The sequence below is a fragment of the Acartia tonsa genome, chromosome 9, assembly GCF_053477335.1.
Source record: "Acartia tonsa isolate MP-2025a chromosome 9, ASM5347733v1, whole genome shotgun sequence".
NCBI classification, from domain to species: Eukaryota; Metazoa; Arthropoda; class Copepoda; order Calanoida; family Acartiidae; genus Acartia; species Acartia tonsa.
This window is the reverse complement of record NC_137268.1, coordinates 45,126,927-45,185,074: the sequence shown is the minus strand read 5'-3', so window position 1 is coordinate 45,185,074 and position 58,148 is coordinate 45,126,927. Positions and strand designations below refer to the sequence as shown.

Sequence of the window (58,148 nt, the reverse complement as noted above, 5' to 3'; positions counted from 1 at the left end):
ATATATGTATAATATGGTCAACCATTGAAAGAGTTAGAGAAACAAGAAAGATGAAACAGAAAGTTAAAAACCAAAGAAAAAAAGGAAAGTTAATTTTCAAGTCAACAATTTACATTCACCGAGTAAAGTTGAGATTGATTGAAGAGTGTCCTCATGTCGGTAGCTTACATTTGTTTTCTTTTGATAAATATTGAAGGGTTATAATTAAAATTGGGGTTACCCTAGCATTACATACAGAAGGACAGACCTATACGAACAATCATAGAGTAGCTATGAATAAAATTTCTTAACTTTGACTTCATTTGAATAAAAAAACTATGTGTCAAAATTTAATAATAACTTCCAAACATTCATGATTAAAATTAAATACATTTGCTGAATTGATGTTCCCAGGTTATTGAATATATATATATATATATATATGATTTAACATAGAATGAATAACAAAAAGTGTTATATGTAATACACTGTGTTTCGTAATGATACTCTTCAGTTACAATAACATTTTGATACTGACAATAAAATCAAAATTCAAAAGTTTCAACGATTTTTACAATAAAACATTAGAGGATTTTTCATAACATAATTTAAATTACAAATATTTTTTTTAAAAACTATCTTGAATCGAGCAGTATTAAATTCCATTTTCTTCCAGGTGATTGACTAACAGGAACTTCTCTCTGTGTCTACATTTACAGTTATTTAGGAGATTGTTGTCCTTGCTATGAATGATGTTAACTTTCTCAAGATTACACAGTTTACAGGAACCAGAGATGGGAGTGTAGGATGGAGCTTGACTAATAATTGACCATTTCAGATTAAAGTCAATGTTATCCCTTTTTAGGGTCTAGAGATAGGAAGATAAACTTGTTCTGTGTTGATATTTTGCTTGGTTGAAAGATTGTTTGTGACCAGTGAAACGTGTTGCTTGTGTTGCCAATATATGTAGCTGGTTTAATTGTGTTGGTCACTTCTGCTTTGTAGATAAGAGATTCTTTTAGACATTGGCCATCTACAGGACAAGCATTCTGACCACCTCGGCAGTTGCACTGTCTTGTTGGATTGGTGGCAGTATCTGATTTTCTTAGGATATGCTTGTTGTGACCAGCGATGATAGCTTTGATATTTGGCATGCAATAGTAGGACACTTTGACAGTTGAACGATTGAAATATTTATGGAGTAGTGTGTTCCTGAAGTGTTTATCCACTAGAAGATTCAATTTAGTCTTCTGAATGTTCAAAAATGCTGTACTATATTGATAATTCTATTGTATCCTTATAATAAAGTAACAGGATGTCTGTATGTTTGTACCGTAGGATCTCGCTAACCGCTAAACCGCTGAACAATTGTATGTGTCCCTAGATGCCTCTAGGGGCGTAGCCGCTAGTATTTTAATATTTAATAACGTAAATAATGATCTACTTACGTACGCACATTGTCCGCAGGGATCGATGTTTATTATGTTTTAGACTACTAAAAATAAATTAAACTTTTGGGAAAATTGACGCCGAAGGAAGTAGACATTGGACTGTAAATTACTAACTTAAAAACTTTTGTTGAATATTGATTTATTTGTTCCAAACTATGAAATAGGTTATTTTGTATAACATTATTTATTTTTCATTGTCCTATCTCTTAAGATCCCTGAATGTCTCCTCTCTCTCTTGCCAATTTATTTTAATATAATTTTATTAAGATGAAGATATTGATTATATAAAGTTATCTAATTATCATCTAACACTATTTGATTCAGAATCACCCAAACTAAAAGAAGGGGAATAAATTTTTAAAAAGAGGGAGGTCATTTTCTAGTAAATCCCGTAAAGGTGTGTGTTATAAGGCCTAAAAATAGTAGTAGAACGATAAGGTGCTCTATATATTTGTATTCCCTATTGAATAGAACAATAGGGAAGAAATTTTTTTTTTTTTTGATAATCTTTCCTGGAATATCTTTAAAAAATAAGAAATTTCTATCAAACGCTTTGTTTGGCTCAAACTGACACAAATAAAAAAAATATAATTATAATAAATCAACCTGTAAAGAATGACTTTTTCCTTTGTTTAATGGTATAGATTGTTCTTAACCTTTACCTTGTACCTATAGAAAACATTATTATTATAATTATATTTTTTTTTAATTTTTGTCAGTTTGAGCCAAACAAAGCGTTTGATAGAAATTTCGTATTTTTTAAAGATATTCCAGGTACGGTTATCAAAAAAAAAAAAATTTCCCTATTGTTCTATTCAATAGGGAATTCAAATATATAGAGCACCTTATCGTTCTACTACTATTTTTAGGCCTTATAACACACACCTTTACGGGATTTACTAGAAAATGACCTCCCTCTTTATTACAAAATAAGTGGAGAGGGTTAAAAATTCTCAACCAGCCACTTTTTAGAAAGCACTCATATATTTTCCAAATTACAAGATCAAGAAGCAACCCTACCGCAAGGGGTTAACTTATTGGCTAGTGGCGCAATTTTTAGTATTAATATATCTTCAGATCTAACTAAAAAATAGTCTAAATTATATCTATTGAATGAATGTGAAATGAATAAAGGCATAATATACAAGTGTTAATTTTTGGAAATAACTGAAGTATTAGATTAGAGAGATAAAATATTCTTAAAGGGACTGTTGTATTTGTCTGGGTGTGTGTGTGTGTGTCTATGAATTATGAATCTCTTTTGCAGTGAAGCTTCATATAGGTCTATGAAAGGTATAACCTATATCTAAAATTCAAATTGATTGCGCCATCCTCCTTTCTCTCAAGTGTCATTAGAGCCTCTTGGGGCAAAAAATTAACTTATAAAAAGCTTCATTGTAAAGGAGAACCATATTGGTTGTTAGCAAGCTCTTTTGCTACAGAAAAAAAGCTTATTGCTTTATATAATAGGATATACCTTACTATATCTGAAACTGAGCCTGGTTTTCCCTGACCCAAGGGAGTGCTCTAAACTATGAAGAATCAAAGATATATTAATAATGACAGCTGCTGTACAAGTAAAATACCAATCTCCTAGATCTCCTGGAGTCTCAATACACATATATTTTATGATCATTTATGGGATGAAAAAGGTGTTAGATAATAAGAAACATATTGAGATAAGATTTAAGCTTTGTGAAATTTATGAGACGACGAAGCCCAATCTGCACCACTTTTGATTCCTGTGACAATTTTCCATAAATATTAAATAAAAATCATAGAATTAAATGCAGTTTTTCATTTTTATATCCGCGGAAAGCTGTCTATGATATGATGTGATAAACAGCTATTATGTATTCTGAAATATTTTATACCATTAAAAATGATTGATTCTTATTATTCTAATATTGGATGAATGGTTGAGTTTACATCAGTCGTTCATATGATATCATCTATAATACTGAAACTCTAAAAGAAATATAATTCATACTGAAGATCTAAGCATCTATATCTAATACTTGTATATAGTAATACTGTCTGTGGCACCTGAATAGTCCTATTTTTAAGCCTGCTAAAGTTTATTTATAATTTACAATTTCAACAATTTGTGTAACTTAATTTTATTGAACTGAACAGGACAATTTTGGTATCTTTAACTTCAATACATTCCCAATTTACATAGATGAGTTTTTTGTTAATCTACATGTTGGTTCTGTTAGTTTTTTTGCGAATTTTTTTATAAACAAGCTTTAAAATGAATCCTTCAGGTTCATTCAAAACCATTGTTCTTTTTTAATTGTTTTGTTATTCAAATTTTAAAAAAGTGACAATTTATGGGAAGCACCCTGTGTATATGTATGCTAGGTTAACTATTATTATCCTTAGTATAATATCTATCAACATATGTATACCCTGTACCTAGACACCAAGATTAACAAATTAGAATAATTATGTGAAGAAGAAAAAATTACATTTTATTACAAGTGATAGTTTAATTAATTGATTTTTAATCAAGGAAATTAATTATTAAAACTATTTGAATTATGTATGTGTTTTGCGAAGTTTTTAACCAAATTATCTATCTTTTTTTAATGTATTAAATGATTGAATATATACTTCTGGTAATGGAAAAAAATTATCTTTCAGCTTTTTTATTTATGTTTCTGAAATTTTCAAAACAAATGTTGGGGGGGAGGGAATTAATAGAGTTCAATTGTTGCTTTAAAGTTTGTATTTTTTTGCATACCAGTTATTTTTATTAGGTCTGTTAGTTTGTCAGTCAGGCTATAAAAGACTTCTAAGGTGAATTCTTTAAAAAAACTTATCTCCTCTAAATTTTGAAGGAGCCTCACTGATTTCAGTGAGGCAAACTGATTTTAGTGAGGCCATTTTTTTTTTGGAATTCACCTCTGAATATCAATATATAGACGTTTCGTATTTTTTTTTTATTTATGAATGTTACATTCTCTCTCTTGTTATGACCACTTAACATCTACTCTATAACTCACTTTATTCATTTTTCAATCTATGATTTCTTATGGATGTTGTCATCCTTGTTTATTGATAAAGTGCGACATCAATTAAGATGGGAACCAATTTGTTCTTATAATTTACCTTTACCTTCTCCCTTAATTATACAATAAAAAATATCTACTTAAAATTATCAATTTTGTAAAATGATTTTTTTTGTCTAGAATCTAAAATGATGCGCCTATCTGTGTGGTTGCTTTTTAGCTGTTTTGGACTTAGGAAAAATGACATTTAGTTTAATTAGCTGCAGCTGTGTCACTAGTATCTAGGGGAGAGTGTTTTACCCTCGTCTAAAATTGGACTAGTATCAATATTCCCTGGAGAGTAGATCCGAATGGGTACAGCATTACACACAGATGTTGACTTACTCAGCTGGTATTAAAGCCAAACATCTCATGATTCTTCTGTCAAAATACCCATCCTCATATGTATGTTTTTTTTGTGGGTATATATTTTCGAATTATATCAAAACTAAATTGCAATGCTTTCCTTGGGATTTCAATAAAATAGTTGAAATTACAATTTTTCAGTTCTTTAAAGTATTTTTAGGCTATTGACATTAAATTTTAATAGCTGGTTGTTCTTAGGGTTGTTTAATTGTAATTATTGCCAAATTAGTTTCTGCGATTATTTAGCATCTATTCTGACGTTACTTTGTTTTTTTGAAATTTATCATTTTTGTGCTATTTGGATGTTGTCATTCTTGATTTACTCTCATTTTTTTCACTTACACCGTTTGTGAGATATGTACATACACATAATTATTTATTATTACGTAAATCTGAAAATTAGTTTACTTTATCATTGACGTGTTTTGTATGTAATATACAGATGTTATTTTTATTTATCCTTTTTTTTATTTCCTTTACAGATTTTATGTTAAAAAGTAATATCTAATTTCAACTGTGATTTTTTTTGCATTAATTATTGGCTTTCTTCTTGCTTCTAAAGGCTCCGCCAAAAGAGGGTAGAGTGAGAATCCTTACTTATTTTTGTTTGTTTAAAAAATAGATAGTGCTAGGTATTTAAGTAAACTAAAATAAATCTCCTATCTAAAATTAAAACTAAGCTTTACCGGAAATTATTTACTTCATCCGTTTCTAAGATCTTACATACATTACTACTGTATTCGATTTTGTATTCAATTTTCCTTAAACTAGTAGAAAGGATAGAGTGTAATCGTTGGCCTTAAAACATGCACACCTTATTACAATGTGTACTGTTACAATTTCCAGACAATGGTCGTGCAACCAAAGGGTTGGTTGCATGTGGGATATTACTTTACCAAAAAGGTTTGGACTAAGAGACATGAGACACTTCTCAATTTATGCAAATTTTTTCTTTATTTTTTTCTCCTTCTTTCTTTCTATTTCTCTATCTATCTATCTTTTTCTTTATCTCTCTCCTTTTTTTCTCTCTCCATCTTTCTATCTCTCTCTCCTTCTCTCTCTTTCTCCCTCTCTCTCTCTTTCTCTCTCTCTCTTTTTGTTTCTCTCTGTCTCTCTCTATCTCTGCATTTCTCTTTCTCTCTGTATTTCTCTCTCTCTCGCTTGCTCTCTCTCTATTTCTCTCTCTTTCTTTCTTTTTCTCTCTTTTTTTCTTTCTTTTTTCATCTATCTATTCGTCATTCTCTCTCTCTTCTACTATATGTGAGTGTATCTTTTTAGTAGCGCAGCTACTCTATAATTCACTTTGTCCGTCAGTCCGTAACGCTATGGGGGAAATGGGATTTACTCAGCTCCTATAAAAGATATAATGCTCAATTTTTTGACAATATTCCCATCATTAAGGAGCACAATTAAGTATAAAACATCGATGGCGGTAGGACCGCTTTTTAGCAGGTTTTAGGCTATTTTTGTATTTTTAACATTTTTCTCAATATCTTCAGTGTTTATGGTGCGATTTTAAAAATTTTTTCAGTTATAGATATGAAAATAAAATTTCCAGTCGTTTAAAGAAACCAACTATGACGGTCAGACTGCCTTTAAGCAGGTTTTAGGCTATTTTTGTATGTTTCACATTTTTCTCCATATCTTTGGTGTTTATGGTCCGATTTCAAAAAATTTTTTAATTATAGATATCAAAATTAAATTTCCTGTCCTTTAAAGAAACCAACTATGACGGTCAGACTGCCTTTAAGCAGGTTTTAGGCTATTTTTGTATTTTTCACATTTTTCCCCATATCTTTGGTGTTTATGGTCCGATTTCCAAAATTTTTAGTAGCAAAGCTACTCTATAATTCATTTTGTCCTACTCTATAATTCACTTTGTCCGTCAGTCCATCGGTCCATCCGTCAGTCCGTCCGTCAGTCCGTCCGTCAGTCCGCCAGTCCGTAACGCTATGGTGTTTATGGACCGATTTTCAAAATTTTTTCAGTTAAAGATATCAAAATTTCCCGTCGTTTGAAGAAAACAACTATGACCGTCAGTCCCATCCACGGATTTTTGTGCTTCGCTACTTATGGATGTTGTCATCCTTGTTGATAGCTGTAAGTACATTTAAGTTTATACTGTAACCATTATTATCATAATTATTGTAGTATATGGTGTTATTATTTCTATTATTATTGTAACTTGTCGTGAAATATAACCTTCAAACTTAAAAAAAAACATTTTCTTGATTAACGTGGCTACTCTACTTTAATATGTGTGTGAAAGATCACTCAGAAATACTTTTATTTAGGTAAATTAGTTTACTAAATTTCATATTAAGTAAAATTTTTTGTGCAGCTAACCGTTTTTCGTCGAGATGGATTTCAATTGTTAAAACAAGAAAATGAAGTGACTATAATATAAATAATTTCTATAACATAAGTAATAAAAGAAACATAAATCGTGTGCATTTGAAATTTCTTTTGACAAAAATCAGTTGGATATACAAAAAAATTTACTTCACATGAAATTTAGTAAATTAAAATGTCTAAATAAAAGTATTTTAGAGTGATCTTGATTTATCAACGTCTTCTTACCAAAAATACCCATTAAACCTCGGGAACGGCAAAAAAAACGTCAAAAATTCCGCCTTTGGCGGTGAATAACGGCAAAACGATTCGCCAGAGGTGGTTGATGCATTAATAATTTATGATGTGCCATGAAAAGTTCTACAAAAATGAAGAAATAGTCTATGGCCCTAAAACGACTCCTTCCCCCAAAAAAGGGGCAAAAACCGTCATAACGATGTGTTGGCCCCCCAACGACAGCTGTTAAAATACGTATAGGTTTCGTGATTTTTTTCCGAATTAATTTCGTTAGTGGTATAAGCTGTTCTCTACCTTACTTTATTTTTTATTTTTCCTAAAATTATAATTAACACAATAATTTAATTAATAATAAAAACACAATAACTATTTTAGATCATTTTGATTTCAATATTCAAGTTAAATTATAATTAATTTTTTTTTTTAAATCCTCGAAAATAATTAAATTGGAAAAAAATCCGCAAACGAAAATTTGGAAAATCTTCGAACTAAAATTTGAAAAATCTACGAGTTTATAAAAAGGGTCCCAATTTTTATTTTTCTCATTATATTTTTGACCACCCTCAAGAAAGGTTATCTGACTTTAATCAAGAAAGGTAATTTTTTTTATTTAATTTATAATAATTATTTATCGCAACGTATTATAGATAGCTTTCTAATTTTTTTACTTAATTTATAATAGTTATTTATCGCATCGTATTATAGATAGCTTTCTATTTTTTTTCTTAATTTAGAATAGTTATTTATCGCATCGTATTATAGATAGCTTTCTATTTTTTTTAATTTAATTTATAATAATTATTTATCGTATCGTATTATAGATAGCTTTCTAATTTTTTTACTTAATTTATAATAGTTATTTATCGCATCGTATTATAGATAGCTTTCTATTTTTTTTCTTAATTTAGAATAGTTATTTATCGCATCGTATTATAGATAGCTTTCTAATTTTTTTTATTTAATTTATAATAATTATTTATCGTATCGTATTATAGATAGCTTTCTAATTTTTTTACTTAATTTATAATAGTTATTTATCGCATCGTATTATAGATAGCTTTCTATTTTTTTTTAAAATCTAGAATAGTTATTTATCGCATCGTATTATAGATAGCTTTCTAATTTTTTTACTTTATTTATAATAGTTATTTATCGCATCGTATTATAGATAGCTTTCTATTTTTTTTTCTTGATTTAGAGTACTTATTTATCGCATCGTATTATAGATAGCTTTCTAATTTTTTTACTTTATTTAGAATAGTTATTTATCGCATCGTAATATAGATAGCTTTCTAATTTTTTTACTTAATTTATAATAGTTATTTATCGTATCGTATTATAGATAGCTTTCTAATTTTTTTACTTAATTTATAATAGTTATTTATCGCATCGTATTATAGATAGCTTTCTAATTTTTTTACTTAACTTATAATACAGGGTGTTTTTTTTTAATAAGACAAAAGTATTGCCTAATATAACCCACTTGCCATTGATAGAAATTAATAATCTATATCTTAATTTCTTCATTGGGTTGGGGAGTTTTGTATAAGAAAAAAATACTTGGCGATTTTCAACCAATTATGCCTTAAAAACCGGTTTTTCCAAAGTACCTATTTTTGGAAGATTTTTAGATCATGACCAATTTAAAGGGTGTGCTAAAATTCGTGCATTTTTAAAAATCAAATTGCGCGGCTTGTGTTAATAGTAGAAAAATGTTACGCATACCGTTAGAATCGTCATAAACTCTAGTTTTTGAAAACATATGTGTCATATTCATGCTATTTGTAGTATAGAAGCTATGTTGGAAAATGTGAGAAAGGTTAAAAAGTTTTAAGTAAGTTGGGACATTTTAACACGTAGCTCCAAAACTATATGTAGCACAGGAATATTTTTTAAACACCCAAAAACTAGAGTTTATGATGATTCTAACGATATGCATAACATTTTTCTAGTATTAACACAAGCCCCGCAATTTTAATTTTAAAAATATACGCATTTTAGCACACCCTTTAAATTGGTCATGATCCAAAAATCTTCCAAAAATAGGTACTTTGGAAAAACCGGTTTTTAAGGCATAATTGGTTGAAAATCGCCAAGTATTTTTTTCTTATACAAAACTCCCCAACCCAATGAAGAAATTAAGACATAGATTATTAATTTCTGTCAATGGCAGGTGGGTTATATTAAGCAATACTTTTGTCTTATTAAAAAAAAACACCCTGTAGTTATTTATCGCATCGTATCATAGATAGCTTTCTAATTTTTTTACTTTATTTAGAATAGTTATTTATCGCATCGTAATATAGATAGCTTTCTAATTTTTTTACTTAATTTATAATAGTTATCTGTCGCATCGTATTATAGATAGCTTTCTGCGGATATTAAAATAAAAAACAATCAAAGTTCAACCCATTTTGTTAGATCCTTGGGTCTAACAAAACTGGTATTAATAACATAATTTTTACAATGTATACGTAAGCATTTAAAGTTGTTATTATTTTATCAAAATTAAATTTTGTGTATTAATTATATTTTATTTTTTTAGACTACAAAGAAGTGAATCAGCCGAAAACATGACTTAGAATAGATACAATTTGGATTTGACCAAGAACCCGCCATGTGACAGCCCGCATCTGAACGCGGAGCAGCTGTTAGGACCCATCCTGCCGCTGGTATCTGCCGCCTTGTTCTTTATGCTGTTTGTTACCGGAGATCCCGGAGAGTGCAATGTTGGTTTCTTGGAGTTCGCTCTGGTTGCTGGATGTATATCTCTGTTCACTGTCATCATTGGCCTGGCTTGTAAGATTATGGTAGAGGATGCCTGGGCTGATGGAACGCTATCAAGAAAAGAAAACACTGTTGTCTGGCTTATGATTAATTCTCACTATGCGATGCTTCTGTCCCAGGTAATAATGTTCTTTGCTTTCTTTATCTACGCTGCTCCTACTCATAGAAATATAACTTATAGGGATATGGAAGGTGAGAACTACTGTGCTATACACATATCTCGGAGCACTTATGGTATTTCAGCAGTTTGCTTTGCCTCCTCTTTCTATGCAACCCTGTATATCATTGCAGTCTGGGTATTTACAAGAAAGGGGGGATTAAAAGACAATAACATCCAATTGGAAGACGTGATAGTTTCCCCTGCATCCTCCCCTGCCACCAGAAGTTCACCATCTGCAGGATTCCAAGCTTCACTTGAGCGGCCAAGAAGCATAAGATCCTTGGATACATCCAGTTCTGATGATTCTGGCAGACCTGTTCCTTAACAATTTGATTTAAAACCAGTATTAGAACCAGAATAAAAAATAACTAAAAAGTATAAAAGACTTTTTCACTCAGTGAATTTATCATAAAATAAGTAAATAAATAAATAATAATAATACGATATATTTGATTTTTTTACTAAAATTCTATAATATAAAGAGGTAAGGTTTTTTGTCTCAAGCTAAAGATCTCGGAAATTACACGTCCGAATAGGATGTGCTTTTATGGAAAGCGTTATAAATATCTTGTAGTGGTTTGAGGCTTTTGTTCTGACATCCCACGCCCTCCCCGAGAGGCTAGAGGCGAAGCAACTAGTCCTTATAATAAAGTAAAAGAATGTTTGTTTGTCTGTACCGAAAGATTTTGCTAATTGCTTAACCGATCGGGTTCTCCTTAACAGGGTAGCTTCTCATAGGTCCCGAGAAGGTTTATAACTATTTTGGGAGAGGGTACAACTAACCTCCAAAGAGAAATCGCCCCTAGATTATTACATATTAATTTCAGCTTATACTAACAAAGAATTTTTTTAAATCACGAAACCTATACGTGATTTTTAGCTGTCGTTAGGTGGGGGGGGGGGGACACTTAATAGAATTGACAACCTCTTTATCTGCCCCCCAAATATTATTTTAGATTTATTTCGCTTATTGGATATATCCTATTCCTGCATTAGTTTGGATATAAGAATCTACCTGCAGAGAATTTAATCTTATAAAGAAATTTATGCTTTTATCGTTATTTATTTTAATCTTATGCTTTTTAAAATTGAAGCTTTTCTAAAATTAGGGTCGGATAGCTTTTTTCGTTAATTTAGACATGTTAGAATTGTCCTAACGATTTCAAACTTTGCACAGTGATACCTGTAGAAGTTAGATACGATTAAGAAAGCGTAGTAACTCTATAATCATTACTAGAATGTCCGTACGTCCATTTTAAAAATGTTGATTTTTTAATTTTTTAACAACAAATTTTTATATGATCTAATTATCCGATTGTCCTGATTTCTAGGACAACAAACTACAAAGCAACTCTATAATCAAGTGGTAAAAATGTACGTATATCCATAAACGTTATCCTGTATCAAGCAGTTTTTCACAATTTTGTTTTGCCTCTTCATTTATAATCTGATTATTCAGTTCTGACACTATACATGAGTTAATGTTCGTTTGTCTTACCATTTCAGAGCTTCGCTTTCATGGATTTTGTCATCCTTGTTAGGTTTTCAAAGTAGCTGGATGTCAGATTATCCATTAATATCTTGATAACTGACCGCTGGACTCAAGTGTATACAATTAGCTTATTATTCTTTGGAAGGTTTAGAGCTATTTTTAGTAGCGAAGCTACTCTATAATTCACTTTGTCCGTCAGTCCGTCCGTAACGCTATGGGGGAAATGGGATTTACTCAGCTCCTATAAAAGATAGAATGCTGAAATTTTTTTTACAACATTCCTATCATTAAGGAGCACAATTGACTATAAAATATCAATGGCGGTCGGACCGCTTTTTAGCAGGTTTTAGGCTTTTTTTTATATTTTTCACATTTTTCTCCATAACTTCAATGTTTATGGTCCGATTTTCAAAATTTTTTCAGTTATAGATATCAAAATTAAATTTTCCGTCGTTTAAAGAAAACAACTATGACGGCCAGACTGCCTTTTTAGCAGGTTTTAAGGCTATTTTTATATATTCACATTTTTCTCAATATCTGCAATGTTTATGGTCCGATTTTCAAAATTTTTTTGGTTATAGATATGAAAATTAAATTTTCCGTCGTTTAAAGAAAACAACCATGACGGCCAGAGTGCCTTTTTGCAGGTTTTTTGCTATTTTAAATTTTTCATGCATTTTTCCATATCTCTAGTGTGGTAACCACGGGATTGAACCCACACGGGATTGAACCCAACGGGATTGAACCCACGGAATTGAACCCACACGGGATTGAACCCAACGGGATTGAACCCAACAGGATTGAACCCACACGGGATTGAACCCATGGAATTGAACCCGCACGGGATTGAACCCAATGGAATTGAACCCACAAAGGTGTAGGTTTCCCCCAATTTTTTTTCTTCAATTTTTTTGGGGGTTTAAGTCTCCTCTTCCAATTTTTTTTTCTTAAATTTTTAGTCGGTGTAAGTCTTCCCCCAAATTATTTATTTTTTTCTTTTTTAATTTTTTGGGGGTTGTAAGTCTCCCCCTCCATTTTTTTGTTCAATTTTTTGGCAGGTTTAAGTCTCTGCACCCAATTTTTTTTTTGGGGGGGGGGGGTGTAAGTCTCCCCCTCCAAATTTTTTATTTTTTTTCAATTTTTTGAGGGGTTTAAACTCCCCTCCCAGTTATTTTTTTCTTGATTTTTTGGGGGTTGAGAAAAAAAAATTTGGTGGGGGAGGCTCTCAACCCCCAAAAATTTAAGAAAAAAAAATTGGAAGAGGAGACTTAAACCCCCAAAAAAATTGAAGAAAAAAAATTGGGGGAAACCTTTGTGGGTTCAATCCCATTGGGTTCAATCCCGTGCGGGTTCAATTCCGTGGGTTCAATCCCGTTGGGTTCAATCCCGTGCGGGTTCAATTCCGTGGGTTCAATCCCGTTGGGTTCAATCCCGTTTGGGTTCAATCCCGATGGAACCCTCTAGTGTATATGGTCTGATTTTCCTAATTTTTTAAGTTAAGGATAGAAAAAATTAAATTTACTGTCATTTTACGAAACCATCTATGGCGGTCAGACTGCCTTTTATCAGGTTTTTGGCTGTGTTTATATATTTAACATATATACCTATATCTTTGGTGTTTTTAGTCCAATTTTTAAACTTTTTAGGGATATCAGTATCAAAATATTTTTTCCCATTGTTATGAGCATCTTTTATGTAATTTATTTTGACAATCTTCATCATACAAAATAAAATAAGGTTTGGTGTTTATTTTATCCAATAAATCTATTCTTGATTGTAATAAATACACTTTAAATCTACTTGGAAGTATTCCCATCCATGATTTTGGATGTTGTCATCCTTGTTTGTCTGTTAATGAATATAACTCATGTACATTTTCGGTGCATCAATGAAATATACACAGCTGTTATTTGGATCTTATCATATCTATTATGTATAATACTTTAATTAGCACAGCCACTTTATGAATAACATATGTCCTACGTCCTATCAAACGTTCAACAGTAAAACACAGAAATGGATATAATGACACCATGGAAAGTGTCCCAATTTTGTATAACTTTTGCGGAACATGTTCCAGTTACGTCATATTTTTCTTTCCCGAAAAAGGGAAGGGGGAAATAAAAAAAAGGGAAGGGGGGAAGAAAAAAGAGATGGGAGAAAAGGGGGTTTTCCCCATCTCTTTTGAAGAGATTTTCTTCCCCCCTTCCCTTTTTCGGGAAAGAAAAATATGACGTAACTGGAACATGTTCCGCAAAAGTTATACAAAATTGGGACAGTTTCCATGGTGTCGATATAATATACGTGGATATTAACATAGGGTAAACTTTGTAGTTAATTCAGTTAGTCTATTTATTTGTCAGTACGTTCCTCCAGTAGTAGGGGAGGGTAAAAGGTAATAGGGGTGGATTAGGGGTATTGTTATATAAGCCAGCAGTAATGACCAACTTATTGGGGTAGTCGAAAATCTAGTGCATTACCCAAGTAATTTCTAAGAATAAAATAAAATTAGTTTTTTTCTGCTTTGCTTTTAATGGATGGATTGTCCTTGTGATAATAATTAAAATCTTAAATATTTAATATCCTTATTTAAAAGTAACAGGATGTCGATCAAGTTTGTGTTTGTCTGCATGTTTAAGTTCCTAAATTGTCAGAAAAGTATCACAATGATCCAAGCAAGGTTTTAGGCTATAAAAAGATAAGGGTATGCCTTCTTCCAAAAAAGGCAGACAGACCAACGTAAATGTAAATGTCATAAATGATAATCAGTTTTGTGAATACCTCACCTTACGATGATGTTTTTGAGTAAGTAAATCTTTGTAAGCGATGCTTTTCAACAATTAGGTATTACGTCTTCAGAACTTATGCTTGATAGATTTTTCATATACATTCAAAAAGTCCTACTCCTTAAGGTATAGTGACCCTGTATTTATATACAGAAATTCTATACTCCAAAAGTATGTTGATTTTTAAAAACTAGATTCAATAGTTTCATTATGTGATAATTCTTAGATGCTTAATTTGCAAACATTTTTGCTATGGCCTATAAGCCACTAAACAACTTTTATTAGCGACGATTTTCTATAATTAGAGTCTATATATCAGCATATTATATAACTTTATTTTACCGATGATTCTTGTAAAAGATAGGCAAGATTTAGAAAGCGTAGCATCTCTATAATCGTTTTTATAATGTCCAAAAGTCCTTTTAAAACAAGCTGATTTGTATTCTTTTAGCAACAACTTTTGTATTATATAATCATCCTATTCATGTGATTTTTGAAACATTTATTCCTTTGACGACAAGGTACAATTTAATGCAAAGCATCTCTATAATAAAGCCTGAAAAATATAAGCATGTCATTAAATTGAATCCTGTATTTTGCAGCATAATTTTTATAGATACCCAATTTTTATATAAAAAAAAATTCTAACCTTAAATTAATTCTAATTTTATTGGCATTCAATTCATGATCGTGTGTCCTACTGTATGGTTTCAGAGCTTCCCCTTAATGGATGTTTTCATTCTTGTTTATTTAGATCTTATGATGGGCATCAGATTCTAAGCGTTCATTCTAATGACAAAGCAAAAAGAGAGGTAATCTTTTAATGGAAAACTTTCAGGGTACGGCAGCCGTGCGCCAGCCACCTATGGGTCTCGGGGAAATTAACCTTTTACATTTTTTACAGCTGGAAGTCTGAACCTGACTCTAATATAGCAAATCCTCTTTTTTTTAAATCAAAACATCCAAACGTGTTTACAATGGAAGCTTAGGCTATGCTGCCGAGCCTTGGAAACTTACAATGACAGAATGAAGAAGTCAATTAAAATCCATTGGTTTGGCAAACGATTTTGGTATCCGATTTGTAAGAATAATCCTCCTGCTCATACAATTGGGTAGTGACACCCACCTGAACAAAAACAGCACAGCAACCAACTTTTGTATTAAAGGATTTTAGGAGTAAAAAAAGATAAAATAACAAATCATTGCAAAGTATTAAAATAAATAGTACATACATTTAAAAACAACTATCTTGTGCCAAATCCTTTATATATTTGAACCGTAATTGTTTAATTTTAGACCCTAAGAGATGCTTTAGCAGAAAACTGCGATGTCCTAAAGTTTCCTCATGCTACTGCAAGGAACAGATACTAGCTTAAAACCTTCACTAAAATGCTGCGGATACGTTTAAAATAGATTGTATAATAACCCCTAAAAAAGGAAAAATATGTATATTTCATTATATCAAAACTTTTTAGCCTCTAATTGTATAAAAAAAATAGATTTAATTTAGGCACTTCTTCGCCTTTATAACTAAACAAGGATGACAACATCCATAAAAGCGAAGCACAGAAACGGTAAGACAAACGGACATTAATACTTGTATAGTGTTAGAACTGAATAATCAGAATATAAATGTTTAAGAGTCAACGCAAAATTGTAAGTAAATTTGTTGAAAAACAGCTTGATTCAGGATAATGTTTATGGACATACTTACATTTTTAGGACTTGATTATAGAGTTGCTTCACTTATTACATTATACTTTGTGGTCCCAGGAATCAATACACCAAAAACCAGATCAATCGGATGATCAGATCACATAATAATTTGTTGTTAAAAAAGTAAAATAATCAAAATGTTTAAAATGGACGTACGAACATTTTGGTGATAATTATAGAGTTGCTACGCTTTCTAAATCGTACCTAACTATTAAAGGAATCACCATGCAAAATTTGAAATCGATAGGACAATTCTAACATGCTTAAATTAACGAAAAAAGCTATTTAAAAAAGTAAAAAAAATCAACATGTTTAAAATGGACGTACGGACATTTGGTAATGATTATAGAGTTGCTACGTTTTCTAAATCGTACCTAACTACTAAAGGAATCACCATGCAAAATTTGAAATCGATAGGACAATTCTAACATGCCTAAATTAACGGAAAAAGCTATCCGTTACGGACGGACGTACGGACGGACATACGGACGGACCGACCCTAATTATAGAAAAGCTTCGCTTTTAAAAATAGTAAAAGAAGAATGTTTTAGACAAATTTTTATTGGAGGGGTGTTGACTATTATGACTATCAATATAAAACCTGCCCAGCCGTTTTCAAGGATCAAAGACAGACATTTAAGTACATTAATATCAAAGACCTTTTAAGTATCTGTTTTTTAAAGACCTATTGATGTATTGTGCCCGCCCGAAAGTCTTCATAGGGTTAAACGTCATCTTGATAGGTAAGACACACACTCTTCCTTTGGATCTAGTGCAGTTCACGTTAAAATGCTCCTTGTAACGATCTTCTGCAGCAAATTTATGAACTTTAACGGTGGAGTATTTTAGATTATTTATTGGCCTTTTTATGCCGCTTAAAATCCGGGCCTAACAAGTACATTAAGCCATTTAGCAGCTAGCAGCCCAAAAAGTTAATTTTTTGGATTAGATAATCGTTACCAGGAACATTTACACTAGATCTCTTTCTTTGGTTGTTCGGTTGGTTATGCATAATTCACAACTCACAATACATTGTGTTGACGTACTGACATACAATTGTAACAGCTTAAGTCTACAAAATTACATAACATATCACTGTTGAATATCATTGCATACTACTTGAAACCTATGGATACTAATATATATTCTAAAAATATAGCATCTTGGTTTTATGTTAACATAATATAGAGATTACCCTGTCAAAAGTCATCAAGCTTTTTCAATATTTTTGTCGACTATATGGTAATTTCGATAGCGTTTTAGTGGCATTCAAGTCAAAGTTCAGTACAAAAATAATCTTGGCGTTTTTAAGATTATTTTTTTATTTCTGATATTATTAATAAATAATTTAAAAATGTACCAATACTGAATGTTTTAATTTCTGTTTTAGTAATTCCTACAAATATGATGTAAAAGTGGAAGATGTTGGAGTTAAAATTAGGTAATTTATTTCCATCTACTTTTTCTAACACTTTGGGGACTTCCATTGAATTTTTTTGGGTTGGTTCATTAAGTTTATCTACGGAATTTGTAATTATTATATCATCTTATCAACCATTGCCTTTTCCCCTTAAATCCCTTGGAATGGTTAAATTTTAAGAAGAAAAAAAGAGGGTCAATTTTAAGCATGTTGTGTGTTAAAGTTTAGTCAAATGCGCTAGTTAATTTAAACTGTTCTTAATTATGGCCATTTCATATATATTGGTCAATATTAAGAACTTAATAAGCACATTTGACTAAACTGTAACACATAACTTTACAAAAAATAAACAAATGTGACCCATTTCTCCATTTATATGGTTGTAAATAAGGTCTAACTAAATTTCCAGTTTTTAACCTCAAAGCAACATCTCAATTTAAAAATGCCATTTCTTTATTTTCACACTTTTACCCTTTCTCTTTTCTCTTTTTGGACAGTTCGTCCATCCAGTAGTTACTTAAGCCCACTGCATATCTAAATCTAATTGTTTTGGGTTTATTTTTAAAGGACTGAAGAATCGTATGGAACCAGAAAGAAAAGAGCTTCTGTCCTAGACATGACATGGACAGATTTTCAAAGGTAAGGAAAGGAACGTGAAGAAAAGTAAGGTTACGCCTTCATTTTTAATTACGTACAATAGTAACTAAGTAAAAAATGCAGCTTTAGGAAGGTTAGAAGGACAGACAGAAACTAATATTCATAGTGTAGCTTCGCTACTTAAGACACAGTTTTTTCAAATGTTAACATAAACAAATGTTGATGAGATGTTGGACTATTCCGCGTCATACTAAACACAGTAAAAATGTTTTTGCTACTATGCAATGCACGTGACACAAATTGCAAGAGTATGGGATTCCATGGCTCATACAAAAGGTTAATCATTACCAAGCACAGTTTTTTCCAAACAAAGGTCAATCAATCAAGTTGTTGGTTGTTTCAAGGGTTTATCTACCCAGGACCAATACAAACTTCCCAAAAAAGCAAATCATCCTATTTTTTAATTACTTATGCCAAATTTTCAGGTATGAAACAATAAAGAACTGGATGGAGAAAATAGCGGCTGAAAATCCTTCTTTTACCCAGCTAATTGATATGGGCAGGTAAACATAAACCTTGTATATTGTGCAGCATCTCTGTTATAAAAGAAAACATTTGGGTCTGTCAATATGACTAACCTCGGTTAGATTGTAAAATTACATAGAAAACCAGAATTTATTATCATACTTTTTCTCTCCCTAAATCTTTCTGTCTGTCTGTCTCTCCCTCCCTTTCTATCTGTCTGTCTCTCTCTCCCTCTCTCTCTGTCTTCTGTCTCTGTCTGTCTGTCTCTCATCTCTCTCTCTCTCTCTCTCCCTGTCTCTATATATCTCTCTCTCTCTCTGTATGTTAGTCTGAACGGCTATTAGTTAATTACATAAAATATTTCTTCCATTTAAATTAAACTTAGGTCAGTTGAGAATAGAGTGCTGTATGCCCTGAAAATTGGCACCTCACCCCTGGGTAATGAAACAAGGGCTGTCTGGATTGATGGAGGAATTCATGCCAGGTAGGAAATTAGATATATGTATATCAATACTTGTGGACACGCCTTTAGAGGCCTCCAGAGGCACATGACGGAAGGGGGGAGGTTGGTGATTCTTCCCAAAATATTCTCAGGACCCCAGAAAAGCTTCACTGTAAAGGATTAATTGTATCTGTTCAGCGAGCATGGAGATTGGTACACATATCCTGCTACTTTTATTTATATAAGAATTTAGGTTAATCAATGTATTGTTAATATTTGTAAAATTCAGTTGCTACATTTAACATCAATTATTTTAACAATTTTACAACTATCAACCCATCAATCATTACAGTCTGTCAATTTGCTGGTAATTTTTTTGGTGAAGATACCCCTTTTCAAAAAGCATTCTTTATACAACTTACAATGGTCTGTTAGTCATAGCTACAAACTACTTATATATCATTTTTTGATATTCTAATATTCTCATTCATCACTTGTCCATTTGTCAAGTAATGTTTTATGTGGTTCGCTACTTATGAATGTTATCATCCTTGTTTATTTATGTTTTAATTTGTCTAGAGAATGGATATCTCCTACCACAGCAACCTTTGTATTGAATGAACTTGTCAGAGCCTTCAAGGAACAATCTAGGTAAGAACAAAAGTTGCTCATAACCTTTGACAATAGTTAAGACAATAGTTGGTAAATTGGCTTTCCTACAAAAGATCTAATTACATAAAGTCTAATTTGCAAAAGGTCTAATGCTACATAAAGTCTATTTTACAAAAGGTCTATTTTACAAAAGGCCTATTGCTACAAAAGGTCTAATATTACAATAGATCTAATGCTGCAGAAGGTCTAATCTTACAAATTTACTGTGTAAAGCAAGGATGTATCGGGTTTGAAACCATTACATTGATGTACATACACAATGATGAAAAACAAAATCATGTCTACTGTCTATTCATATTAATAGAGTAAAAGTGTATACACTGCTAGTTTAAATCAACCGATCATGATTGAGTAGATTTACTCGAAGAACATGATAATAGAACGTTTGGGCAATCATTTCATGTACAGTTAGACTTTCTCTTGCTCCCTTGAGTAACATAACTTCATTAAAAATATTTTGCAATAAAAACCGTTAGAGTTAGGTATGAAAAAAAATTAAATAAAATTGATTTAATTTTTATATCATAGTGACTGTAAAGAGAAAGGAGTACTAAGCGTTGACTGGTATGTAGCTCCCCTGATTAATCCTGATGGTTATGAATACACACACACCAACCAGAGATATTGGAGAAAGAACAGGTAGTAAAATTAGGAAACCACTTTATCATCTTCCTCTAGGGGGTCCTTGAAATGTGGGTAGGGAAAGGTGAAGTCAACCCCCAAACCTTAAACTTTTATTTTGAAAACGATAAAATTTTGGCCAGTAAGTCATACTTTAATATATTTTTGGTACTTCTTTTCTACGGGCGATTTCTCGTGGAATTGTTACTTTATTATAAGACTAAAGAATTGCACTTTTTACAATTAATTAGGGTTGGGCCGGATACTTTTTTGGTTGGATACCGGATACCGGATATCCGGCTGATTTTAAATTCCGGATATCCGGTAACCGGCCGAATATCCGGCCAACTCCGGATATCCGGCAAATATCCGGTTATCCGGCCAAATTACCGGATATCCGGCCGGATAACCGGCCAAATTACCACATATTAAAGTAGTAAAAAAAAATTTCTTCAGAAATCTTATATAAATTTACATAAAGTTAAACTTATTCAGAAAAAATGTTCTTCTAGCTTCAATAATAAGAAAATTATAGCCATTTAAGATTTTAAAAAGCAGAGATTTTTGGTAGTATTTTTGGTAGTATAAAAAATTATAGAGCCGGATATTCGGCCGGATAGTTTCAATATCCGGTATCCGGCCGGATATTGAAAATGGCCGGATATCCGGCCGGATATCCGGCCACACCGGATATCCGGCCCAACCCTACAATTAATATTCATAAAAATTGTCTTTTTTCATTTTCTATTTGCATTATACTGCTGAATTAACCAAATTGCCGAAACAGTAAAAACTTAAAATTCAAATAAAGGAAAACAAAACCAAATTATTTAGAAAAAGTAAGAATAATCATTGAATTATTAAAGTTTATGTCTTGTGTTATGTCATAATTGTGTTAATTAATCTGTTGACTTTTCAGGAGCACGAACTCTGGATCAACCTGCAGGGGAGTGGATCTGAATAGAAACTGGAATGTTGTGGGCTATGGAGCCGGAGCAACTTCTGATCAACCTTGCAGTGACGTCTTCAAGGTTGGATATAAGTAGAGTTATGGATAGATTAAAAACATCAATAGATACATCATACTATAGAGACACTATAAAGTGTCTGAAAAAATGAGCCGTGTGACGTCATAAAAGGGAGAGATGAGAGAAGAAGTGGGAAAGGAAGCCCCTTAAAAAGAGATGGATCTATTGACGTCACATGGCTCATTTTTTCGGATACTTTGTAGAGTATCAATACTATATATTTATAGATACATGATAATATACATTTTATGATAGATACATAACATGATTATATACCTAGGTAGATACATAATGTAATAAAGAAAAAAATTATGGATGATCCCAACCTTCATGTTTTTATCAATTATTACATCTATCACTTCATCAATTGTTACAACATATGATAAAACATCCAATGCTAAAATATTACATAGAAAATTTTCATTTCAGGGACCATCCAAGGAATCTGAGCCAGAGACCAAAGCAATTGGCAAAACTATCCTAGAACACAAAGATAATATTAGAGTTTATCTTACTCTTCATTCTTATGGTAGGTTGATCCCCAAAGTTTTCTTACTTTTTGCTTAAGAACTTGGTGACATTTATTGACTTTGATTGGTTGGTACATTTAGTTGAGTGTTGAAACGTTACAGCCACTAATTGTAATCTACAGAAGGGGTAATTTTGTGCATCATCATTGGGATATACAACAATTAATTGGTCATTGTCTTATCCCTGGAAAGCATTACCCCTACCCCTAGTTAGTGAAAGTTTTTTTTATGTGGAAAAGCTGTATATACAGTACAATACAATACAAATGACCAATACGCAGACTTAATTACCAATAGCGCAGCACAGCATTCATTTTAATTGACATAAACCAAAACCGAAACAAATATTCCCTAGCTATTAAAGACCATTAAGTTTCAGTCGCATATTATATTGGATACAAACATCCAGCTTCTTTAGCTATTTTAAAGGTTTCTAGGCAAATATAAAATATGATTAACCAATTTTACTAGGTGCTTACTGGTTATCTGCCTGGGGATACACTAGGACTTTGCCAAAGGTAGTATTTATTTACTTACAAAATCTTTCCAAAATTTAACCTTTTGTAACTGAAAATTCATGTATACCATCCTAAATAACTAGTATGACATTTTGTAGAACTGTAAAATAAAACTGAAATGATTGATTTTCATTTCCATATTAAAATTTAGGACCATGAGAAACAGATAACTCTGGCAACAAGAGGAGCTGATGCTATAAAGGTATTAAATGCGGGAAAACATTTATCAAGACTACGCGGCATTGTTTGTCAATTTTAGCATATGATCTAAATTATTGTTTTAAGTAGCAACACTACTTCAGAACTTATGTCTGTACGTCCCCATACTAGTATAAACTTGGGTTTTTATCCAGGGATTTAAAGGGATAAGACAATGGCCGATAAATTGATGATACACAAAATTACCCATTCTGTAGATTACAATTAGTTGTTGAAATGTTTAGACACTCAACTTAATGAAACAACCAATCAAAAATTCAATAAAAGTCTCTAAATTTGTTAAGCCAACAAATAAGAAAACCTTACAATAAAACATTGAGGACTAGTGCAATAAACGCTGAAAATCTTTCTCTTGGACACATATACAAAACAATTTAAATAAAGTAATTTTAATAATGCTGATCAACTTATAAACATGATTGTCCTTGTTTTTTTAGTGTGTGAATCCAAGCAGATCTTACACCATTGGGTCAGCTGGAGCAATATTCTACATTGCTGGCGGGGCTTCTGATGATTGGGCTAAGGTAAATAAATTTAATAGGACTACTAACAGAATAAAATATCGATAGATGTGTATAATTTTAAAATTGGAAATACTTTTAAAATCACGAAACCTTATTTTTTTTAAAATTTTGTATGTAGATTTTATAATTTTTTTAAGAATCAGATTTTTAAAAGAAGAAGCAATCTAAAATATTATATTAGTAACATTTCATTTAGTGAACATATACCATTTATATTATTAATTTGTTATCCATTGTACATTTTCTAGGCTACAGCTGAAATTCCATATTCTTTTACTGTTGAACTACCAGGGGTAAGTTTTCATTTAGCTTATTTTTTAAAGAGTGAGACAGAGAGACAGACAAAGAGATACAAAGAGAGAGAGAGAGAAAGAGAGAGAGAGAGAGAGAGAGAGAGAGAGAGAGAGAGAGAGAGAGAGAGAGAGAGAGAGAGAGAGAGAGAGAAAGAAAGAGAGAGAGAGAGAGAGAGAGAGAGAGAGAGAGAGAGACAATTTTGATGACTGGTGTAATAAACAGCCCAATGTTTTATCCAACCCTGCCTTGTATTGTATTATTTATGTATTGTATAGGATGACTTTGTGATATCAAAAACTCAGATAATTCCTATTGGAGAAGAAATGTGGGCTGCTGTTAAAGAGGTAAAGTATGCAATTTATCTACATGTTACATAAAATATTCTATATTTTCAGTTCTGAAACTATTAATGTTCGTTTGTCCTACCGTTTCAGAGCTTCGATTTAATGGATGCTGTCATCCTTGTTTAAAAATTATGATTTGCTTGTTTAAACTGGAAGTGTCCAAACTTTTCATTCAATAATTTTAATTTTCAGGGGTATTTTTGCTTTTATATAAATCGTTCATTGTCCATCCTTTAAGTGTCCTAGAAAATATAAAGTAAACTCTAAGATTATTAGCCTAAAGATCATGTAGCTAAAAAGTAATATTCCAGTTAAAAAGAAACACAGGACTATAAGAGTCCCTGGATCAGGTTGACAGCAAATATTTCTTTAAAAAGCTTTGCTACTTTTGGATGTAATCATCTAAATTTATTTTTAGATGGCTGCAGAGGCTGCCAGACATCCATTGGGCAATGATCCTGCTATCTAATATATGATTTAAATTATTATATAAAAAAAGAATTAACATATTTTATAAAAAATTGTATAATCAAGAAATATATATTTATTTTTGACAATCAATCTAAAAATTTACCCTAGGAGTTCATTATGTTCAGTAAATTGTTATTTATATGTTCTGAACAAGTTTGCTTTTATAAAGTTCTTCATAAAACCACTTCTGGACAATAACCTTGTTAATTGAGCATGATCCATTAATATTTCAAAAATATGGCACTTTGGAAAAACTGGTTTTCAAGGCATAATTTGTGGAAAACCACAAACCTTTTTTTTTCTCCCCATGTCAATGACAAAAATGTTACATTAATGATTAATTTATGACAGGGGTAAGTGGGTTAAATTAACCAATACTTTTTATTAATTAAAAAAACCACTGTATTTATGGTTTTATGGATTGTTTTATTAAAAACTTAACCCCCCCCCCCCCCCTCCTGTTGTAGAATTCAAAATGAAGGGGTCATACCTAATTTTGATTTAAATAAAGACTCTGGAATAGTTTAAAGACTATATATATTTAACATCAATAACAAAAATGTACATTGCACATGATATAAACTAAAAAAGTTAAGAACCAATTAGAGATTTTATAATCTATAATACAAAGTAGAACGATGTCTGTCTGTTTGTTTGTCTGTCTGTATGTTTGTAGCGAAGGATCTCGCTAACCGCTGAACCGATCGGGTTCTCCTTTACAGGATAGTTTCTCATAGGTCCCGGAAAGGTTTATAACTATTTTCTTGTGGGGGTGGGACACCCCCCCCCAAAAAAATGTAAAATACCCCCCCCCCAAAAAAAAAAATTTAATCTAAAATACGAAAAACCTCTCAAACCTCTTTGGACAAAGCCCCTAGATGCTAGGGGCGAAGCCGCTAGTAACATATATTTACATAGAATGAATATGAAACATTAAAAATTTAATTTATGAATCAACACCAGCTTCAATTCTTGAGATAAATCCGTCTTGGTTGACATCAAGGTTTAGAAACTCCGCCTCCAAATATTCGTTGGGTAAAACCAATCTGTAAGAAAAGGGCTATTTTGTATATCTTCATGTTATTTATATTTATAGGTTAAATTTATCATTATAAAACCTTTTCTCGTATTCATTCGAATCCGGTGGATAGGAACCGGTTCTCATCCATACGAAAAAACTATGTCTAGCATCGCACATCGTATTATAAACCGCTTTCTACGAATATAGAAATGTACAATCATAAGATTAAAACCAGTTTTTTAACCCGTGCCTTCGGCACCTCAGGGCTAAAAGAACTGGTTTTAATCTAATAATTGTACATGATATATCCGCGGAAAGCGGTTTATAATACGATAAAAAAAAACTTATCTAAAATGACACAACCCAATCTGTCCCGATTTTGTATCACTTTTAAAAAGTGCGATTCCTGTGACGTCATATAAAAAGGGAAGGGGGGAAGAAAATCTCTTCCCTTTTCCCCCATCTCTTTTGAGGAGATTTTCTTCCCCCCTGCCCTTTTTCTTTCCCGAAACGTATATGACGTAACTGGAATCGCACTTTTCAAAGTGATACAAAATCGGGACAGATTGGGTTGTGTCATCTAAAATAAAAAATTTGCCAAGAATATTGAAATTTTATGGTAAGTTTTAAATCGTATTTTGTAATAAAAAAGGAATGCTCTCTACTAAGGATATTTAAGTTTTACCTTTCATATGCCAGAAAGTATTCAACCCTGTCCATGAATCCGTTGCCATCAAGATCAGCAGCATCAAAGTCCATATATTCTCCAACCTCAAGGGATCTTTTTTTTCTTCCTAGTAGCACCTTGAATATGGACGCTGGAATAGTATCCCAGAAGGTAGCTCTACAATTTTGACATGCACCGCATTCTTGTGGTGTCCAATCACAGTTACAATTGAAAATGTTGCAACCACATCCCCCACAGATCCCGGTTGGATGTTTCCTTCCACTCGCTCGATTCTTACCAGCAAAAATTGTACTGTCAGCCCTGTCAATTATTATGCTGAAGACAGCAACTAACAAAGCTAGGATCATCAACTTATTCATTCTAAAACAAAAGGATAATTTAGATTTATAGAATATTATAGTTCATGTGAAAACTAGTTGCTTCACACCTAGCATATAGGGGAAGGTGGCTCATGAAATGTGCATGAGTACAATTCCCTTTACAATGAATGGTTAGTAAACTAGTATAAAAGTATTACATAGATTATCCTATCAAATAAAGTAACAAGGTTTTTTTATTCAGAAGCTAAAAATCTCAAAAATGGCTGAATAAAAACAATGCAATGTTAAAGTAAGCCTGCAGCAAGTACTGATGTTTCTGATAAAATTATGCCATTTAATTATCTTCAAATAAAGTAGCAGGATGTTGATCTGTCTGTTTGTTTGTTTGTACCAAAGAATCTCGCTAACCGCTGAACCGATCGGGTTCTCCTTAACAGGGTAGCTTCTCATAGGTCCCGGGAAGGTTTATAACTATTTTGGGGGAGGGTACCACCACCCTCCCAAGAGAAATGACAAAAAAATCAAAAAAAAAAATTAAATTTAGGGGAGACTTCAACGTCAAATAAGGTGGTATCGTACATAAAAAATTAACTTTAACAAACAACAACATTTAAAGTGCCACTAGAGGCCTCTAGGGGCGTAGCCGCTAGTCTTTAAATAAAGTAGCAGGATGTCGATCTTTGTTTGTTTGTTTGTTTGTACCAAAGGATCTCGCTAACCTCCGAACCGATATGGTTCTCCTTCACAGGGTAGCTTCTCATAGGTCCTAGGAAGGTTTATAACTATTTTTGGGGAGAGTCCCACCACCCTCCCAAGATGAATCTGCTCTAGGAAGAAAAAAATTAACACCCGCTCAATTTGTTTACTTTATTTTTTTAAATCTAAAATAAAGATAGGTCAACCCAACTACCCTGAAGTGCCCCTAGAGGTCTTTAGGGGCGTAGCCGCTAGTTGTATTAATAGAATTTGAGAGTTTAAAGCTCATTGACAATTAAGTCTCAGGAATTGAAAAATATTTATTGGAGACCGAAAGAAAGCAAGATATGAATATTTATACTATTAAAGATGTATGTTACTACTAAGATTCCTTACCTCCTTCCAAAAAAAGAAAGTGTTTCTAACTACCACATATAGTTTACAACCGTCTTTATATAGTCTTGAAATTTAGAAAGCTTGGAAGAAATTACCCCTACTGTGAAAAGGAAGTTAAAGCCTTCGATGGGTAGAGTTAAATAAGAAAATACGTTGAAATGTGTTTATCAAATATTACAAAAAAAATAATATAGCTGAAATAGAGAGATAAAGAGATGAATTAGGAATATGATTTAATATTTTTAATAAGGTTGGCAATCCGAAATCCGCAATCTGTCCAATATTTGGATTTTTTGGACCCAGAATCCGAATCCGCAATCCGCAATTCTAATTGGACATTATTATTAGTAAGTAAAATGGTGGGTGCCATCCAAGGTTTTTTGTATCTTATTTTCACAGTAGCTTTACATGCTTATTTTAGGTAAGGTTAGGTTAAGTAAGGGTTAAAACAAGAATCCGCAATCCACGGATTAATCCGTTTTTTTTAGGCAGATTTTTTGTAAATATTCGAATCCTAATCCGACCCAAAAATTGGGCGGATTGACAAACCTAATTTTTCTACACAAAGACTATCAAGAGGAAACAGTAATAATCATATTTCTTTTTATTATTTTAGCTGTGTGCATACACGCATTAAGTTTTATCCTCCTTTTTTGAAAAATGATTTTAAATGATTAAGGTAAATACTCTTATTTTTTAAATGATTTTTTTGTTATAGGGTAAGCCTTAATTATATTTTTATACTGAATTTATTACAAAATGATAGAATTAATAATCTGCATTTTAAAAAAAACCATCAAATTACCGACAGAAGGACAGACACAAACATTTATAGAGTGAATTAAATTCTTAAAAATCTACCAAAAAAAACTTTCTTTTATAAAGCCTACGGGTGAAAATTTAAAGTTTATAGAATAGCTATCCAAAAATTTGATTGCAAGGTTTGAACATTCTTATCTCCAAAAACTTATATCCAACAAAATGTAATTTACAGATTTCTAAATTCTTATGTCTTTTTAAAGGTCAATGGCCGCACCTTTACAAAAAGTACATCCTATTTTTCTTAGTTTTGAGATAATAATAATGTCCATTTTTTTATGTATATATTAGCAACTACAAAAGCGACCATACTTTTATAGGCTTCAAGAGCTATATTACTCTAAAAAATTCTTGATATTACCCAGACAGATATATTCAAAGCACCAATTAAAAAGCACGATTGGAGAACGATTTTAAAATATACAAGTAGAAAAAAAATCCATTGAAAATCAAGCCTCGAGTTTTTTGAGAAATGGAATTGACCAATAACCATTTTAAGCCACTTATAACAATTTCCCTAACAAGCAAAACTATTTATGCCAGCAAACACTGAAAACTTTTCAATATATATGCTCCGCCTCTAGCCTCTAAGAGCTGTTGAGGCGAGCGAATTTAATTGCTTTAAACCACAAAGTTAGAGTAATGGAAATAAAACATTGTTAGTTGCCGATATCTTCCCCTTCAGCCAAAATAACCTAACTTAATTTATGACAAGGATGATTTTATTGTAATTGTTCAACTATGTATAGGTAATTAACATCCATAAGTAGCAAAGCTTAAAAATTATTAATGGACATTTGGAAGAAATGAACTATAGAGCATTGTCATAGAAAAAACATTAAACTTGATAAATTAAATCACAAAAACTTCTTATATCTATATTGGATTTTTATCTGTCTATCTTGAATAGGAACCGAGAAAATCACGAGACATAGGTGATAAAAATCTAAGAAATACATACAATATGATTTATTCAAAAAGATAAAAATTGGAACACTTTATACAATTAATAATAAAATATTATATGTAATGTGATTAAGGACAAAGTTTTTTTTAAAAAGATGAAATAGTTCAGGAATGGGAATAGTTATTTATCGCATTGTATTATAAACAGCTTTCCACGGATGTAAAAATGTACAATTATGAAATTAAAATCAGTTTTGTTAGCCTTCTGCATCTCGGGACTAACAAAACTGGTCGTAATATTATGATTGTACATTTTTATATTAGTAGGAAACTGGATATAATGCGATACGATAAATGAATTTTCAGTGTAGCTGAGAACTGGTTCTTATCCATTGGATATTAATCAGATTCGAAGCCTTACTGTAAATTAGATGCCTTTAAAATTATGCATCAAGTCCAGATTCTAGTCTTGAGATAAGTCCATCCTTGTCTTCATCAAGAGCATTGAAGTCTACACTAATGAACTTATTGGAATAAACCAATCTAAAAATATAAATTAATTTTATAATCTTTATTTTAATATTCGCGGAAAATTGTCTGTAATTCGATGCTTTTACATGATTTTCAGTATCAGGAATAAGGTATAGCAGACAAGCAAAATAAATCCAAGATTAATATTTGGAGTAGCAGTAAAAAGGTCGTCAATTTTACTATGTGTTTAACCCCCAACGACAGCTGAAAATCACGTACATATTTTTCAAATTAATTTCGTTGTTGGTATAATTCATCCAGAACCCAATATGATTGCCTTTTTAGTTTCTTGGTATTGGTTCATGGTTATTTACAGTAAGTCAAAAAGAATTTAAAAATACAAACTCAATCAAATATCAAAGATGCTCAAATAGTAAAAATAACCTTTTTTTAATAGTTTTTAAACTCGTGTTCTAGATGAAGTTAAATGTATCTAATGCTATAAATTTTACCCATTGTAAGCCAGAGAGAATTCTGTGATGTCCATGAGACCATTGCCATCAAGATCAGCAGCTTCAAAGTCCATATATTCTCCAGCCACTAAGGATCTTTTGCGCCTTTTACCACCAAAGATAGATTGCCAGATGTTAGAATTACAATTGGGACATTGAGCGCATTGTTGTGCTGTTATATCGCAATTACAGTTGAAAACGTTGCAACCACATCCCCCACAGAAGGCATCAGTGGTCTCAATCATTATGCTGAAAACAGCAACAAGCAAAGCTAACATCAACAACTTATTAATTCTAAAAAAGAAAACAGATAATTAAATATAGAACAATAATGACCATTGCCGCAGCGCTTGGATTCCTGGCCTGCCTAGCTGTAGCGCTCGGCCCATTGGCATTTGGCCCCCTAGCCATATAACCTTAAATAATTGTAAAAAAAAAAAGTCAACGAACCAAGGGGGTGGGGAAGGTTGTAAACAAATTTAATTTTCACCATTGGGAAAAAAAATTCCTAAGTGGATAATGCCATTTGTTTATGTTTTCCTTTTTACATGTTGTTAAAAATCTAGCTAATATAATGATGGCTTTTGTTTTGCACGTGAGTGTGTTTTCTCCCTTCTATCTTTTAAAATCTCAAAATGAAATGTTTAAATTTGTTTTTATATGATCTCAAACATTAGAACAAATAGATTCACAAATTTATAAATGCTTGCTTTAGTGTAAGATGTGAAGCCTTATAACGACAGGATGGAATTATGAAGTTTGTTAACCTACCTATGTTGTAAAGTGAAAATCAGTCTAAAATAAACTGATTAATAAACGTTGCAAATGTAACTTATATAGGCAGCAAATCTGTAAAAAACCATTAAAACACCAGAATAAAGAGATATATATTGTTAATACAAATTACTTAAGAATCTTGACATATTGCAAGAGGAATTAATCGGAGATTATTACCACGGCTTAAATTAAAACCCTTTTGCATGATTTGAAATTGTTGTATTAAAGAGGTATTGCCATTCTTAGGACTTGTTTAAACTTTCAGCTGATTTTTAAAATTGTAGAATGTTGATCCCCTTCGGCTAACAGGCGCCTTTCGCGCAGCTGCCGAGCCCTGTTTAATACACACCTTTCTTTTGACCAATAATTTTAAATTTGTAACTTTACAATCATAGTCTATAACACTTTTGCAGTTTAAATTTTAGGTAGGACCATAGTTCAATAGATAAGTTGTCAGTGTCACAATGCTCATGTACTTTGATGCCATCTGGGTCACCATCACCACCAAGAGCATCTTTAAGATCATCATTACAAAAATTAAGATTTAAATAATCCATTTTACCATGTATTAAAAATCTTACTAAAATATGGGATAACTTCATTAAACTACATCCTGAAAACTGGAGGTTGGCAGCTGTCCTCTTAATTGATAGAGCTCAAATTTCTTATTTTCTAAATATTTTTTCTTTGAAATCCAATTAATGTCTAGTTAATTTTATGTTATATAATAATCAATGCATAAATTCCAAATTAGTTAATTAATTGAACAGAATCAAACTTTAAAAATCAGATGAAAGTATTAAAAATAGATTTTTCCAATGGTATTATTGAATCCATATAAAAACCCACACCCAAAGTTGCATAATTTCAGTATTTTCAATGAAAAGGAAAGATCTTTCAAAACTGATTCAGTATCTTAGGTACAGTATGTCTAGTGAGCATTTTTGACAGAGCTATTGCCAAATACATGATCGAACTTTAAAAAAAAACTAACGGACTTTATGAAGTGTATTATTTTACGTTTGTTGGAGAAATCTGGTATTTGTCCTATCTCACATCTTAATCCGAACCTTGATTCGCTTGAGTCTGTCCTAACGTATATCTGCTAAACCTAGTCTTTGAAAGAATCTAGAATAATGCTTATACATTTTTAGGTTACTTTCTTACTCCTATATTCAAGGAACATTTATATCATGACATAATAGAGTAAAATCAAATCACATGAATTAAAGAACAATAAATTGACTTATTAACTGCATTAAGGGGGATAAAGGCCCCCGTCACGGGTTTGAGAGGGGTATTTCTTCTCCCCCCCCCCCCCCCACTAAATATTTCTAAGGGAGTGGATACACTCTCCCCCCCCCTTCTACACGCCTTAGTAAATGATAAAAACTTTTATGACTTAAAACTAAAAAGAATCCCTTCAAATATCTAAAAATTCCAATCAGAAAAAAATAGAAAGTTATGAGATTTCTGAGATGCAAACATAGGTACAGACATCGTAAGGGATTCCATGCTATATAAGACGCTTTGCATGTTAATAAAGATGATAATCACAAGCACTAAACTTGTTGCATAATATGTATCCTTTATCTTTAATTTAAGCAGCAAAGCTACTTTGTCTGAGTGTATGTCTGTCTGTCCTATTGTCTGTAATGTTAGGGTTGGCCAATAAGTAGTGTTGGTAGTCATCTTTCCTATACTTTCCAAAAATTCAATTCTCATTAACTGAACGCCAAAGTTTTTTTTTCAAATTTAGGGAAAATCACATAAGGTTTTCTTTTTGAATAGGCTATTACCATTTATATGCATGATAAAATTTTTGAAATATAGTGCTTTAATGTCGATTTGCAAAATTTATTGCCCACAATTTCCTTGGCTGTGACAGTATAGTTCATAGTCAGCTAAGTTAAAAACGTGTATCATTCTCAATGTAATAAAAGATGTTTTTATTTCTTCACTAACTTCTGTATTTTATTTATAATTACATTTTTAATTCATTTATTCTTCAAATTTCATGTGAATTCATCCATTTATTTCTTAAATTATTAAATTAACTGTTTGCTTGCCTTTACCCAGTTTCAACAATGTACTGTATTTTTTTCTCATGTGACTTCAATTCTGTCTTTTCGTCTTCTGTATTTGTCAAATTGTCTTCCTTATCTCTTACTTTTCTTCTCTTTCTTTGTAACTCTCTCTGTTTCTTGAAACTCTCTAATGTTTGACCGTTGGTTTTGCTTTTTTTATTCCTACACCATCACTACTCTGGGATCTGTTTTAATACATAATCAGTTTCTGGTTCAGATTTTTTATGGAAATTGTTGTTTGATAGTTTTTTGTCAGTAAAGTTACGCTACACATCTCTTTAAATAATTTAGTGTTTATATACAATATAAAATGTAAAATATTTTTTTGGTAAATTTTCATTTGGTGCCTTTTTCTTGGGAGAGTGGTGGTCCCCTATGTATAAATTGACAAAAACCTTCCCAGGACCTATGAGCAGCTACACTGTAAAGGAGAACCAGAACGGTTCAGCCGTTAACGAGATCCTTGAATACAGACACACATAGACAGACAAACATTCTGTTACTTCTAGTTTAGTATACTGTATCAACGCTACATTACAAGTTACCTAATCTTTATAAAAACTGACTGCACCTTCTTTTTTTTTAGTAGCGAAGCTACTCTATTATTCACTTTGTCTGTCCGTCCGTCCGACAGTCCGTCCGTAACGCTATGGGGGAAATGGGATTTACTCAACTCCTATAAAGGATAGAATGCTGAAACTTTTTGACAACATTCCCATCATTAAGGAGCACAAGGTTTTAGGCTATTTTTTTTATTTTCCACATTTTTCCCCATATCTTTGGTGTTTATGGTCCGATTTTCAAAATTTTTTCAGTTATAGATATCAAAATTAAATTTCCCGTCGTTTGAAGAAAACAACTATGAAGTTCAGACTGCCTTTTTGCAGGTTTTTGGCTATTTCATTTTTTTTTTATTTCCCCCATATCTTTGGTGTTTTTAGTCCGATTTTCAAAAATTTTTCAGTTAAAGATATCAAACTTAAATTTCCCGTTGTTTGAAGAAAACAACCATGACGGTCAGTCCCATCCACGAATTTTTGTTCTTCGCTACTTATTGATGTTGTCATCCTTGTTCTTTAAAATAAATGTGAATTACCAAGTTGTTGCTTAGATACTTTTTTCTTCTTCAATTTAAATTTGTATCAATTAGGATCATGTGAAAAAATACAGAAATCTATATCCATCCGCTAATTAAAAATCATGTTAAAGCATTGCAGAGCAGATTTACAACCAATAAGATACATAGGAGAAAATATTTCAAAAAGAATTTTAGCAGAGGAGGCACATAACTTACCACTTACCATAACTTGAAATATATGTATCATATTCATGCTATTTGTAGTATAGAAGCTACATTGGAAAATGTGGAAAATGTTAAAAATTTGAAGTAAGTTGGAACATTTTACCACGTAGCGATCCTAAACTATACGTAGCACAGGAATAGTTCTTAAAAACCTAAAAACTAGAGTTTATGACGATTCTAATGATATGCATAACATTTTTCTACTATTAACACAAGCCGCGCAATTTGATTTTTTAAAATTTATCCATTTTTGCGCACTCTTTAAATTAGTCATGATCTAAAAGCTTCCAAAAATAGGTACTTTGGAAAAACCGGTTTTTAAGGCAGAATTTGTTGAAAATCGCCAAATATTATTAACTATTCTCGTATTCAATCCAGTGGCGTGCGAACCGAAGGGGGCATTTGGGGCAATCGCCCCCCCCTAGCGACCAAAACGCCCCCCCTGCCCCCCCCTAGCCACCGCCCCCCCTGCCCCCCCCTAAATGTTGAAAAATGCCCCATTTTGCCCCCCCCTGGTCAATAAAAATGCCCCTTTTTGCCCCCTACCCTACAAAAAGCAAAACTATCCCAGTTTCAAAAAAAAAGATCAAGAAATACTCCAAAAAAAATTTTTTGGCGCTTCGCGCCAAACAGACAGTTACTATTCATTTAACCTTACCAAATTTTTTAATTAGTGTAGAAATTAGGTTATAATCTTTTTTCACTGAACATAACAAACCAGGTAATAGGAAGTATTTTATTTGTATAATATAAACTATTTACCAAAGAAATTTTGTACATCCCCAATGATGATACAAACCCTTATTTAGATTACAATTAGTGGATGAAATGTATGGAAACTCGACTTAATTAACCAACCAATCAAAATTCCATTAAAGTCCCTAAAGTTGTTGAGCCAACGAATAAGAAAATTTTATATGAAATATTGGGGACTAGTGTAATAAATAGCCCAAAAACCCCTCCCTCCCTGCATATTTGAAGAAAAAAATTTGCGCTTCGCGCCCTTCCAAACGGTTTCTGCTTTTTATCACATTGCATTGTATATTGTGTTTTTATTTCTTTAAAAACATGTGTAAACAACAAATATTTAATCAAAAAGTTATTTTTTATATAAAAGAAACAGCGTTGATATTTATCTAAGCCTTTTTCTCAACACTGTATGTCTGTCTAAATGAATAACTATATATGATGTCATTTTATTTTCAGGATAAGTTTATCATTTTTTTTGTGTACATATCCTTACAAAAAGATATGTTTTTTTTATGGCAATTTTCATTAAAAACCATTAAAACTAACTACACTCTATATTCCTAACCTGATCAAATACGCCACTCTTGTTGTCTTTAATTGATTTTAGTTCAAAGGGGGAGTAAATATTTTAGGTGCGCTTCACGCACCGCCCTTATAAATCCTTGGAAACACCACTTAATCAAAAATTAACAGAGTTTTAAAGTGCTATTTAAAGAGGGTAGGATATGTTGATATAACTTTTTAGCTTCTCTATAATTCACTATGGCTGTCAGTACGTAATGCTAAGGGGGAAATGTGATTTTTCCAACTGCAATTAAAGATAGAAGGCTAAAACTTAATGTTAACATTCCCATCATTATGGAGTATAATTAACTATTAAAAATTCATGGAGGTTGGACTGCTTTTCAGGACGTTTTTGGCTATTTTTGTATCTTTTAAATTTCAGGTATAGTCCCTTTTGTGACATTGCCTCTTAAGGTGCATTTCATCGTATTTTCACAGTAGCTTTTCACCTATTTATAGCTCCTGCGGGGCCAATTGCCTAACCCTGCAGGGAAATCACCTGACCTAACTTAACCTAGAATAACCTTTTAAAAGCTACTATGAAAATACGACGAAATGCCCCTTAAGAGGCGTTGCCACAAAAGAGACTATACCCTATATTTCTAAGAGATTTTTATATCTGTAGATGAAAGGACAAGTAATTTTTTTGTAGATTATAATATTAAAAAAATAAAATTTCTTGCTGATTCGAGCATCCAGTATGTAATTTACTTTGACTGTCATCACACAACATACAGGAAAAAGGATTTGTGATTTTTTCTACCTAAAATATATATTTATTTCAACAGATGCTCTTTAAATTTACTTGTCTGTATTCTTATTCATGATTTTTTGTGCTTTGCTACTTAAAGATGTTGTCATCCTTGTTGTCATACACTAAACAAATATTTAAAATCAGTTTTACATATTAGGTTAATTTTTGGTAAATTATTTCCAAAATGAGTGTTTTTATCTCCCCCCCAAAAAAAAATTTTTTTTAATGAGGTTATTCATCCTTCCTGCTGAGATTTTATAACACCCCCTTTCACCCATAAAAAATGTTTTGTGGTGGGGGGGGGGGGGGGGAGGTTAAATTATCTTCTGTACTTTTTTTTCAAAGATGCTTTCTAGCTCCCTTCCCTTCGGTCATTGCAGGGTGGGGAGAAGGGATGGGGGAGAAGAGATGGTGGGGGGGGGGGAAAGATGTGGGATATAAATGGGAAAAAGGGATGGGGGAAGGGATGGGGAAGAAGGGATAAGAACTAGAAGGCCCATAATCAAATAATCCCACCCCTTAAAACGCCCTTATTTAAAATTAGTATATATAATCAAAATGCCCCCCCCCTAAAGCAAAGTGCCCCCCCGGGGCACTTTGTTTTAGGGGGGGGCAAAATTTTACAAAATCTTCAAAATGCCCCCCCCTAGACAAAGTGCTTCGCACGCCACTGATTCAATCGAATCCGGTGGATAGGAACCGGTTCTCATCAATACGAAAAAACTATGTCTAGCATCGTATTATACCCAGTTTTCTAAAAAAAAAACTAGTTTTAATCTCATAAAAAAAAACTAGTTTAATCTCATAATTGTACATTCTATATCCGCGGAAAGCCGTTTATAATACGATGCGAGAAATAACTATTTCTGCATACTCCCTACCCCATTAAATACAGAGCCCCTATAAACTAGGGGCGAAGATATTATTCCTTATTTTCACTACCATTACTACGACAATGCAACAAAGAGAGCATTATTGTAGAATGGTCTCACAAGTAACAAAAAGGTACCATCAAGTAAAAAGATTCATTTAATCTTTTTATTTGGTCAAATTAGAAATTGGTTATGAATAACAAGGATGGCAACATCCATAAATGCAAGGCTCTACAATCAGTAGGAAGGACAAACGATTAATAACCTTGTAGAGTGTCAGAACATTAATTCATAAGTCTACATAAAATTGTATATAAATTTGTGGCAAATTGCGTAAATATATATGTCTCAATTAATGAAAAGAGCTAACCGTTACGGATGGACCGAGCAACCCTTATTATAGAAACGCTTCGCTATTAAACAAGGCTGACAACATCCATAAAAGCGAAGCACTGAAACGGTAGGACAAACGGACATTAACACTTATATAGTGTCAGAACTAAATAATCAGAATATAAATATATAAGAGTCGAAGCAAAATTCTAAGTAAATTTGTTGAAAAACTGCTTTATACAGGATAATGTTTATGAACATACCTACATTTTTAGGACTTGATTATAGAGTTGCTTCGCTTATAACATTATACTTTGTTCTCCCAGGAATCAACATACCAAAAATCAGATCAATTTTTGTAATGAATATAGAGTAACTATTAAACGAATCACCATGCAAAATTTGAAATCGATAGGACAATTCTAACATGCCTAAATTAACGAAAAAAGCTATCCGTTACAGACGGACGGACAAACGTACGGACGGACGAACCGACCCTAATTATAGAAAAGCTTCGATTTTAAAAAGTTCTTGCTGTTATAAAGATTATATGTAACATACAATTGAACAGACTTTATATCAGGATTTTTCCTTCAGAAATACAGTGTGTTTTTTTTATGAGAACTATTTTGAAAGCAAATTTACCCCACTTTTGGTTATCAGAATTAAATGATTAAGGGCTTATTTTTTTTGTTTTTTATAACCATTTATAGAACATCAAAAAAATATTTCAGTTTTATTTAAAAAGTGCAGAAAAATCAAAAATTCAAAACCTAGGTGTCATCATCTAAAAATGGTTTTAGCGCATTTTTCTTATGCTCGAATCTTCTACCCTTTGCAAGTTGATATACAAAGTTAAAACTTGATACAGATACTTTTGGGGAACATGTACTAATCAAAGTTTGAAGGTCATATCTCAACCAAGGAGGGAGTACTGGCCCCCCAAAGTCGACTACTGAAAATCCAATTTTTTTGAGCTTAAGAAAAATGCGCTAAACCATTTTTAGATGTTGACACCCAAGTTTTAAATTATTGATTTTACTGTACTTTTTAAATAAAAACTTAAATATATTTTTGATATTCTATAAATGGTTATAAAAAATGAAAAAAATAAGCCGTTAATCATTAAATTCTGATAACTATAAGTGGGGTAAAATTGCTTTCAAAAAAGTTCTCATAAAAAAACACACTGTATATGATATCTTATTTGAATTATCGACAGTCTAAAGGTTGATTTATATTTAAAATACAGCCTCATCTCTGTAATATCAGCTGAGAAATTGAAGTTTTTATTCTACTGTTTTACACAGACAAACAATCATTTCAAATTATAGTGCGGCATCACTTCTAAAAAGGAGCATTAGTAGCAAAGTCAGAAAATTTGATAACTTTACACAATTAAAATGAGAGGCAAAGAGCTTTAAAGCGAGGTTAGGAAACATTACCCCCTAATGTTTAATCTTTTTAGAAAATGTACTTAGTTTTTGAGGACTACAAAATGATCTAAAGTGATTTTTCTTGTTTTTTATTGATTTTAACATATTTTTTATTAAGAAACCCAACATTTTATTTTGTTATTTAGAAAAAATAATAATGCTTAGGCTAGGGATATCTTTGGACTCAAAATTGATACACTTAAAATAACTAAGTATTGCGTATCGAGGGACTAACCAGTACCTTTTAAAGGCTTAAACTAAATGATGATATTTTTTTCTCCATAAAATTTAATTTAACTGAAAGTCACCAGGTATAAGGAATAACCAACAAGTTACATAAATCTTAAATACTATTTGAGGGGCAAATAGAGATAACGTCAATTTTACTATATGTTGTCCCCTAACGATAGCTGAAAACCACACATAGGTTTCGTGATTTTATTCAAATTAATTTCGTTATTGGTATTGGCTAGGAAGTCACCCTCAATTGTATATCAATTTAGACAAATTACAGAATTTTGACTTTATATAATCAACAAGGATGATAACATCCATAAGTAGCGAAGCTCAAAAATTATGGATGGACATTAAAATTAACTATAGAACTGTGTCATAGAAAAAAATATTAAACTTGATAAATTAATTCACGAAACCTTTAAAAATCTTTATTGGACTTATCAATTGTCTAACTTGTATAGGAGCCGAGAAAATCCCGTTACTACTAAAACATTTCAGACGGACATACGAAGGCCATTTCAAATTATAGAGTAGCTTCGCCACTAAAAAGTATAATAAAGATATGTCAATGATATTTATTTATTGATTGTTTACAGATTTTACAAAAAATAAGACTTAAAACAATCATAATGCGATGCTCAAAAATTGATGAAAGAAAGCAAAATAAAAATAATCAATAATATATAGGTGATTGAAAACTATAAAGAAACACATACAAAATGATTTATTCAAAAAGATAAAAAATCGAACACTGTATACAACTAAAAAAAATATATCTAATGTGATGAAGGAAGACATTTTTTTAAAAGGTGGAAATTAATAGTTATTTCTCGCATCGTATTATAAACAACTTTCCGCGGAATGCACCGGCTAAAAAAACTGGTTTTAATCTTATATATTCTTTTATATTCGTAGAAAGCTGGATATAATTTGGTGCTAGACATAGTTTTTTCGTATGGATCAGAACCGGTTCCTATCCACCGGATTCGAATGAATAAGAGAAATTCCTTTAAAACGATAAATCAAGTCCAGATTCCAGTCTTGAGATAAATCCATCCTTGTCTGCATCAAGAGCATTGAAGTCCACACCAATGAACTTATTTGAATAAACCAATCTGAAAAAAAATAATTATTTTAATATGACCAATATAACAGTTTTTGTGAGATTTTATTGAAAAAAGAAAGATAGAAGCTTCTAAGAAATATGAATTGAAATATCTGATATAATATTTGGCCCTATCATAAGTTGAAGACAAAATTTGTTTAGAAAAGTAAATATGCTTAATTTAAGGTTTATGAGTCTTGTCATTAAAGAAAATTAAGTATAGAATAGATTCCAGGTGGAAGACTGGATAGCCAGAAATAAAATTGGAACTTTTGAATAATGTTACAACAAAATCTAATAATGTCATATTAAAAAATATTATTCCAGTTTTGTCCCTGCTAGAGAACTGAGTCCTTATGCTATGAACTCATGTTTTAGATAGTGTTGAATTATTTGTATCTAATACTATAAATTAAATTTACCCATCGTAAGCCAGAGAGAATTCTGTTATGTTCATGAGTCCATTACCATCAAGGTCAGCAGCTTCAAAGTCCATATATTCTCCAACCTCAAGGGATCTTTTTTTTCTTCCTAGTAGTCCTAATAGTCCTGGTTTTGGAATAACTGCCTGCAATAAGGATGATGGAATAGCATCCCAGAAGGAAGATTTACAATGTGGACATGCACCGCATTCTTGTGGTGTCCAATCACAGTTACAATTGAAAATGTTGCAACCACATCCCCCACAGATCCCGGTTGGTCTTTTCCTCCCACTCGCTCGATTCTTCCACTGTCCTTCAGCACTGTCAATTATCATGCTGAAGACAGCAACTAACAAAGCTAGGATCATCAACTTATTCATTCTAAAAAAATAAGATAATTTAGATTTATAGAAGATCATAATTCATTTGAAAACTATTGGCTTCGCAACTAGCATATAGGCGGAGGTGGTTCATGGAATGTGCATGAGTACAATTCCCATTACAATAAATGGATAGTAAACTATAAAAGCACTAGCGATGTAAGTTAAGATACTCTTCTCAAGAATAGTTTAAAGCCTTTCTCCTTATTCATTCGAAACCGAGTAATATTCAGTGGATTAGAACTAGTTATCATGATGTCTGTCCGTGTGTTTGTATATTTCTACCAAAGGATCTCGCTAACCACTGAACTGATCAGGTTCTCCTTTACATGGTAGCTTCTCATAGATCCTGGGAAGGTTTTTAACTATTTTGAGAAAGGGTACCACCGCCAACCTCCCAAGAGAATTCGCCCCTGGAAAAAAATCCCAGACCAAATTTTTTTAAAGTTAATTTCTTTTTGACTAAGATTAAAAATGGGGAGAGGTACACACCCCCTCCTCCCCCCCCCCCCAAAAAAAAATAGTTATCCACTTTTTCCTTTTAAATCTAAAATAAATGAAATTTGGTTATTAAATTCAACTCCCTCCTTTTCAAGTACCCCTAGTAGCCGCTAGTCCTTATAATAAAGTAAAAGGATGTTTGTCTTACTCTATGTCTGTGTGTCTGTTTGTTTGTACCGAAGGATCTCGCTAACCGCTGATCCGATCGGGTTATCCTTTACGGCGTAGCTTCTCATAGGTCCTGAAAAGTTTTATAACTATTTTAGGGAAAGGTAACACCTCACTCCCAAGAGAAATCGCCTCTAGAAAAAAATCTCCCGCTCCCAAAAAAAACAAACAACAAATTAAATTCTTTTAAAAACTAAAATAAAAAATGGGGTCGAGGGGGGTGGGAGGTTACCTCCCCCCTCCCCCCACAAATTGTTTTTTTACTTTAAAAAAATCCAAATTAAAAAAAAGTTTTGGGATTTAACTCCCCCCTCCTCAAGTGCCCCTAGAGGCCTCTAGGGGGAGAAGCCGCTAGTCTAGAATACAAAGTAGCTTGATGTCTTTCCGTCTGTCTGTCCGTCTGAAGCTTAATTTCTCCGTAACCACTAAACCGATTGGATTCTACTCTTCAGGGTATATACCTATAGGTTCTAAAGCTATTTTCTTGGGGGGTGGGACATACCCAACCCCCCAAAAAATAAAAATTCCCCCCCCCCCCAACAATTTTTTTGTTCAATTTTTTTCTAATTTTTTTTTTATGTTTTAATATATTTTTATAAATTTTTATATTTCTTTCTATTTTGTATACTTTTTTTTTATACTTTTTATACTTTTTATACATTTTTATATTTTTTTACATATACTTTTTTTTCTTTTTAAATTTCTTTTCTTCTTTTAAACTTTTTTTATTAAATTAAAAAGATTGAGAAACCTTCCTTCTCCTGTAGGGGCGAAGCCCCAAAAAGTCTAATGGCAAAAACAATTTTAAAAACATTAAAAAAGAGAAAAAAATTTAAGGTTAAAAAAATATAAATTAATATAAATAAATATAAAAAGTTATAAAATACAGAAAACATCTAAAAAAATGTAAACAAATTTTTAAAAATTCTCCCTTGAACTTTTAGGTAAAAAAGCCCCTAGAGGCAAAGGGCGAAGCCGCTAGTATTATATAAAGTAACAAGGTTTTTTTGTCTGATGTTAAAAATCTCAACAATGGCTGGTCCGTATTGGTTATACTTTTTTAGAAAAGGTTTAAAGACAGTGGTTTTAAGCTATTTCCTGGTCTTCGCCATTCCATAGAGGCTAAAGACGCAACAACAATAATGCAATTTGGTTATTAATGAGCAACTAGAAGCTAAGATAAACGAATATTATATGAAAATTATATCAAAATAATTAAAAAAACGCCAAACTTTGAAGCAAATAAAAACAATGTTAAAGGAAGACTGCAGTAAGAAAGCTTGGAAGAAAATACCTTAGAAATTTATATCCTTCGATGGGTAAGATAAGATAAGAAAACAAGTTGCAAAAAAATTTTATTCCTTTTATTGTGTTTATTAAATATTACTAAAATCAACATAGCTCAAATAGAATGATTAGTTTAGCTGTGGGCATGAAATAATTTATCTGTTAAAGGGTATTCCATAATTATTTTTTAATGCTGCAATTATTATATAATCTTTTAAAATAGCTACAATTATTATAAAAACTTTTAAAATAGGAACACAGTAATAGTGTCTGACTGATTATGACGTAACAAAAAAAATTAGCCAATGAGAGGCCGTTATTGACCAATGGTAAAATTTATAGTGGCCTCTCATTGGCTAATTTTTTTGTTACGTCATAATCAGTCAGACACTATTACTGTGTTCTTAAAATAGCTGCAATTATTATAAAATCTTTTAACATAAGATAAAATAAATTATCCAAACTCTTGAAACAACCCTATGACATTACCAACAGACAAACAGAAGGACAACACAAACACGTATAGTGGATTCTCTTCTTAAAAATCAGCTCTCGAGAAAGTCACACTTTTTAAAAAGCTTATTGGCTAATATTTAAAATTAAAAGCAGCTATGAAAAATTTCGCTGTAAGGTTAGACCATTATTATCTCCAAAATTTTATTTCCCCCTAAAGCCTGATCAGCTACAATCAGCCGCAGCCACCCTCAGCCTCAGCCACTCTCAGCAACAGCCGCAATCAGCCGCGCGGCTTACAGAAAAAGTAGCCGGTGCCACATTCAGCTGCGCGGCTGACTGAGGCTTTGAGTGGCTGAAAGTAGATAAATGCTGCTGACTGAGGCTTCGAGTGGCTTATGTTTTCTTTAATCCGCGCGGCTGCGACTAAGGCTGAGGCTTATTGGGTGGCTTAGAATGCCGCTTCTATAAGCCGCGCGACTGATGGTGGCTGCTGCTGCCGACCCCTGTATTATTTTATCTTAAATCTGATAGACCATCCTATACCCTCGGTGACCGACATTACTTTTGCCTTACATATTTTGCAGTAAGCAACTCTAGAATTTAAAATGTGTCTCTGTGTGTCTGCCTAAATATTTTGGTGGCTGGATTTTTTTGTATTTATTGCCTTTACTAATGAGCAACCAGTATAATTTACTTTGTCCTTCGGTCTGTTGGCCATGCAACAAATATATTCATTTATAAATAATGGCTTTGTCATTTTTATTTAGCCTGTTATAAATTTTTCTTTCTCTCTCTTTTTATGACAACTTAACATCTGATTAAATTATAACCATCTACGTATCTATCAGCTATATTTTTTAAGGGGCAGGGAAAAACAAATCTAAAATCAAAATAGCCTAAAAGTGTCCAGGAACCTATTTGAAGCTTCCGTGAAATAGAGAACTCAATCGGTGTAGCAATTATAAGCTACAGAATAGTTATTTCTTGCATCGTATTATAAACATCTTTCCGCGGATATAGAATGTACAATTATAAGATTAAAACCAGTTTTTTTGGCCCCTCGGTGTCGAAGTTTTTTCGTATGGATGAGAACCGGTTCATATCCATCGGATTCCAATGAATACGAGAAAAAAAATTACTACTCTATAGGATTATTACTATTTATACAGGGCCGGGGGGGTAAAGAGTTATGTTAGTGGTAAGTTATGTGCCTCCTCTGCTAAAATTCTTTTTGAAATATTTTATCCTATGTATCTTATTGGTTGTAAATCTGCTCTCCAATGCTCTAGCATGATTATTAATTAGCAGATGGATATAGATTTCTGTTTTTTTTCACATGATCTTAATTGATACAAATTTAAGTTGAAGAAGAAAAAAGTATAAGAAAAGTATCTAAGCAACAACTTGGTAATTCACATTTATTTTTAAGAACAAGGATGACAACATCAATAAGTAGCGAAGAACAAAAATTCGTGAATGGGACTGACCGTCATTGTTGTTTTCTTCAAACGACGGGAAATCTAACTTTGATATCTTTAACTGAAAAAATTTTGAAAATCGGACTAAAAACACCAAAGATATGGGGGAAAATGAAAAATAATATAAAATAGTTTTTTTTTACTATTTGAGTATGTTTGATATCTGAGTTTGTATTTTTAAATTCTTTTTGACTTACTGTAAATAACCATGAACCAATACCAAGAAACTAAAAAGGCAATCATATTGGGTTCTGGATGAATTATACCAAAAACGAAATTAATTCGAAAAATATGTACGTGATTTTCAGCTGTCGTTGGGGGTTAAACACATAGTAAAATTGACGACCTTTTTATCTGCTACCCCAAATATTAATCTTGGATTTATTTTGCTTGTCTGCTATACCTTATTCCTGATACTGAAAATCATGTAAAAGCATCGAATTACAGACAATTTTCCGCGAATATTAAAATAAAGATTATAAAATTAATTTATAAAATTTTAATTTATATTTTTAGATTTGTTTATTCCAACAAGTTCATTTGTGTAGACTTCACTGCTCTTGATGCAGACAAGGATGGACTTATCTCAAGACTAGAATCTGGACTTGATGCATAATTTTAAAGTTTGAAACTAATTAATATCCGGTGGATAAGAACCGGTTCTAAGCTACACTGTAAATTTATTTACCGTATCTCATTATATCCAGTTTTTTACATAAAAATGTACAATCATAATATTACGACCAGTTTTGTTAGTCCCAAGATGCCAAAGGCACAGGCTAACAAAACTGGTTTTAATCTCATAATTGTACATTTCTATATCCGTGGAAAGCTGTTTATAATACAATGCGATAAAAAACTATTCCCATTCATGAACTATTTCATCTTTTTTTAAAAAAACTTTGTCATTAATCAAATTACATATAATATTTTATTATTAATTGTATAAAGTGTTCCAATTTTTATCTTTTTGAATAAATCATATTGTATGTATAATGTATAAATCGCTTTGTTTTCCGGAGTAGCTGATAAAGGGTCTGCAATAATTGGGTTATCTGCTGTACACTTTAGGAAACTATTTGGAGTTCATCGTATTAACTTTATAATCGTTTCCAGAAAGTCCTACGTCCATTTAAAACATGGTGATTTTTTTGTATGATATAGTTATCACATTCATCTGATTTACAATATTACAAATAAGGCATCTTAACAAGTTATAAAAATGAAATTATGTATTTACGGTATCCTGTATTCCGTAATTTTGCAACAAATCTATGTACAATTTTATTTAGCCTTAGAAATTAATGTTCTGCTTATTAAGTTCTACAAGAGTTATTGTTCGTCTGTCCTTCCCTCTGATTGTAGAGCTTCGCTTTTATGGGTGTTGCCACAATCCAATTTCTAATTTAACCAAAAACTAACTTAAAAGAATTTTTTGTTTTTGCAAAACCATTCTTGGTTGCATGGTTGTAGTCAGAGGAAGGCAGCTGGAAGAGAGAAGCCCCAAAAATCAGCCTCGCAGCTTTCTCAGCTACCACATATGCCTCTGCCTTAGTCGCAGCCACCTTAAGCCTCAGCCGCATTCAGCCACTCGAAACCTCAGTCAGCCACAGTAAACCTCGCGGTTGAATGTGGCTGCGGCTACTTTTTCTTCAAGCCGCGCAACTGATTGCGGCTGTTACTGAGGTAAGCTGAGGCTTCGAGTGGCTGCGGCTGAACGAGGCAGAATGTTGCTGAGGCTTATGTTTTCTGCAACTAAGGCTAAGGCTCATTGGGTTACTGAGAAAGCCGCGCGGCTGATCGTAGCTGCTGCTGCTGCTGATCCCTGGTCGTAGTACTGACAGCGTGAATAAGGACCTTTTGAGATTCTGATAGCTTCGCTCCTAGAAAAAAGGCAAAAAAATAGACTAAAACCATTCCATGTCTTATATAAAAATATAATACAACCCCAAGACCTGTGTAAAGCTTTTCTACAGTAGATAGCTCTATCAATATCAAGTAGTCATTGAAATCCTAAGCTTCAGACAAAGATAACTTAATCTATAATACAAAGTAGCTTGATGTCTGCCCTTCCGTCTGATGTCTATCTGAAGCTTAAGATCTTAAGATTTTTGCTATTTTTTTTCGTAAAATTTTTCATAATTTTTTTTGTTAACAATGCAATGGGATATTCCTATCCAGTTTTTTGTTTAGGAATAAATATTTATTCACGAGAGTAATTAGTTATAAATAAATATCTCATGTGCGTAGTTATTTATCGCATCGTATTATAAGCAGCTTTCAGTGGATATAAAAATATACAATTTTAAGATTAAAACCAGCTTTTTTATTGATCATGTTTATATTTATATAAAACTGAATATAATACGATGCTATACATAAAATTTCCAGTATGGCTGAGAACCGGTTCTAGTCCACCGGATATTAATCAGTTTCAGAGCAATACCTAAAATATAGATTGTTAATATAGAATGATACCGGGGGGAAAAATGATACCAGGGAAAAAAATGATAGCAGGAAAAAAATGATACAAGGGAAAAAAATGATACCAGGAAAAATATGATACAAGGGAAATAAATGACTTCCTCGAGGAGAAAAAAAAGAATATTTACATCCACTATTGAAGGGGTTGTTTATATGGGAATGTGTTCACAAAAAAATTAAAGCCCTTAGAGGCTAGAGACGAATCTTTATATACTAGGTTGGGATGACAAATTATCGAGAAAAAAAACTTATTTTTTATGCTTATTTTAGTATAAGAAAATAAGTAAGAGCAATGTAGTTAAGTCTTAGGTTTAGATGGGGAGGGGGGGGGGGGGGCGGGAAGTTCTCGTTGGTCCAAAAATATGTTTAAATGAAAGCATTGGTGTTTTTTCTTCTTTTCATATGTAAATAATGTACTTTGACTATGTGGGGTTTTGGCTAAATACATCTGAAAACTATACATAGGTGGTAAAATAATACCTAAAATAAGTATAATAAAAAAGCATTAATAAATGAATAAGTAGAAACGTACTCTTAAATTTATCTTGGCTAGAAAATATTTGTTAAAACTTCCAGAAAAATCTACGGGTTGTAGAAATAAAAATTTGGTAATTCCCCTTTCAAATAAAATAGAGGTGCACGCACTACCATTCATAAAACAAAATCTTGAAACCTGTTTTGCGCGCGCTTAGAAACCAATGACGTTGAAAAAAGAAATCAACATTCCTAAAAAGAGATATTATCAAAACGTTTTCACTCGGCCTATGTTGGAGTAGAATTCAAATAGGTGAATTACTAAAAGAAAAAAATATTTGGTGGTTTGCCTAACATAGAATCTGGACCACAATCAAACTTTATGGAAAAAAAACCAAGAGAAGCTACATTGTAAAGGATAACCATATCGGTTTAGCGGCTTATCGTTATTTATTTAGCACAGTTGAGTCAATAATAAACGATGAATTATAAGTCATGCTTTTGGAATGAATCACGTGGCTTACTTTTATGATTTTACTTTTTAGTTAAAATAAAAGTGTGTATTCTTTGATCTTCGAAAAGAAGTTATACATTGTGTTGGGATAAGCATTAGCAAAATAACAAAATAATAATTTAAATTACTAATACAAATTAAAGTAAAAGAATAGAGTAGGCATGAGCAACATGTATCTCTGTCCATAGGGAGGGGACCCTCTCTTGATTTTGCATTGGGTCTTTGAAATTAGCTAAAACCTCGGATTTATAAACACAGCCAAGTCCCTACAAAAGGACAGAAACATTGCTAACAAATGAAAGGGTCTCCACCAATTGGAACATTTAATATTACAACAACACTATTAGCTATATCAGACTTAGTTATAAATAATCTAACTTTTCAAAATCAAACTTTTTTCAAGCATTTGCTATTTTTAATCTTAAATGGAAATCAACATTTAGTGTTAGATAAATGGGCTCAGTTGTCCAATATAGCTAACACAAAACTTGAGTAAAAGTAAAAAAAAACATTTAAAACTATTACATAAAGTAATGGATTTGAATACAGAACCCCCTAGATTATATGGGGCTAGTATATAAAGAAATGAGGTTCTTGTCGGAAGCTTAAGATTTCAATAAGTACCAAACTGATTATGCTTTACATAGGTCCCAGAATGGTTTTAGGTTATTCTTTTTTAAATTTAATCCTTGTAGTGCTTTAAGGCTATTGCCCTGCCTTTAAATACAGATACCCTATATACAAGTTAATAAAAAGGAATTAGCTTTTATACAGTTGGGTTAGAAATATAGTAGGCTTTTAGTTTTAAAAGTTTCATTGTATATTAGTTTTTAAGGAAACATATCTGGTATGATGACGCAAAAGGAAGGTAGGTAAAATTGTGGGTGGATTCCTAGTCTTGGCTGTTATTACGAAAAAGTTAAATTTTCCCATTTAAAAAGCTATTCACATAATTCCATTATTCGAGGGAATTTAAAAAAAAAACTTGTTTGATAATAATTCGTCGGATCAAGTCAAGCTGAGTATGCCAATAGCCTGTTTTGGCACATGCTACTTGACTTGGGGGAATATTGGCATACTCTACTTGACTAGGGGGAATATTGGCACACTCTGCTTTACTTGGCGTAATATTGGCATACTCTGCTTTACTTGTTAAGATATGCTTTTTCTAAAATTTTGAAATAGTTTATGTACATATACTATACATACTCCACCCCCGCCCCCCCCCCCCCCTCGATGTCTCTAGGGGCATTTGAGGGAAGGAGAGAGGTGAAAATCTCCTTTACATTTAAGTTTTAAAAAGAAAAACTATTGTAACAAAATCATTGTATTTTAAAGGACCAATAAGAAGCTTCATTGAAAGAAGAACCATAACAGTCCATTGATTAGTGAAATCTTTTATTTTGAAATTTTAATGGTCAAGGATAATTTTCGTAACTTTTCTACTACTTGGAATAGAGTGCTCCTAGATGCTAGGGACGCAACTGCTAGTTTATATATTTTACGTACATAAAGTAGTAAATTTGTAGGTTGAATTATTATAACATAAATCGGAAAATATGTTAAATTCATCTTTTTTTATTTTTTTTTGTCATGCTGCTTTGTTTCATATACTATTGGCATACTATGCTTTACTTGATGAAATATTGGCATACTATGTTTTACTTGGGGGAATATTGGCATACTCTACTTGACTAGGGGGAATATTGGCACGCTCTGTTTTACTTGTTGCCATTGGCACACTCAGCTTGACTTGATCCAATTCGTCTATAGCTGTGGAATATTGTGACACCTGTAACCATAGACGTCCAAGTAAGGGGTTATAGGTGTGTTTAATCCTTCAAACTTTGAAATCAATCATTTTACCCCTTTAAAAATTTTGAAAAATACATCAAATTACCCCCTTTAAAATAGAAAGCTTAGACATCCCTGCCTGAAGCTTTTTTAAAAGCAAATAAAAAATATATTGCTTAACTTTTTTGATATACTGACAGAACCAAAGTTTATTTTGAATGTTAGTTGATAAAATATTGAATATTTATGCTAAGGTTGTTTTTTAACATTTTTGTATAAATAATTCATAGCAACCTGTATGTAGTAATAATATATTCTAAAACACACCTTCCTCTCTCTAACCTCACTTTCTTTTCCTTATCTCTCTCTCTCTCTCTCACACACACATACACATACATTTTTTCTCTTATACTCCCTCCCTTTTTCATTCAGCCCGAAGCGGCGTTTTAGAGTGAGAGGCTTGGGTAGAGTAGTAAAAATGCTAGCACATAGTGGCCAAAAATTTAAAACAATTTTACAAATAATACAGATATAGGTAAGTGTAGGTTCAACATTTTTATTAGCAGAGCTACTCTATAATTCTAAATGTCCGTCTGTCTGTCCGTCCTTTAGACACGAAATGGGGGAAACGTGATTTTCTCGGCTCTATTTAAGATATACGACTTATAAACAGATGTACATCCCTAATGATGACACACAGAAAGACAATGGCCGATAAATTGATGTACAATGTACATCCCCAATGATAATACACAAATTAACCCTTCTGTAGATTACAATTAGTAGTTGAAACGTTTGGAAACTGAACTATATGAACCAACCAATGAAGATTCAATAAAAGTCCCATGGGTTGTTAATAAGAAAACAAAGACTTTGGGGTCTAGGGTAATAAACAGCTCAATGTCTCCTCCATCTATGATAGGAAAGTCTTTGTGAGTAAACTTACTACATAAGAGTTAGTCCACATAAATGCGTTTTACATACAGAAATATTATAAGTGAAAAATATTTAGAGTTGCTAAATAGAGGTTTAGTCATGATTTAACTAGAAATTAATTGGTAATTCTATTTACTACTTGTTTACTTTATTAGAGATAACAAAAAAAATTATATTGTATTGTTATAATGAATTATGTACAGTAAGATATATAAGTTGGAAGGAGAGATAAGAGGGAGATTTGAAATCTGCATCAAATTTTAAGGATTTTTTATAAAATTCGTTTTTTGTATAATTCTTTATCTAAAAGCGGAAATTCAATTCAAGTTAATTAATTTTGACCAATAGGATAGGTGGATTTGAAACTACCTGCGCTATAATTTGTTGAATGATGTGCGACACTTAAGCTTCTCCAATCAGAGCGCAGATAGTTTTCCATCCACCAATCACAGATGTCAAAATTGATTAATTAACTTAAATTGTATTTTCCGCTTTTAGATAAAGAATTATACAAAAAACAAATTTTATAAAAAAAATTCTTAAAATTTGATGCAGATTTCAAATTTCCTTTAACATTCTTTAATTCATTAAATTCTTTCCAACTTATATATCTTAATGTACAGTTCATAGATAATACTTATTTATATAGAAAAATTATTCATAGATATTATCATACAATCTTTAAAATAAAATATGATAAATACAGCCCGTGAAATGAACAAATACATGGAAATTAGAAAAAAATTGGACAAATTAAGATTAGAGGTAATTGATATAACTTTTTGTCTAAATATTTTAAACTTTTGAATTTAATTAACAAAGTTTAAGAATTATATCTTAAACTACAAAAGTTTTTTTTCTGGCAACTTCTATAATGGTCCTGTGAGGTAATATTCTCCCTTTTTGTCCTTTCTATAATATCCCCACTATATTGTGAAACTCCCCCTTTCTATCCCTCTACCTCGACAAAATCTAAGTATCATAGTGTACGTATACCTCTATATTGTCCTATTCTATTTTTTGGACAAAAATATTAAGATATTAAAAAATATTTTATGCAAATATTATACTCATATTGTATTATTTTTATGATTTCTATGTTCCTTGGCAAATTTTTGTTTTTGTCCAGAATTTTCAGTTTTAGATCATTGTGTTTATAGAAGGAAACCCCTAGAAAGAGGCCGATACCGGCTTTGTTTTGTTATATTAGATAGCTTGACTCAGACTAGCTTCACTTTGCGCTTAACTTTCAGAGCGACAACACAAGAGCATTTCTGCTATAGCACAGCTACTCCACAACACATATTATCAAAATGAAATTGACATACTTCAACCTGAGAGCTAGGGGAGAGCCCGCCAGACTTATTTTGGAACAGGTAAATTAATCTTTTTAATATTCATATATTTCTATTTGTTAGATATTTTATTTTAATTCCTTTCATTGAGGATTTTTTTATCCTCTCTGTTAGTCAAAAATCAGTTTCATGAGTGTTTTTTTTTTAATGTCATCATTTACAGCATGCTATTATATCATTATAGTTTATATAGATAATAATTAATAATGACTCTGTTTATTAATTGACATAAAATGTTTTACTTTTTAAACATGCCAAAACTATACAAAACAAATTGTTTAAATGACATATTTTTATGTGTGTTGTTGTCATGTAATACAGTTAGGGAGTTGAATCCATTTTTATAGAAGCAGAAACATAATCTATGATTATGGTTTGGACCCTATAAAACTGTAATCTACCCTTTCACTTTCCCCTCTCTTGGTGAAGATATCTTCAACGCCGATACGATTTTTGAAATGTAAGATTCCACTTTCAATAGAGGCGAAACTGGAATCATACATTCATGTTTACATATCAGCGTTTTCATAAACATTGATTTCCTTATTTATATCGACATAATAGTAATGTATCATTCTACTTTCAATAGAGACAAAACTGGAATGATACATTCAAGATAACATATCATATATTTAAATCGACATAGTAGAAATGGTACATATTAGTTAGTTTTTTTTATATTTTTATTAGTTTGAAGTTTTTAAGAAAAAAAGGACCTAAAATTAAAGGTTGCTAACACTTAACAACCAGGCCCATTTCCTGACCTTCATAGTTCAACGCTCCCCCCCCCCCCCACATATCATCTCAGCTCCTATTAGAGTTAGATGGCAAAAAAAATTGTGCATGTTCCCTGTTAAATAATAAATTTCCGACTTTAAGTGAGACAAAGTCATTTTTTGCTTACTTCACCCTTTCATTTAACAACTTTCTTTTTAAGGTTAATTAAAATGTTAAATGGTTTTAATTTCCTTATTTTTGAAGCTAGAACAATTTTTTTCAGAAAATTTTTATCTTAAAGTAAATTTTATATTAAAAATCTCAAAACATAATTTTTTTATTCGTTGGCTTAACAACTTTGGGGACTTTTACTGAATTTGGACAGACAGACAGACAGACGGACAGACAGACATCGTTCTACTTTGTATTATAGATAGTGTCAAAACGTTTCAACCACTGAAGGCAAATTACAGTAGGGGTATTTTTGGGAATGTACATCCATTTATCGGCTATTGTCTTAAACTCATCAGATCACTGGTGGCGATTAACTTGAATTAAAGTACCTAGAGGTTTTGGACCAGCTAAGAAGGTAATTTCAGTTCAATGTTCCCTACCTCCCTGGGTACAATAAAAGTTGTCTAAAGGGAGGGAAAAATGGACGAAAAATTAAATAAATTCTGTCTATAATAACATGAGAAAACAGAATGAGATGGACAGTAGCACCCTGTAATCGTTATCAGAAAGTCCTGAATGTCCATTTAAAACATTTGACGAAGCTTATTATAATAAGAGTTATGACAATATAAATTGATAAGATACATACAAAATGTTATTGCTTCTAAGTGACGTTTTTTACAAAAAGGGTTGGTAGAAGTCTATATGTATGTCTAAAAAAATCACTCTTATGGTTTGCAGGTTTCTTTAACTATGTCTTCATAATAATGCCTATAATAAGGGAGGGTTTAATTTTCAGTAGTACCCAAAGTTTTATAAACATTTGTTGGATTTATAAATTTTTTTACTTTTATTTAATCTTAATTGGTTGATAAAAACTGGCATTGTCAAAACTAAACAGCCAATATTAGTTGTTTATTGCATCTGTTTTTCCAGTTTTGTTAGTCCTGAAGGGGCGAAGGCCCAGTCTAACAAAACTGGTGTTCATATTACAACTTTTTACTTTACTATTTGTAGAAAAATGTCTATAATACAATACAATACATGGTTTCAAGTATGGATTAGACGGGTCTGATCCAGCAGATATTAATTGGTTTTGTAGCCATACTGGAAAATCATAAAAAATCATGGACAGAATGGCGGACAGGCAGAAAAGTGAATTGTAGAGTACCATCGCATTTTATTCTTTCTTAGTTAGTATTCGTATCCAGAGAGGGAGGAGACAACTGACTGCTTATTACAATAGTACACAAAGTTTTACAACAACGTTTTCTTATTCATTGGCTTTGGGGATTTTTACTGAATTTTGATTGGTTGATTAAATTGTGTTTATAAACGTTGGAACCACTAATTTTAATCTACAGAAGGGGTTATTTAGAGCGTCATCATTATGGATGTGCATTAATTTATCATCCATTGTCTTATCTCTTTATATCCCTGATATGTTTCATAATTTTATTTGTTTGCTTTGCTTAAAGGGACTGTAAACGAAAAAATTTCTCATCAGATTATCAAACCTTAACATCATATCATTAATATAATCTCAAATATAGGGCAAAACTGTCTCTTGTTTCCTTAAAAAACGGCTTTTTCCAACGATTTTTACTATGTCCAAGTTTGGGGAAAAAATTTCCTGAATATATAAATGTGCAGTTAATTGTCTTTTTTTCCTTCTATAGCTAAAACTAAACTTTTTGACATAGTTCTCTATTTTTCCTAACGGTTAAGCTCACCTTTAACAATATCCTTTCTGTAAACCAATGTAAAGTTACTTAAAAATTGAAAAAGTAATATTTTTTATTGAAAACCAAATACAATAACAAAGCTAGAAACAGGTTATTTTATTAGTATCCAAGTAACTTTAGATGGCCCATCTCTTGCCCACCTTTATTTACAAATTTGTAAATAATACAGGTGCAATATTTCTTTATAAACAGTCTGATAAAAGTGTAAACTAATTCTTCAAAGTAGGTTATTTATTGTCTAACACAATAAAAAAGGATATCATTATTTTAAATAACCTATGAGATTCAACCCGTTGTAGACTTTGAGGTATTTTTTTGTCAATAATACAAATTTAAGATAGATCTTTATTACCTAATTACTACGTTATAAAAAAAACTAATTGGCAATTTTATATTACAAAATAAATTCCTTAACAGTAACTAAATTGTTTCAACTATATATGACAAGTTAAATACCCCTACAAACATTTTAAGAAACAAAAACGTTCAGATTTTCCTTGTTTTTTCCTTTTTCCTTCCCAAAATACCATAAAATCAATGCATTATTCCTAGATATTTTTGTTAATAGGACATTTTTGGTTGATCAGTGTAGTGAAATGTGCTTAGAAAATGTTAAGATTTGATAATCAGATGAGAAATTTTTACGTTCACACTCCCTTTAAATGAAAGCTTTTCATTACATTAGGTTTTATTAAGTATGTGTTATAACATATAACATAGGCCAAAGTTTAAAATTTATCTGAGAGTGATAGGACAATGGCAGATTGGTTATCATACCTTTTTACATAAAAATGAAATGGTTTGGCAAGGGTAATTAATATTCCATTGTCCTTTACCATTATCCCAAAGTTAATTAAATCTATAAGGCCTTTGAATCTAATTTATTAAGCTATTTGAAATATATCTAAATCTATTTTTACAGTTTTAAAGAATTACCTTTACATAAATTCAATCCACCTACAATGAAAGCCAAAATAGACAGGCAAAACTTCTGAATTCTATTTTGTACTTCAGTTTGAATTTTTATTGGTTTGAAATAAATGCACATTTAAAATAATCTTTGTCTAAGAAAAGATAAATATACCATGCGTGATTTTGTTTTACTTTTTGGGCTGATTATTATCACTGAGAGAAAAGATAAAATAAGTATTTTTTTCTGTTGATTTTTTGGTATCTGTGCATATAAAAGGAAATGGAATTATCCTCTTAGAATTTTTATCAATTTTGAAAATTTTGGTAACTACCCCCTTCCTCCAAGTGTGACTCTCATTGGTTGGAGTTTTTTTTAGCAAATAGCATCACGGTTCGTTTTTTATTAAGTAAATAAGTTAGGGTACAATGTTTGGCACTTTCAATATAAGTAAATGATAATAAAAACCCATAAAATACGATAATAACTTCAGAAAAATCGATAAAAATAGTTTTCATACTAAATTTTGGTTTTTTATTGTTTTTGAAAAATGTCTTAGTAGAAGATGAAAAATGTCGTCTTAGTTTTTCTAAGGGATCTATATTCTCTGAAATCTAAATTATCAAAATAATTTTTTGGTAAATGATTATACGATATATGTCAAACATTTTATCAGAAAAAATATTTTAAATTATAAAGTAGAAACTTGAATAATTTTTCTTGTGGAAAAAGTTTTCTGCTAATGTTGATAAACATATGTCTGCTAGCATTAAGATTTTTGTACTGCCAATACATGTTGGGTTTTATATTTAAAGAATTTCTTTAAAATGTTGTTTTTTTACCTCGTATACCAATAACGCAATATTTGCTATCAGGAATTTAGGTACATTAAAAAATCATATTAAAAAGCATTTGAATTAACAAAGGTTATGCTAATATTTTTACCATTTAAGTTTATTTAAAATTTAAAAAAATATCACAACCCTCCAAGTTGTAGCTACTTTTCCTGGACATATGATTTGAAGAATATGATGTGATGTAATGTCATATAAGGAAATTTTAATATTCATTAAAAAATGTTATTTTTGCATATATGAAACATTTTAATGTGTTTGATGGCTAAAAAGAAAGATAATTAAAATTTATTTCATATTATATAGTTTAAATTACATAAGATAACCTAGAAATAGTAAAAAGGCCCCTTTCTTTTTTTGTCACAAAAGAGAAATTAACAAAGATTTTTATTAAAAGACACCTTAGTGTAAAAATTTAAAAGTTTAAATATGGTCACAAAAAGATTCAATTAGTTTATTAAATATTTCATTTTCATCAAATAATGATTAAACTCTATTACAAAGAATAAAGTGTTAAAAGATGTTCTTGTTTTAATTTTAAGTAACTTAAAATGCATTTTAATACCTTTTAATGATTTATTTTTTAAAACATCATTTTATTAAATGTTATTGATTTTTAAAATTATATATTAGAATGTTTTTAAATTTTGTTAACATTTTGTTTTAATTGTAGAAAATTGGTAATTCTAAACATTCAAAAAATGATTTCATTAAATTTTCATCACTTAAATTGCATGTTTGATGAAATTTTCAACTGATAATTTAAAAAATTGTTTAAGTTTTATTATATTTTACTTTGAATTGTTTAAAAATATATTATTGTCAAAAAAGGAGAAGTTATCCTCAAAAAAAGACCTAAAACATGAAA

The 58,148-nt window shown here is 31.5% G+C and overlaps 5 protein-coding genes across 5 annotated transcripts in view; 2 read left to right on the top strand and 3 right to left on the bottom strand.

Moving 5' to 3' along the window:
• Nucleotides 1-4,628: 4,628 nt before the first annotated feature.
• LOC145329046 (carboxypeptidase B-like) lies at nt 4,629-24,670 on the top strand. The gene is made up of 19 exons (XM_080173065.1): nt 4,629-4,679; nt 14,647-14,682; nt 15,418-15,475; nt 15,960-16,021; nt 17,063-17,122; nt 17,770-17,820; nt 18,367-18,438; nt 18,882-18,959; nt 19,307-19,405; nt 19,943-20,014; nt 20,564-20,674; nt 21,576-21,687; nt 22,114-22,213; nt 22,686-22,732; nt 22,884-22,934; nt 23,389-23,475; nt 23,724-23,768; nt 24,045-24,113; nt 24,532-24,670. Exons 1-19 carry the CDS (start codon nt 4,633-4,635, stop codon nt 24,580-24,582), a joined length of 1,308 nt encoding a protein of 435 aa, XP_080029191.1. The 5' UTR covers nt 4,629-4,632; the 3' UTR covers nt 24,583-24,670.
• Nucleotides 24,671-25,484: 814 nt separating this feature from the next.
• LOC145327899 (uncharacterized) lies at nt 25,485-27,812 on the bottom strand. Its single transcript, XM_080171430.1, has 3 exons — nt 27,706-27,812; nt 26,291-26,653; nt 25,485-25,630 (listed from the first exon to the last, which is right to left on the bottom strand). The coding sequence occupies exons 2-3, from the start codon at nt 26,650-26,652 to the stop codon at nt 25,531-25,533; spliced, it is 462 nt and encodes a 153-aa protein (XP_080027556.1). The 5' UTR covers nt 26,653; nt 27,706-27,812; the 3' UTR covers nt 25,485-25,530.
• Nucleotides 27,813-29,478: 1,666 nt separating this feature from the next.
• On the bottom strand, nt 29,479-31,217 carry LOC145327898 (uncharacterized). The gene is made up of 3 exons (XM_080171429.1): nt 31,185-31,217; nt 30,414-30,707; nt 29,479-29,973 (listed from the first exon to the last, which is right to left on the bottom strand). The coding sequence occupies exons 2-3, from the start codon at nt 30,689-30,691 to the stop codon at nt 29,874-29,876; spliced, it is 378 nt and encodes a 125-aa protein (XP_080027555.1). The 5' UTR covers nt 30,692-30,707; nt 31,185-31,217; the 3' UTR covers nt 29,479-29,873.
• A 9,020-nt stretch (nt 31,218-40,237) lies between these two features.
• On the bottom strand, nt 40,238-42,159 carry LOC145327897 (uncharacterized). The gene is made up of 3 exons (XM_080171428.1): nt 42,083-42,159; nt 41,054-41,434; nt 40,238-40,641 (listed from the first exon to the last, which is right to left on the bottom strand). The coding sequence occupies exons 2-3, from the start codon at nt 41,431-41,433 to the stop codon at nt 40,536-40,538; spliced, it is 486 nt and encodes a 161-aa protein (XP_080027554.1). The 5' UTR covers nt 41,434; nt 42,083-42,159; the 3' UTR covers nt 40,238-40,535.
• Nucleotides 42,160-52,708: 10,549 nt separating this feature from the next.
• The window catches only part of LOC145329045 (glutathione S-transferase 1-like), a 21,476-nt gene continuing 16,036 nt past the window's right edge, over nt 52,709-58,148 (top strand). Inside the window, exon 1 of the mRNA XM_080173064.1 lies at nt 52,709-52,901. Within this exon, the coding sequence (XP_080029190.1) occupies nt 52,839-52,901 (63 nt within the window). The 5' untranslated portion in view covers nt 52,709-52,838. The remainder of the gene's footprint in view (nt 52,902-58,148) is intronic.

Coding starts and splice junctions, on each gene's coding strand:
- LOC145329046 (XM_080173065.1), top strand. CDS start 4,633: ATGATGCGCCTATCTGTGTGGTTGCTTTTTAGCTGTTTTGGACTTAG. Junction 17,821..18,366: donor GATGTTGGAGTTAAAATTAG/GTAATTTATTTC, acceptor TTATTTTTAAAG/GACTGAAGAATCGTATGGAA. Junction 23,476..23,723: donor CTTCTGATGATTGGGCTAAG/GTAAATAAATTT, acceptor TACATTTTCTAG/GCTACAGCTGAAATTCCATA.
- LOC145327899 (XM_080171430.1), bottom strand. CDS start 26,652: ATGAATAAGTTGATGATCCTAGCTTTGTTAGTTGCTGTCTTCAGCATA. Junction 25,631..26,290: donor TACTTTCTGGCATATGAAAG/GTAAAACTTAAA, acceptor CTTTTCTTACAG/ATTGGTTTTACCCAACGAAT.
- LOC145327898 (XM_080171429.1), bottom strand. CDS start 30,691: ATGTTAGCTTTGCTTGTTGCTGTTTTCAGCATAATGATTGAGACCACT. Junction 29,974..30,413: donor TTCTCTCTGGCTTACAATGG/GTAAAATTTATA, acceptor TTATATTTTTAG/ATTGGTTTATTCCAATAAGT.
- LOC145327897 (XM_080171428.1), bottom strand. CDS start 41,433: ATGAATAAGTTGATGATCCTAGCTTTGTTAGTTGCTGTCTTCAGCATG. Junction 40,642..41,053: donor TTCTCTCTGGCTTACGATGG/GTAAATTTAATT, acceptor ATTTTTTTTCAG/ATTGGTTTATTCAAATAAGT.